The 57,666-nt window shown below is 42.7% G+C and overlaps 5 protein-coding genes across 9 annotated transcripts; 1 reads left to right on the forward strand and 4 right to left on the reverse strand.

Annotated features, from left to right (window-relative positions):
* Window positions 1-572: 572 nt before the first annotated feature.
* On the reverse strand, window positions 573-2,616 carry LOC102623378 (uncharacterized). Its single transcript, XM_006488558.4, has 2 exons — window positions 2,301-2,616; window positions 573-953 (listed from the first exon to the last, which is right to left on the reverse strand). Exons 1-2 carry the CDS (start codon window positions 2,484-2,486, stop codon window positions 762-764), a joined length of 378 nt encoding a protein of 125 aa, XP_006488621.1. The 5' UTR covers window positions 2,487-2,616; the 3' UTR covers window positions 573-761.
* A 350-nt stretch (window positions 2,617-2,966) lies between these two features.
* Window positions 2,967-5,028, forward strand: LOC102623681 (uncharacterized). Of its 2 annotated transcripts, none has more exons than XM_052432551.1 (2): window positions 2,967-3,536; window positions 4,515-5,028. In XM_052432551.1, the coding sequence occupies exons 1-2, from the start codon at window positions 3,300-3,302 to the stop codon at window positions 4,524-4,526; spliced, it is 249 nt and encodes an 82-aa protein (XP_052288511.1). In that variant the 5' UTR covers window positions 2,967-3,299; the 3' UTR covers window positions 4,527-5,028. The 2 variants fall into 2 exon arrangements, with proteins under 2 accessions (XP_052288511.1, XP_006488622.2); XM_006488559.4 differs by lacking the exon at window positions 4,515-5,028 and adding an exon at window positions 3,889-4,490 and having other exon boundaries at window positions 2,972-3,536.
* Window positions 5,029-7,923: 2,895 nt separating this feature from the next.
* Window positions 7,924-9,687, reverse strand: LOC102623973 (uncharacterized). Of its 2 annotated transcripts, none has more exons than XM_006488560.4 (3): window positions 9,089-9,669; window positions 8,629-8,673; window positions 7,924-8,117 (listed from the first exon to the last, which is right to left on the reverse strand). In XM_006488560.4, the coding sequence occupies exons 1-3, from the start codon at window positions 9,481-9,483 to the stop codon at window positions 8,060-8,062; spliced, it is 498 nt and encodes a 165-aa protein (XP_006488623.2). In that variant the 5' UTR covers window positions 9,484-9,669; the 3' UTR covers window positions 7,924-8,059. The 2 variants fall into 2 exon arrangements, with proteins under 2 accessions (XP_006488623.2, XP_052287687.1); XM_052431727.1 differs by lacking the exon at window positions 7,924-8,117 and adding an exon at window positions 8,215-8,257 and having other exon boundaries at window positions 9,089-9,687.
* Window positions 9,688-10,765: 1,078 nt separating this feature from the next.
* Window positions 10,766-16,188, reverse strand: LOC102624935 (protein HIGH CHLOROPHYLL FLUORESCENCE PHENOTYPE 173, chloroplastic). Of its 2 annotated transcripts, XM_006488563.4 has the most exons (13): window positions 15,474-16,183; window positions 14,870-15,082; window positions 14,363-14,567; window positions 14,045-14,120; window positions 13,802-13,937; window positions 13,577-13,681; window positions 12,416-12,496; window positions 11,802-11,891; window positions 11,634-11,699; window positions 11,360-11,416; window positions 11,207-11,284; window positions 11,086-11,133; window positions 10,766-10,985 (listed from the first exon to the last, which is right to left on the reverse strand). In XM_006488563.4, exons 1-13 carry the CDS (start codon window positions 16,038-16,040, stop codon window positions 10,914-10,916), a joined length of 1,794 nt encoding a protein of 597 aa, XP_006488626.2. In that variant the 5' UTR covers window positions 16,041-16,183; the 3' UTR covers window positions 10,766-10,913. The 2 variants fall into 2 exon arrangements, 1 of the variants encoding a protein (XP_006488626.2); XR_003066848.2 differs by lacking the exons at window positions 10,766-10,985; window positions 11,086-11,133; window positions 11,207-11,284 and having other exon boundaries at window positions 11,802-11,955; window positions 15,474-16,188.
* Window positions 16,189-16,663: 475 nt separating this feature from the next.
* LOC102625213 (histone acetyltransferase HAC1-like) lies at window positions 16,664-27,652 on the reverse strand. 2 transcript variants are annotated; one of them, XM_015533380.3, is made up of 17 exons: window positions 27,428-27,652; window positions 26,762-27,194; window positions 25,733-25,847; window positions 25,216-25,516; window positions 24,633-25,130; window positions 22,646-24,489; window positions 21,820-22,116; window positions 21,447-21,725; window positions 20,732-20,860; window positions 20,395-20,595; window positions 20,118-20,260; window positions 19,710-20,019; window positions 19,441-19,580; window positions 18,425-18,512; window positions 17,948-18,340; window positions 17,456-17,673; window positions 16,664-17,302 (listed from the first exon to the last, which is right to left on the reverse strand). In XM_015533380.3, the coding sequence occupies exons 2-17, from the start codon at window positions 26,989-26,991 to the stop codon at window positions 17,188-17,190; spliced, it is 5,301 nt and encodes a 1,766-aa protein (XP_015388866.2). In that variant the 5' UTR covers window positions 26,992-27,194; window positions 27,428-27,652; the 3' UTR covers window positions 16,664-17,187. The 2 variants fall into 2 exon arrangements, with proteins under 2 accessions (XP_015388866.2, XP_006488627.2); XM_006488564.4 differs by having other exon boundaries at window positions 18,434-18,512; window positions 27,428-27,651.
* Between the last annotated feature and the right edge of the window lie 30,014 nt (window positions 27,653-57,666).

The raw sequence follows: 57,666 nt of genomic DNA on the forward strand, positions 1-57,666 counted from the left end.
AAGTCTAGATGAATCTATGAACAAAGCTTAATTTGTTTTATTAACTGAATGAATGAATACAAAACTGAATTGATACAACTCTATTTATACTCGTTTAGAAGCTATAACAAACTACAATACAAATAGCAGAATCTTAATACATTGACCAATCATAAAATGCCAGCTGGCATTCTGTTGCATTTAGTTTCTTCCAAGCACTTCAACAATATCAGTCACATGACCTGCACATCAGCACCACATATCAGCTAATCATCATATCATGATATTCCTTAACAATTCCTGAGTCTTTCTCTTGTCTTAATTGAAACAAATTAAGCAATCAAATGATTCCAGTCTTCTTATCTGAGAGTTAAGAATTTTGATTTCTTACTTTTGAATGCTTCCTTCGGCATCTCATTGAGAAATTCAAAACATTAAATACTTATTTTAAGTAGGTGATCTTTTCTAAATAAAAGAGACAGAAGAAAATAAACTAAGAGCTCAGCACAAAACAGCACATGGAGGTTGAAAACTGATAATAACCACATCGCTATTATTAGATAAGAAAAAGCTCAACCTTAACATGCAAGACATGAAGACAATCAGGAAACTTGCAATATCTGATTTCAAACATTATCAACCACAAAGGTACTTATCAGTGTTGACCCTCAATTCTTTACAAAACACATAAGCAGTCTAACTGTGTTCGCCATGACGCATCCCTTGCATTCCAGTAATATTAAAATACTAAAGAATGCAATATTCGGGTCACTAATTACTAACTACGCATTGATTGAAATGTCAGCCTTTCTGGGAGGATGCACAATATTTTTGTTTCCAGGGAAGGCATTGCGAGAGATGTCTACAAGGGCCTTGAAACTATATGGTTCATGCATCGACAGCTCTGACAGAACTTTCCTGTTCAGTTGGATGTTCTCCTTCATCAGTCCATGCATAAAGTTACCATAGTTAACCTGAAACCAGAAAATGATATTAAACAAACAGAAATAATTGAGAGTCAGAATCCCATCCAGATTATATAAAAGAAGATCTAAATATATATGGTTACACCAGATAGAAGGCAAAATAGAAAAATCAACAGAATTTCAAGAAGGAGGCACCCATCGACTAACTTAATGAGATATAGGACATGACGGTCAGCGTTTCAGTTTCAACTTACATTACTCCTAGAGCAGTAACCACTAAGCATACCGTTTCCTGCATGACTATCTAACTGTGTATGCTCTGAGGCTTTAAATTTTCAGTACTAATGCAGGAAGGAAACACTCATGAGTCATGACAAAGAACTGGAATCATAAATTTCTTTAGTGGTCAGTTTAAAAGCATTTGTGTCATATGAGGAATCCAGCTAACGTTACAAAGAACGACTAATGCCCTCGACAATGAAGATATACAATTCATAAATAACGTAATGCCAATCAATGTCGACAACTCCATACCTATTGTTTAGGTTAGGTTAGTGGGGCCCCATGATTAGTGGGTAGGCCGTTTCACCCCCAACCAGGAAACTTTTTAGTTAGGCTTAGTGTAATCAAACCATCCTAGTCCTTCAGAGGATGAAGCTTTGAAAGTAAAAGAAATCAATATTTTGAGTATCCAGGGGTTGTTTGCCACCCACTAGTCTGGATTTCATAAGCTATGAACATCTTGCTTAACTTATCTAGCTGGCTAGGATGGTCAAGCTATGCAAGCAGATTCACAGCAAAACCCAAGCATCCATTGGATATGAGAGACCAGACAACAGCATACTAAACTAAGCATGAAAAATGGACCAAAGGCTACACGGAAGAAGAGTATATGATTTAGTAAATAAAGAAAACAACTAGTAGTTAGTGCTAAGCACAGTATTCTCGGAGAAGTAGCAGCCAAGTAATTCCCTCGCAAGTTGCAACCCACACGAGAAGAGTATTTCAGGCATTGATAAAAACATGAGTATTTCTTAGAATGAAACAAATGAATGGAATTAGCAACCAACATATCCTATTTCAATGAAAGAATAAACTCTGATAAAAAGTTGTTTAATATTCCACTAGCAAGTACCAACCATCAACCATCAATAATATGACCGGCTTTTCCAAGTTTTAACTAACTCTAAGCAGATGATTCAAAGCCGCAAGAATAGGATAAGAAGAGCGAGGATCTGAATAATTTTTTAGATAAAAACAGGAAGAGAGAGAGAGAGAGAGAGAGAGAGCAAGCATGAGCACAGAGAGAGAAGTGGACAGAGAATGGTGAAGGAGGCAGCAGAGGCAGATGCAGAATGAATCAAATAAAGAAATTAAAGAGAAGAGAAGACTAACGCCGTGTTGGCGAGTGCCGGCGTTGATGCGTTGAATCCAAAGGGAGCGCATGTCACGCTTCTTGTTGCGGCGGTCTCTGTAGGAATACTGCAATGCTTTCTCCACTCTCTCTCTTGCTATTCTTATGCAATTTTTCGCTCTTCCTCTGAACCCCTTTGCCAGCTTAAATATCTCCTTCTTGTTCATCCTTTCTCTCTTTTCTTTAATCCTTAAACAATGATGAATTCGTTCCTTCGATTCTCACTCTTCTCTTCTCCTCTCTTCTCTTCCCCAGCGTTTCTGCTCTTCAAATTTCCTTTAAACCCTCACCTGATTTCATTTCGCTAACAATTCTCCCTTTATTTTCCTATATTTCCGCTTTCACCCTTGGGCCAAGGCTAGCTGCAATACACGATCCCTTTGTTTGGGCTAAAGATCGAGCCCAACAGGTAACCAGTCCCCAACTCATTGGGGATGTAAACATGATATATACAAACTGTATGTTATTATTATTCTATTTTACGGAGAATTCCAAGACCAAGTGTGAGAAAACTAGATAGGAAAATCACATGCGTCCCACGGCCACACAGACACATCAGATACATCTAACACGTGTCCGTTTGCCAGAGAAATTAAGCTAGGCAAAATACACACAAACTTATCTATCATCTCTCGTCGACTTGGTGAGTCTTAGATGGAATACATATTCTTGGACACAGATTACAGAGACAGAAATACAGTCACACCACTAAATCAAGACAACAGCCCACAAATTATCTACATCAAACGAAACGAAATTTCGTATTGATTATTAGCCCCATATTCATATTATGTATATATAATTAATTATATATGAGTGTGAAAGTGAATCAAATGAGCACCACTGCAAACAACAAAGATATCGATGATGATATTGCCAAAATGAGAGTAGAACAAGGTGAGCTATACTCTCCTGAGCATGCAATCAAGGTAACAACCACAAATAATAAACAACAACAAGTAGAAGGCCAAGAATAGAAGATGGCCGTGGTGGTGATGATAAGGAGAAACTTGGGAAGCATTAAGGAGAAAGTTTTGGGGAAGCTGGCCTCTGCTTCTGTTCCAGCTGATGCTTTGGAGAATTCAAGACATTTCATTGAGAGTGTAATAAGAGATGTTACTGTTGCCGCTCATGGCCTCACCAGAGATGCCTTGCTTCGCATCAAGACTCATCTCGCTGACTTGCTCCCTTCCCTCTCCCCAAATATCACCAGAAAGGTACGTCTATGTCTCTACCTTCGATACATTTGGTATATGGTTTTGATAATGAATGATACCCATTCTTTAATTAATTATTTTATGAGTTTCATCTCAATTTATTTGATTTTATACACACACACATATACATACATTCATACATATATAAATAATATGTACGTACTTTTTTTTTTAAAGGACGTAGTAATAAGTTATATGGTTTAAATAGTTTAATAGGTTATTGCACTGACTTTATTAAGCTATAGGAGTTAAGAACATCTTTTTAGGGAAAAAAAAAAATAATAAAGACTGAAAAGGACCATATATATTCTCAGTTAATTTAGTTTACTTACGTACTCACATATATAAGCAGATAGTAGATGATGCTGAAAAAGAGACTAGTATTGGAACTTCCGATGGTGAAAAAGAGGAAGAGATTCATCATCGACAAAATAAGCAAGGTGGCGGCGTGAGCGTAGGCGCCCCATTTAGGTCACCTACATCCTCTCCGTTTAGTTCACTAATCAAACCACTATCGCGGCTTTGAATCTGTATGCAAAAATACTCTTTGCTTTTCTTCATTTCCAGTCCTGTCTTGTTTATTGAATAAACAAACTTGAATGGGTATACACATACTTTGTATTTAGTCAACCACGACAACAGCAATAATATTAATGGACAGATTGATACATTATGCAAAAGAAACATAGCAGCCATACCTGCTGCTGCTGAGGGTTCTTGTCCGGGAGAAAGGTGTAGAATCTGACTGAAAGATCAGCGCATGGTAAGTTATCATTGAGAAACAAAATTAAGGGCCTTCCAAATGAAAGGGACCGTTGGTCAGTAATTGCAGTTTCATCATTTTAGTTTGTTTAGAAACTGCAGCTGATCCGGTACATGCATGTTTGGAACTTAATTATTGTATATGTGATGTGTGAGCTGTATATGTAAATTCATTTCATAAAAATTTAACTACACCTGTCTTGTTTTCTTTCGTAGAAGCTGAAATAAGAGCAGCAGTGCTCAACATGCGAAAGAATTTCTTTCTTGGGGCCCAGAAACTGTTCTATGTTACATAAGTCCGCCATTTAATTTTGAAACCATTCTTTTAAGCCTTAATTATAGCTTCGTTGATGACTTCTGAAGCTACAGTGTAAGCAAAAATATTTTGCAGATTTAAAAACGGTTGCTTTACAGTTTATAGTACAGAAGATGAGGAGAAGTAAGATGTAAGATTGACCTTCTATATATCGAGATCTTCTACATGACAAAGTACATATCCAACAATGTTACTGTCATATGGTCTTTCTTTGGCTGCCATACGAGAATCCATAGTTTTATCATGTAGATATTCCAACGTTATCTTTCAGGATTAATTAGTCATATGTTTTGTTGACGTCAAAATGTGGTTGAGTCGGTTAATGGCTAAATATCAGACTTCTTTTATTTCTTGGAAAGCTGCTTCCTAATTTCCAAGAACATTCTGCGACTACGAGTAGATAAATTCTGAACAGATAATTCGCGAGCTGATGATCTACGAATATCTGAAGCTATAAAGGATAGTGAGATGCGTCGAAAGTTTTTTCCATGCTAACTCTTCGATGCTCAAGTGGGCTTATTAGAAAAAATAAGTTTTTTTTTTTAAAAAAAAAAAAAATCTTAGTGTTGATGCTGAAATCTGGGCGAGCTGATGATGGTGATCAAATTACTTTGTCAACGCTAGAATTTGTTCTGATGGGACAGCGGCACTTGTTGCTTTAACGAGATTTTTGAATTATACTAGCACTTCTTTTATTCTGCAACAAGAGAAAAATGTTCGGGACACTATATTATTTTTTGGCGAAAACCCTCCAACATTCAAGTCAACAATCAAGTTTTCTTTCGTAAGGAAAATAACCATGTCACTCACTTTCGTGATATCGAGTGTTGTATTGTTTTACCAAAACTCTTTTTCTTTCTTAGTTGGAAAAATCAAAGAAAAAATTCCCCTTTTCTAGATCTCCTTTAGATCTTATAGGCACATGTGCATGTCGAGCGTTACTGTCCGTTACCAAATTGAATGTGTCACCTGAATTTAAGAATTAATGTGTCCGTTTGCGTAGTTATTGAGCTGCCATTATAAAGCCTAATTGTGTTTAAAACCTAGACGTTACAGATAGACTTTTGAGCAAGGCTCTTTGGTCTAGATTACAAATTAGAACCATGTGACTTGATTTTGGTCTCCTCGCAGTACGCTGGTCGCACTTACGTGTGCGACCAGGTAACCTTCTCCTTGATCTGAGTGACTTTCTTCCTATTCCCCAAACACTTAGTTTAAATTGTGACAAGAAAACAAATAACGTTCCCTCCTTAGAGTTGAACTCATCTTTTTACGCTGAAGCTTTTATAGAGATTGAAGTCTTATTTGTTATAAAGTTTGATTTTTAAATCTCTTAAATCTGATGGTTAGGATTTGGTGATGTGGCCCGTAACTTAGGGCCAAATAAGCAGTTGTTTTGATTAGGTTTTACATTTTGGTGATTTCGTCAAGTATCTCCTCCAAACCTAACTGCTCAAGATTCGGTCTACATGTTTGATGTCATTAGAATTACTTCTTGGACATGATGATTTACTCGAAGTCACCAAATGATCTCCAAACACCTCCACACAACACCTATACCTTCTTGTAGCTTATCTGCTCTTGGTTTCTTTTATTTTGAGAAGAGAATGATAATGTTTGAAAATATCTCATCGTCGTTTCCTCTTTGAAAAATAAAAAGATGTTTATTGACAGAGGAGTGATTTGAGAGTTTAACTAATCAAGACTAGAAACTATCTCGAGCTGACTCTCATAAGTTGGCTCGTGGAATTAATCTCGTCATGAGCAAGAAAGTTTAGCAAGTTTCAAGTTTTATACCTCATCGCTGGCCAGAGTTCTTCGAGCTTCACTCCCAACAATTTGATTTGCTCAGTCTGTTTGAAACTTATCAGAGGTAGTTGAAATTTCGTTTGCATTTAGTCACTTCTGCTTCAGCTAGAACCAAATTGGTAGAGACTGATATGACTTTCTGTGCCACTCCCTACAAACTGCACTAAGAGTCGACTCCGAAATTTGGTGGAGTTTGATTGACGGTTAGATACCAAATCTTTAGGCCAGTGTTAGATTTATTTGTTGGGGAAGCAGCTTGCTAATCTCCAAGAACATATTGCAACTACCAACAAATAAGTCCATGAGTAGATGATCAAGAGCATTTGAAGGCAAAAAAGATAGGTACCGAGAGTTTTTTAGGCGTTATATAACTTCCGACGTTCAAGTCAGTATATAAATTTACAGAAAAATAAAATAGAAATTTCTATTTTTTTTATGAAGAAAAATTTTCAGGTTAAATTGTGACAGAAAAATAAAATTTATTATTTCCTCTATGGAGTTTAACACCCCTGGAGCTTTTTATAGAGGTTGAAGTCTTACCCTTTTAAAGCCTTCTTTGTAAATCCCTTAAATATTTTTTTTTTTTGGTCTGAACCACAAGGTGGTCTTGAGTGGGCTCCAACTGTGGGAGACACCTTTAAGCCCGTACCACAACCCAGACTAATCTTTGCTCGCACCGGGTCGGCCCGTAAGGGGTAAAGTGCTGGCCAAAGTGGTGACTCCATACGAGAGCGGAGCTTGAACCCCTGACCTCTCTTAAGGAGTGAGAGTGCCAAACTACTCTCAGCAACCAACTTTAGTTTAAATCCCTTAAATCTTGATAGTTAGAATTTAGTGATATGGCTCAAGTAATGGTTGTTTTTGCTTCCTAATGACTTGTCAAGTATCTCCTTGAAATCTGCTCGAGGTAATTGGAATTACTTCGTGATCAAGGTCATATGCTGGAGGTCATCAGAACTAACTCTTGGTTGAGGTGAGCTACTTGAGGTTAGAATTCAAAACACCTCCACACAATCTCACCTCCTCGTTGTTTATTTGTTTTTTGTATTATACTTTTACTTTGAGGAGAGCACGCATGAGGATAGCAGTTTTACATTCAATTGTCATTTCACAGCCAGCATAGCGAAAAGGATCCTGAGGGAGGCATGCATGTCTGACCACTAGGGAGAATCCTTAGTGAAGTCAATCGCCTCTTTTAGTGTAAAGCCTTTGACAACAAACCTGACTTTATATCTTCTCAGTTTCGATACTTGAATCTCCTCCTCGATCCTGGAAATCCATTTGCAGCTAACTGTCAAGAAGTACATTTTGACTGCTTTGAACTCATGTGACTTTAAAGCTGGTCTCAAAATGGCGCTTGCCTCTGTCGTTTAAAGCTTATGAGTTTTAGTAACTGCACGCATGTGGTTTCATCATTTTGGTTTGCTTAGAAAATGCAACTGATCGGATACATGTTTGTAAATTTTCACCATATTAATCCTATGAGCTGTAAAATCTATATTTCACATAAACTAGATTTATTTTCTTAGAAACTGAAAGAACATTTATCAACGTTCAACATGCCAAAGAATTTCTTTCTTGAAAACAAAAACTGTTTTAAGTTGCATATATAAAAATCATAAACAGTACTTCATATTCAAGGTCCGTCATCTCCATCTCCAATCAGATTACATATGTCTGAACACTCCACCAAACTGCACAGGACAGGAGGAAATGCCATTAATAAATTACAAAAATATATACAGTATTCTTTGACGGGAAAGTATAAATCCTTACTTTATTAACAACCTTTATTTTGCAAAGCTCTTAAGCACAATTGGTATTCGACCGCTTACTGTTTTTTTGTTAAAAAATATTTGTCAGTAAACAAGAAACCTGAGTTCCATTTCATCTGATCCCAGATTTGCATTAATACTCTTTGCGCTTTGGGAAAACATTGTTTCTTGCTCTCAACATCAAAAAAAGGAATGCTTAGCCAAAGGTCTTCTTAATTTGATATCAAGTCCTTTCTCACGACTCATGATGCAATGGAAATAGACTCATTGTTGAATGAAACATCATTACAAAAGCTAAAAACCAGTAATTAGATGTCCAAGAAATATGTAAGGGTATCGTTAAATTTTAAGAAATAATTAGTTATGCAGAACAACTTCATGCTTTTGAGTACGAGCAGTAGTAGTTAAAGGTTAAGAAGAAAACATTTACCAGTATCGACGGCTTCGAAACCCTTCCTTGAAAACCACTATTGGTCTGTAAAAGTGCAAAAGCATCAATATATATATAAAAGATGTCAAGGTCAGCCTACAAATTCAGGTGAAGGGCTTAATTTTCAAATAAGTATGACTTTCAGACTATTAATTCTACATATTACTTCGGCTAGCATTTCTTCCAGATTATACAAAGCAAGATTTCCAGTTGACTGGAATCATAAACCAAATAGATTATTGCTTGTTGCTTTGCTTCATTTTGCACATTGTACTAAAGCAGCTTTAGTTTGATCTTGTACGAGTAAGTGATCAAAATTATAATCTTACTGCAACTTGAGGTATAACTTTAACATCAATTAACACAAAAATAAACTTTGCTAAACAAATGAAAAGGTGGAAAAGATCATGGACTAAGGAGCTACCTATCCAGAATTGAATTAGATTATCTTTTATATTACCTACGGACATTCAGAGGGCCTTCGCCGGGGGATCCATCGCCTCCTCGTATGCAAGTTGTGACACATTTGATAGTGCATGACTCGGCTTTCCTAGACTTGGGTCGTTGGATTCTAGGCTTTCTGCAATCGTTTCCCGAAGCACAATCACCGGAAAGCTCCTGAGGAATGTTTGAAAGTGTCTCCGCTTGATCCTGTGGGGTCCCAATGCCGTCTGAGGCTGCAGCGGCTATAACTACAGCAGCTGCAAATAAGCCAGAGGCTGAAGCTGCTATACTGCAGCAACAGTTCCGACTTGTTTTCTTGATGAGAGTTTTGTGGTTCTTCCCGCTGTTAAGATACGCAAAGTTAATTGAGATTCTGTTTAAAAGAGCTGGAGTTGCGACATAAATGGGCATTATGTTGATGGTAGTGTCTCAAGGATGAGTTTTTTTAATTTGTGCTTTCATTTTCAACAAAACTGACGAGGAGTTAAAGAGGCCAGACGCCAAGGATATATTATCTTATCTCTTGATGCCGTGGTCCTACTTCTACCGAGTTTTTAATCATGAGCTTTGTGTATCCTGTGTTTCTTGGAAAGCTGGCTGATCCAAATGTGTTAAAATCTCGTCCGTGCAGGCGCATTGTCAAGATTATGCAGAAAACAACGTAACAAACGAGCTGTTCGCGAATCGCGATCCATCAACATAACATTTTCAAAATTATTATTATTATTATTTTATAGATTAACATTTTCATTAGATTGAATGGACCTTTTATTCAAATTCAATCTTAGCCGGTAACCACACTCTGACATGAGATCAACCTATATAAATCAATCCAATACAATCAATTAATTTTTAATTTTTATTTATTTTTTAAAAGATCACATGTCACTCTCATATTTAACTGGAAATTTTCTTTTAGCATAATATTTGGAGAATTGAAGTGTATATATGATAATAAAATTCATTAATCATAAAATATTGAAGTAGTTAATATATATATTTTTCAATTGTTATTAATTAATGCCCGGAAAAGCAATTTATAACTTCCAAATTTTTATTTTAATCACACTGATTGGGTCAAAACAGATCAGTTTGTATCCGATTTTACATTAATTTAGATTTATTAGATTTCAACAAGTGATTAGATCCAGTTAGATGCAAAATATAAAATCCAATAAATAAAAATTGAACTTAAATTGGACAAAAATCACTGAACTTGAACCATTAAACACCCCTGATCATAATCTCTTCATCAGCCAATAAATTCATAACAGCATCCCATCAAATAAACTGCAATTTATGCATTCGGGTTCACTTCCTCAAGTAACATTGCATGCCATCACCTGGTGAGATCCTCTAGTTTTTCTGTTAGGTTTATTTCAAATTTGGTTAATCCCCAAGTTACAACCAGCCAAAATTCACCGACTTACCCACCTAACCGGTTCGTGCTTCCCAGTGTTTTGATACTCATTGGAGAAGATCACACGGCTACGACCACCCGCTTCGTTACCCCTCAAATTTTTGTGCCATCTCATGGTTAAACTCAATACATAACATGTTCTTGCATGGAAGGCAAGTTTGCGAGTAAGACAGTGCTCTTTTTTCCATACCCTTTGACCCTTTGACAAAATGAATTAGTTACACTAAAATAATAATAATTAAAAGTAAAAAAAAAAATAAAAATTTAACAATGTTCTATGAGAGGTCTGCTATATATATCACAAACAAAAGAACCCACTCAGCCGGAAGAAGACACATTCTGTTGATAACTTTACATGGTATTGTATACCTCCAGTTAAGGGGAAAACTGCACATAATGGTTAACTAGTCTCAGAAGGTGGTTAAGTGTTTTTTTCTAAAACAGATAGTGCTGGTGTCAAATAATTATTTGCTTTATCAGGCAAATGTGCAACCTGCAGATGGATCAAATAAGAATAATCAGTTAAAAGTGTACTAGCCAAGCCAGGGGGGAAAGAAACATAATGGAATAATTTACTGATTGGTTCTCTTTACCAGCTCATACAGCTCCTTCCCTTGCTCAGAAACATACTCATAACATACCTGCACGCAATTGAAGAACCTTAGTTCCCTCCCATTTAAAACTATGTAAAAAATCAAACAAAATACAACTCACATCAAAGCTTTTGTTCCTTGCAGTTGAATCATGCAATGCCTTAACACAGATATCGGCCACATCAGCACAGCTGATGCCCTGAATGAAGAGACAGAAGGTAAGATTGGATTTCAACCATTATATTCATTGGTCAAACGGGCAAACTGTTCTCACCTGTGTAATCCTGTTTCCTTGATCAAAAATTAAAGCACGCTGGCCACCAGGTTCCTCCTGTAAGAACCAACTTATGATTATTTTCTATGCAGTCTTGTAATGTTAAACAAGTAATTAGCTCAGAGAAGATGGTTAAGATTTTTTAAATTTGTAAAGCAGTGATGGCATAAGTTGAGACACCCCCCAAAAAAAAAAAGGCAGGCATTATTAAATATTTGAAGAGGTTTTTAGTATTAAGTCCGAAACAGCAATATTAGTAGCACAGAAGATTTACCTTAAGGGGACCGGGGCGAATGATTGTATACCCAAGGCCTGATCGTCTCAATGAATCTTCGCCATCCTAAAGAAATTTGTAAATATAGACACGACTTAACTGACGAAAAACAAAAATGAAATGAACTTTTGACACAATATAGAGAACAGAAGAAAGTGAGAGACTAACCCTCTTGGCTTTAAGAACCTGCTCCCTTCTGCTAGGTTCTACCCCTAATCCTGTGCAAGACACTAAGACGAAGTCTGTTTCTTGCCCAGTCTGCAAAAAATCCACTAACACATTTTTTCAAGGCTGCGGAAAAGGGGAATTTGTTGTCTTCAAACTGATTTGCACATACAGAAATGTCATTTAGATAAAGACAAAAATAATAAATATTTTTACCAAAAGAACTTCATGCAATCCCCAAAAGGATTGATCTGCTAATAATGGTACATGTTGAGTAGAATGAAAACAAACAGGCACTATCAATATTCTGCAAATATCATCTCATGGATTCTTCACAGAAACTATAAATCACCCATTTATGTTACAGTTATTATGCTCTGAAAATTCAGAGTATTATGCCTAATGTATCAGTCAGTAAATCATACTGCTAGGAGTTTATTCTCAGAACTGGAATCTTATGTCATGTCTAACTTCCACTCTACCCCATGATTCACAAGAAGACACTCTTGAAAATAGTCTAAGAAGACAGAAATACAGCACAATCTTAGAAATGGATACTTCATACCCAAGCATATACAAAAAGAAGTTTGCTCAGAATTACACATTAAAAAACTTACAGGCAAGACTTTTATATACTCCAATATAAGCTTAAAGCTTCTTAGGTCTTGCTTTGCTCCAGAAGGTCCCTCAACAGGTCTCTGTAGCAAGAATAACATATGGAATCAGCAGTGTGACCATGAATGATACAGTTGCACTAACAGTTTATGAGAGATTATAAATATCACAAGCAGCCAGTTTTCCGGTGCTCTTCGACAAATTAATTTTTGCAAATTTGGATTTTGACATGATGCCTCCTGTTAGGACCATCATCATGTGGTTCGGAGTTTTTGGTAAAACATCAAAATATATCCAAATTTTGTGCACTATTTTAAATTTCTTACATGATTTTGATGAATAAGGGCTTTGGTTCATGCTTGGATACAAATTATTATGGCATCAAACTTGCATTTCGTGATAAAGAACCTCAGGAGAAAGCAGTTGAACGGAACAGAACATTTAGAGACCAAGGCCTGGCTCCCTGGTTAGTGGACAGCCTTACCAAGACCTAGGTCTTGGATTCAAGTCTCAAAAGTGTGCTTGTATGTTTAATTAATAATTTTTTTAAATTAAAAAAACAGAACATTTAACATAGCTCGTTAATTACATAATAGAAGGTCCACAGATATAATATTCTTGAGCTCAAAACGGGAGTAGGAAGATTAGACAACTTTGTTAAGAAATCAACAAACTACGTTAAAACCTTACTGAAATCAAGTAAATTCCTAATCATAAAACTATCCCTAGCAAGATTATAGTAATAACACCAAAACAATAAAAATAAAGTAAATCATAATGATGAAGGACAAGTTAGACTTATCTAGGGGTCATTTTTATTTTGGTCGGATTAAGTTTCGTCTTACTTAAGTGCATATTCAAAAAAGAATAACTCCCACCAAGATAAAAGAATCAAGGATTTTGAAACTGAAAGTTAAAATTTGACATCAATTATTGCTTGATTTGCTTCAATTAACTACACTTCATATATCCACTAGGAATTCAGTATCATCATATTTGGATGATAGTAAACCAAAAACATTTGAGCACTGAGCAGATATTGTCTCAATAACAGAAAATGATAAGCATGCAGGATTCTCATACAAGTTTAACAAAATAGGAAGCAAGACGACAAGGCAATTAACATGATTGCATAAAAATCTGTGAAATCATCAGGGAAAAACCTGTCGTCTGGGCTCAAATCGGATGGTCATTGTGTGTACAAGGAAAGGATCCATTGGTGGATCATCTGGTTTCACAGGGCGGAAGGATGAAAATGGCACTCTGACCTGCCATTTTTGTAGAGGTGAATTATGGAGAATACATTCAGGCTTGCAAAAAATTATAACAAAAGAAATAATTGGGAAAATGAGAATTCAACAGTTTACTAAGAAATAAGAGGGCCTTACCCTACAAAATCCTACTTTTGTGCTAAATCTTGCAAAATACAATTTACTTTGGCTTCTGTCTGCCGAAGGACCAGCTTCAAGGATTAAAACATACGATCTTCCATTCCCACCAACAGAGAGAACTAGGCCTTCATACCTAACCAGGAAAAACGATCATAGAGATGTGAGAAGCATCTAATTGGGAAAGTGAAAAAATCCAAAAGATTTCCTAAAGCCAGCAAATACTGAATCAAAGAATCCTACCTGTCAAGGGTGCAACCCAGAGGAAGTGAAAGCTTTTTTGACAGTTCAACATACCCTCCTCTGGTGAAAACATATCCTAGATTTGTTGAATACAATGAAGAGAGTTAAAGTCGGATAGATGAAAGATAATCTCTCTCTCTCTCTCTCTCTCTCTTTCTGTGTGTAGCTGCCATAATTTTACTACAAGATTAAATAAAAAATCACAGCAGTTTGTCGTGTACAGGTTTGAAAACGGATATTGACTAATGAATGCACCCCTGAATTTAACTTGCTCCAAACAGAACGTAAATAAGAGATCTCAAAGTCCATCAAATTTACCTGAAAAGACAGCATCTCCTGTTTCAGACAGTTCAAATTTAGCATCCATTCCTGCATCATACTTAAAAGCAACCACATCCTGGAAATAAGTTCCTTGACGAGCTTCCCACCCATTCAATGAATCTGCCGATTTGAACTTTGCAAGCAGAAGTTTGCTTTTGCTGCTTTTTCCTGCCCGCAGTTGTGCCAATTTATTATTGAAGTCCTGGAATTTAAACAGAGATTATTTTTTGCAGAAATAATTTTTGATGGGTGCAGTTTAACCACCATGAATAATTAGTGATTTCTTATAAAGAGTTCTCGTAAGCAACAAACAAAAAACACAAGTTTACTTAAAGAAATCCAATTAGGATCATTCAAAAGCTCAGAGAAAGTGCAGTGAACACTGCTTGAATAGCATTGCTTTGTTTCAATTAGTGAAGTACAGTGGTAATTCACACACAAATCACTGGGTGCACAGAGAGACTACATTCAGATATAGGTAGACAATTTAAGAAGAGGCCAAACCTGAAATGCTTTAGTAACGTTGTAAACCCCTTGGTAATCAACTCTAAAAAGATCCCCAGTGATGGTAGAACGCGCCGTAGCACAATAAATAATTTTGTTGCAATTTTCAACCGCAGCCTTAAGAGTGCAGGGATCCCCAACATCCCCAATCACTATCTCCACTGATCTGGGAAGCATATCCACCACTTCCTGATCCGCTTTCCTTACCAAAGCCTAAGAATAGAATTACCATCAAGAGCAATTGAATCATAGATGATCACTAAAAGATAACAAAGTCTAGGAGCAAATTGGAAACAATTCCTCAAAATGGTTACTAAATTTCTTATTTTCGAACTAGTTGGTGGCGCCACTTTAACCTGTTAATGTACCAAGTCCTACCATCATGACAAATGGTGAAGCCAACTTAACAATTTGCTTTTCTGAAGAGAAAATGAGATGATGAAGCCAAAATAATGTATAATCCGAGCAAGCCATGTCAAAACATTGCAAATACATCTAACTACAACAGCAGATTCGTACATTCATGTTATTAAAGGCTGAAGTTTTAGTACTACGGGAGAGAGGGGGGGAGAGAGGGAGAGGGGAGAAAAAAAAAAAAAAACACCTTGACAGAGTAACCTCTGAGCATGAGCTTCCTGATGACGATCCTGCCAATACGACTAGTGGCACCAACCACAAGCACAGTAGTATTCTGAGCACCAGGAATAGCAAACTCACACATGGGACCTTCTCTAATCAAAAGCGCATCTAAAGAATCCTTGTCATCGGCTCGAGTAGTTCTAGATATTTGTCCTAACCCGGAGAACTTCCTCCAAACTTCATCAAATATCTGTCGAGATTTCCTCCCCAACCCAACCGGGTTCACGTCATCTAAACTTATAGACACTGGCTGCTGCTGCTGCTGTTGTTGTTGTTGAGTTAGAGCATCTGGGTTAGTATTAGTGTTGCTCTTCTTGGTATTGGTTGATCTTTTGCCCGCTTTTTCCTTATTCCCAGAGCCAGAGGAGGACGCTTTGGTGACAATCATCTGGCCTCGACGACAGTGATGCCATTTGCAAGCGTTCATTTCGAGTGTCCATTTTGGACTGCTGTGATTTTGAAAATAATGCGAGTAGGAATATGCACTGCTCAGTTTAGGATTCGGGGTTACAGTTGTTGAAGTTGCAGTCATGATGTCCTTGTTGTTGGTATTGCATTTTTTTCTTTTTTAACTTGTTTATTTTATAATCCCAGCTATTTGTCCGTGATTTGATATTCTTTTTTTTTTTTTTTTGTGTTAATTTTTATCATTAGAACACCACTAGTAGGTATTTTGGTGAAGATGATCCATAATCTGTGGTGTTGAGAGGCCAAAAATGGAAACAGAAAGTACAGACCACAGAATGGAAACAGAGTCAGGAGGCGCCACGTTCAGAATCCAGTTCCCTCTCATTCTTTGACACGTGTTATAATAATAGACAAGTATTTTTTCAATGGCGAAAGTAATTGACCCATTTAATTTGGACTTGACCACTGCCTTCATTTGGTAGATTCAATCCTCCACGACGTGCATGACAGACAACACGATGCCATTTGCTCGAACTTAAAAATTGCGGTTCAGCTTCACGGCGGAAAAAGAGAGAATGTGCACAACAATCACGATGCATTCATTTGCGTATAAATGTAATCGTAAACATAACATTTAACTTACACAAGTATTAATGAAATTAATTACTAGTGCAGGTCTGAATTCTGATCCTTTTTTCCTTCCCATCTTTTAAAAGGAACTAATAATAAGACATTCTACCCAAAAAAGAAAAAAAAAGCTTTGGAGTTGAATATCTAGAAAGATTTTAAACAGATAAAAGGGATTGAAACTAACCTCCCTCCCACATTGCTTTGTATGAAAGAAAACACTTTTAAACAAATTAGAACAATTATAGTACACTCGCCATCCAATGATGGCACTAGAAAATACAGTAAGATAAAATCAAAGAATCACCAATCAGACCACCGACCGACAGAAATCAGCAATAAGAATCAGTACTCTCTTCTCCGATGACTAGTTAGCGGCTGTTCACGACGACGGCAGCTCTAGACTTGGAAAAAATTCACTTGCTCTTTTCAAAGGGAAATTGGGTCTTGGACTATCAAAGATTGTTCCCAAGCAAGCAAGTGATGACGAACCATTCCATTGTATATTCTGAGTGTACCTCACAACTATCTAGTTCTACCACTTCTCCCCATCACTGCTTTGTTATAGACAGTTGCCCGGGCAGACCAGCACAAAATATCTGGTGGTTTCTCAACAAAATGTCATATTTACATGTACAGATTGCTCAACCAGCATTGCCAGCAACCTCTGCAGCTCTCTGCCTCATCATCTCCATTACAGCCTGCCTTCTCCGTGTATCAGACTGTTGCTGGAGCCTCCTCAAATGTTCTTTGAGATCTCTGTAATAACAAGAAACGTTTACATAAATTAAACATAACAAGTAGAAAATTATTCAGCAGCCTTGACTATAAAGATAAGAACAATGTAAACACAACGAATAAGTAGAAAATTATTCAGTAGTTCTTGACTATATAGATGAGAACAATGTAAACCTGCAGCGTGGTACGTGGCATTCAGACTCTTTGCATGCTCGAGCATGGAGTTGCAGGAGATACCACATTTTCTTACAAAGGACACAACCTCCAGACGCACGTGTTTTGCATTGTATACCATGTCGGAAAAGCCCCTTCACCTTACGGCAATTAGGATATTGGCAGTGTGGAGAACGACATTGTGATGCATGAACCAGAAGATCAAGCATTTTTCTAAGCTGAAATGAGAGATACCAATCACGTTAGAATGAACTTTGAAAGAAGCAAGGTTGCCGATCCTGAGAAATCATTATTTAAAACTAAAAAAATCATGCACATGTTATTTATTTAATTATTTATTTGGAAAGGGGAAAAGAGGAAGAAAAAGAGAAGGGGGTTGGGGGGGGGGGGTGTTCAATGTAAATTAATGATAAATGGTGAAGGTTATGTATTTAATGAAAATATCTACAAAAAAAACTTGTGCATTGTAGACGGGCAATGAGTATACAGCACCTGCAAGACTCGTAGCTGTCTGGCTTCTTTATTCTGTGCATCGCGATCAGCAGTGGAAGGATGGTTTGTCAATTTATGTGGATGATCAATACCGCCATCCTTCTGATAACAAGCATTGCATACATCATAATCCGGGCAAACTTCACAGCGCCAACCTTGACCAGTTTCTATATCAAGATGGCATATATTGCATGTTGTCACAAATGCAGGTGCAGTTGGATTATGCAGATGATAAAGGACCATCATTGATGAATGCTTAGCCCGCCTCAAGGTATCATACTGATAATGATTTCCTTGACAAAGACTCAGAAATGCCTGTCTGGTATCAAAAAATTCACTTTCGAGAATCTCATCTTTATCTTTCGTATCAGCAGGCACATCGGTAACTGGAAACTAAAGGATTTCAAGAAATCAAATTTTAATTAGAAAATGAAGATGCAGTAACAGTAAAAACCAGATTCCTGAGTCCATACATACATTACTTACTTCCTCAAGGATGTGTACTTCCCTCGAATTGACGGGATGTCTCTCTCTATCTTCACGTTTCTTTTCTGCTTCAAAACACCTATTAAGGTAAACGGTGTAAACATCAAAGAAAAGGAGAAAATAATAATAATAATAATAGAATAAAATAAAAAGGAAACCCAAGGAATAAACACAATTAAATTTGAATATTCCCCTACCGTAAAATAAATTAGAATGCAGACAATCTTATTTGGCAGAGGCAAAGCAAGACAAGGACGCATAAAGCCATAAAGAGAACAGGGATTGGAAATACCAGTGGTTCCTATTGCCTGAGTATTCATGTATTGTCACGAAGTAATGGCTGCAACGAGTTCTATAGTCTTTACTCTAACTTCAGATATTTCCATAATCACTATCTTGCCACCTCAAGCCTCAAGAAGACTAGTTGCTGTGAAAAAGATGGACAAATTCCACAGCACCAAATTCACATGGGTGAAAATTTATCACCGCCTAGCCCCTCATGCAGAGGGAAAGGCTTGTCTTATTTCTGATATTGATATTCCTTCTGCTAAATGATCTCATAACTTTTCATGTGGTTTCACACAAACATATCCAGTTCCTGAGGCATCTCTAATCTGGCTTCACAGACGAGAAGACACCTTCACGAACTTATTTATTTATTATTCATTTTTTGAGGTAAACAGAACTGTATTCAAGCAGTAACGAAAAGAGCACTGGAAATTCGACAGACCGGCTAAGCCTAACCTATCTCATATATGTAACGTAAAGTGTATATATGCCTAAACACAAGGTACGAGCACAGTAAAACCATCCCCAAAACAGAGGAACATGTAAGCTTCCACAATATCCTATTAGCAAACCACACTTACACAAAATAAAAGAGCAACAAAGCATATACAATTAACCCAAAGGTCCTTGAGAAGAATATGTTTATATATCAAACATATAAAATCTACATATTTTACAACTATAAGTCAAGAATGCAAGTGAAAACAAAAGAAACTTACTTATCACAAAGCTGAAAGTTTTTGCACTGATTGCACACATGCCGACTCCCCGATACCATTAAAATACAACAATGATTGCAAGCATGCTGCAGATGAACCATAATAAAGTCTTCCTTCATAGGGCAAATGGTCTCCCCAAGCTGGAATAACCAGAGGAAAATTTAGTAACTCCAATAAAAGGACATCAATTATCTATCATTCAATTACTATGTGTAGCCACCAAAAAAAAGAAAAATAAAATAAATAAAGATACGGAGGATAAAAATTACCTTATGCATAAGTAGCAGATCCTTTGACGCATTACCAGAAAGATCAGTTTGACCAGATGCTTTTAGAGCCCTTTTTGTAATGGTTTTTTTGGTTATCCCCTTATTCTGTTTTTTCCCGTCTTCATCTTGACGAATCTGATAAATTAGATCCTCTGCAGCACCAGGCCAATAGTCACCATCAAAATATGGCAGCCTGGCTGCAGTTACCTTAGCTCTACATTCACCGGTGGATACAAAGAAATGATCATATAAATTAGTGAGATCAACTACGATGTTTTCCTTGGCAGCTTTTCTTAACATAGCCAAGTACCTGAAGAAAGGCATCGAAACATGCAAGAAGTAAGAGGACAATAGGACCTATAGCATACAAAGTCAGCAACTTTCTTTTCTGGAGGTTATTAGGTTTACCATTCTCGGAGTTTATCAGATTTTGGTGTTTTTTGAATTTCTGGATGGCAATACAAAATATAGTCTTCACCCTTTAGCGGAGGGCAAGCCCAAATATAGCAGCTGGTAAAACCACGCAGCTTGCAATATTCAAGGTAACCAATCTGAAACATGATCAAGCATAGAAATTAATAACTCCAAAAATATCCTAAATCCAATCAATAACTAATCTCATTCAAAAAGATAGGCGCGGAGAGAGAGAGAGAGAGAGAGAATTAAATTGCAATCTCAAACTTACCAAAATTTCATGATAAACAAATGTGCGCAGTGCCTCTCCAGTAACTGCTTTAATCTCAGGCCTAAAATACTTCACCGAATCCAAATATGATAGATAAACTCGACGCTGATTAGGAAATTGGCATTCAGATCCAAATTCTTGAACATACATGCCAAATAGGCACACTTCTACACCTTCAATCTTCTGAAACAACAAAACTACCTGAAAGAAATAATCATAAGTTTATAGTTCAGGAAGCTTTTTCCTTTTTTTTTGGGCGATCTTTCAAGGGTTGTTACACATGATAATCATCATCACAGTAACACCTTCGACTAAGTTAAAAGCGAATTCTCTGTACCTTGGATTTATAAGGAAATTCCGTAGGGTAATTCTCTTCTTGGAAAATTTCAAGAAACCGCTGCTTCACTTCCAACTTTTTGTCAACAGATGAAACAACTCTGATTACAAGTGCTTCAGCCCCAGGAACCTAGACAGAGAATATAAAAGGATAAATTACCTAACAGAATTTGCTATGTGGACAGTCTTGAGTTTAACCCACAGAAGCAATTACTAGAAAATATTCCACATCAGCAGAGTCCTCTAAAATGGTTGAACATGCTACGAAAACATTAATCTAAAATAAAGGAAGAATATTTAGTGTAATACCATGCAGTAAGTTCCAGTACTACTCGTCTATAAATACCAAGAACAAACCAACTGGAACTTCCGGCAATTAGTTACACTTGATTCATATTAAAACAAGGATTCCAATGATTCAAATAGCTAGATAGATCAAAATTTAATAACTTCCATTAACAACTTCCTGACTAAAATTGTATCATCGGAAGAAGTAATTAGCTAGATTAACAGTAAACAATAATATGATCTTTCTTCAAATTAGCCATTTGATCCTAAACTGCTTCACTTGCTTGGATAGAGAAATTGGCAAGCAGGTAATATATGGTAGGCACACTGAAAATACTTTGCCAAAGAAATTCTGCATATCACTTGAACTGAATATAATGAACCACAAGCAGAAAAACAACAGATATGACAGCATAAACGTAAATCACCTCATCATATGATTTTCCTTGAATCCTTGCCCTCTCTTGTCTCTCCTGCTTCAGTCTTCTAAATAATCGATGCTCTATGTGATCACTAAGGATTGTCCTTGGAAGATCTTTGGCCCCCAGTACAGCACTCTGTGGTAAAGGCTTACGCTCTCCTCTTTCAACCTCCGTTATGTAGCAATTAGGGCAAGTATATTCAGCTTGTCCACCATCATTCCTCCGACCATTAAATAAAGCACAAATTTGATGTTGCCAGGCTTCACATTTGTCACATTGAACCCACTGCACATGACCATTGAAGGCAAAATGATCAGAGTGATTGTTTTAGATCACCTTGCAACGTTAACAAATACAGAATGGAAAAGAAAAAACTTACCCATTCTTCAGTCTCCTCGTCATTTTTCTTCTTCTCCAGCCTTGCCTTTGCAATGGTAGTCCCATCAACGACAATAGTATCACCACGAGCCTCATTGTAGCATTTAATACAGAAATAATGCCGTGTGTCACCAGCACCCATTGTATAATACATTGCATTTCGCTTAATACGAGTACCACATGGCGAGCAATAAATAGGTGGTGGTTCAAAAGTAAGCTTCTCAACTGCACACAGCTGACAAGAGTTCTCACTCATTGCATGCTCCATTGCTTGATTCTTTTCTGCCTTTGCTTTACTCTGCATAACAAGAACAAACACATCAACCAACAGTGCAGACAACATCTAGGATGCAGGATAGATAACAGTCAAATTCCTCAAAGCACCATTAACAAATGAAATTCAAGAGCAAGAGGACCCAAAAACATCAAATATTTTATCAACAGGGGATCAGAACATGTAAGCTTTAATGTCAGCTGCATTGAAGTGTAAAAGCACTAAGCATTGAAATAGTGATGAGGGCGAGTTCAGCAAGGAACACATACTTTTTACAAAGTTAACAGCAAAAATAAGAACAAATAAATAAATAGAAGATAAATTATAAACAGATTAAAAGATCTGATCCAAAATATTGTGTTTGAGAAATATAGCATCCTGTAAAATAAGTCTGTTTAAAGCTCTGATGGTACCCTTCCTCCCATATATACAAGGCCTGTCATTTCACCAAGTCAATTCAATGACAATTTCCAAGCACAATGCAAAACAGAATAGCATGTGCATAAAACAAACTTTCACTGATTAGTTTGTATAAAAAGATTCCTTGGGATACCTGGCCAACCCACTGTCTGAGACCACAAATATGCTCTCTAACTTGCTCAGGAGTGAATAGTTCAGTCAGTGATACCCCTTTTATTTTTGGCTTTCCAGACTTAGTTGCAGCAGCATTTTCAGCAGGCTGTGTCAAACTTTCTTGCTTAGCCACATCGCTCTCTTTCTCAACTTTATTGTTTTCCTGCTTAGCTGAAGCAGTAGGCTCATCATATACAATACGATCACCATCTGGCCTTTGGTTGTTACTTTCAACAACATCATCCTTCATCTCATTATTATGAGGGCTCCCCTGTCCAGAACTTACAGGAACTTCCATCTTCACTTCCATAAACTCAGATTTTACTGGCATTCCTATCTTGACATTTTGGTAATCTTGTTGCAGAACATCGTGGGATACTTGAGTTTCAGCAATAGCAGAAGCTGATACAGTAGAACTTTTGTTCTCTGGAGCAAGAGATTGAGAAGATGGCTCTATCTTCATTCGTTTTAGAGAAGGTTGTATATCTTCTGAAGTCTCCACAACTGCTGGAGTTTTAGAGATCATCCCACCTGAAGCATCTCCAGTATCATAAGATTTACATGACTCACTAACTGAACTCGGCAAACAAGAATCAGTTTTTGGACGAGCACGTTCTTTTTGTTGCTGTAGATAGTTCTTGACAGGAACACAAACAGGGCAACTTGGGTCCCTGCAATGCTTGTGATGGTGAATCAAAATTTTTGAATGATGGCAACGAGGATAAGGGCATTGAGATGAAGTGCAATTGTCCATATGTCTCCATAATTTTTGGACGGTAATGCAATTAACATCCTGACATTTCCCTTCAGGAGCAGCACATCGGCGAGCATGGCGCAAGAACAAAAGCCACCTCTGTTGATTTCTAAATTGTCTATCTCGGTTTCCATTGGTTAATCTGCAGCTAGCACCCCTTGAAATTGGGTGCTCTGCCATGACTCTAGGACCAACAGATTGACTGATAACAGATACTTCCGAAGATAAATTGTTACGCTGAGCTTCACCTTGAGCAGCAATCCTCTGGCGGAAATCCTCTTGGACATGCTGCTCATGTGACATGTTTCCTGCCATGTGAGTCTTCTCTTGTGATTGAGAATGCCATTGACCTTGCGGAACTGATTCTGATTGTCCTCCTATAGAAAAGCAGTTAAAACCATTATGAGAATCTGCAACCAACTGATGAGAATGCAACATTTGTTGCATAGGCTGGGACATTTGTGTTAGTGATGAGCAGATATCATGCTGGCCAGATGAAACAGACAGATGCTGAGCACCCCTTGAACGGTCTTCAGCAGAAGTTAGCTGAAATTGGTTTTGTGACTCAGGCAGCTGGAATTGTTCAGGACCTTGTGAGTGCATAACTTCATTATGCTGCTCCATTCCAGGTTCACGCTTCACTTGACAGATCATATCAGACATCTGAGAATGACCATAACCATCATTGTTCAACAAATGCTGCTGCTGACTTTGCGGCTTCTGTTGGCGTTGATGTTGAACAAATTGTTGTTGTTGAACATGATGCGGCTGTTGGGGGAATTGTTGCTGTTGTTGTGACTGTAGAAGATTGTCTCTTGAAGATAAGGAAGAATGGAAATTCATCTTTTCGGACTGATCAATTGATGGAGCCTTAACCTGTGTGCCCTGTGTTGCACCATGAAAATTCGACTGATTACCCATCAACGTAGCACTTGTTTTGGCTATGGGCATAGACTGCAAGCTTCCTGAATTCATGTTCGGAGCATTGGTCATTGATCCAACAGGTGTTACAGCACCATAGAAGTTCCCTGTCCCATAAGAATCAGCATTGCTCCCTCCATATCCATCACCTGATGAATGAACTTTTAGTTGTGAAATACCATCATACAAAGATTAACATGGAATTCTATGCTTAAGTGTGCGAAATAAACACCATGTGATAAATCAGTAAGGGAAACATGCAGATGGGGAAAGAGAGAGCGAGATATATTACCCTGCACCATTGGTCGCTGATGATCAAAGTGATGTTGTAAGGGCTTGGGAGAATTAGCATATTGGGTGCCTGTCAAATAGCCCTCAGAAGTGCCAGGTTCATTTACAAGTAAATTGTTCCCAATCATCCCCAACCCACCATTTAAAGCCCCATTAGAGAACCCATAAGATTTATGCTGCAAACCACTCCTCATACCACTACCCATGTGGCTGCCAAGGTTGTGCAGTATACGGCTGTTTTGACCACCAACATGCTGCTTTTGTTGCTGTGGTAGGGATACCATAGCAGATTCAACAGTTGAAAAACCACCACCATTATTGGACTCCAGATTCATGTAGGACTGATTACTGCTGCTGTTGGTCTGGTTGCTATTATTGTTAAATCCAGGGGTAGGAATCATTTGACTTGCAATTCTTTGGACGCCCATTGATGGCATGTTTCCACTAGAACCAACGGAAAAATTGGCAGGTGATTGTTGATATCCATTAGAAAGGGTTCCTGCGAAAAAAAACACTCTGTAATACTGGCAAAAGAAAAGGAAAAGCAACCAGCACTAATGAAGGTAATGTAAGAATTATATTACCATCAGATCTATTATAGGAATTACTCTGTATGCCACCAGTTGACAACAGGCTCCCAGAGTTGACGGTTGTAGGTGCTATAGTGTTACATCCACCAGCAGCTATCATTGAACTATCTACAGACGATGTGACCATTAGGGATGAATTCCCACAGTGTGACATGCCAGGTGTTGGGATCATTGTACCAATGGAAGAAGAAGAATTTACAAGCTGCTGATGTCTTTGATTATGATTATTCCCAGGTCTGCCCTTGATCAGATAACTCAAACGAGCCTCTAAGGTATCCATATTCATATAATCCTCCTAAACAGAAATTGCAGATTTAGAAACATGAAATGAAATTAAGAACTGCTTAAAAACAATCCTGGAACAATTCATTCTGCTTCACTCCCAAAGAACAGCATAACTATTTGTAAAAAAGGTAACCTTATTTTATGGAAAACTTTGAGAGTTCAAATAATGAAATAATAGTTGAGAGAAATTTTTTGCAGAAACAAGGCAAGGAGAAAAATAAAGAACCTTTGTAGAAGCAGCTTTAAAAAGACCCTCCTCTAAGCGTTTTGAAATATCTTTGAACTTTGTTCTCTGCGTTTCATCAATTGTTTGCGTCTGGCGGTGCAATAACATTCCAAAGCTGGAAAGGATGAAATAAAATTACTTAGTCATAACATAAACAAATTTCCTGGTAAGAATATGAGGTTCCTTTATAAAAGCACCAAACTGTCTAAGACTACCCAACCAAAAGTAACTTCTAAATAAAAATTACTAATTCAACAATCTGAAAAATAATATTATGATATAACATGTGAAAATTCAAGTCCTAGTTGCAGAAGACCTAAGATGTGACCATCGAGTAACCACAGGATCATATTCATGACTAGAGAATTTAGGAAACGTCTTTATTTTCATCTTGGAGAATCAGGAGGCTGTTCTACAATAATATTATATGTTGATTTTGCATAGTATCTATACTGCAGCTCCTCTTGCATTAGAGAAATTGTAAACTTGATATCAATCTCCTCTTTTTTTGGGTAACTTTTTTTTTTTTAATACAAAAAATACTGAAGGCATTTATATTCGTCAACATTTATAAATATAAACTCCAATCAAACATTCAATAATTGAAGCGCATTAAGAAAAAAAATAGTGTGTATGAAAGGCTACGCCATCAATTGCCTAGTCTAACAAATTCTTGTATTGCATTCATCTCCTATTATTGTTTCTCCTCTGAGTTTTTCAATTGGTAATGTAATCAAGTTCTCTCTAGTGTTAATTAATAAATTTTGCTCACACTGTCAAGGTTCCCAAAAAAAAAAAGAAAAAGAAAAAAGAAGGTTCTCCCTAGTTTTGAATAAGGTAATTTACAGAATTAATTTTGATAATATTAGGTTATCATGACCTTGTACCATTAACTCCTACAGCAATTGAATGGACAAGTTGAATAGATTAATACAAATATAAACCTACTTGCTCATCTTGTCCAGTTAGGTTTATATTTTTATTTGAAGCTAAAACCACAGAAAAGAAAGAAAGAATGATTTGACTTACATTCTGTCGCGCATAAAACCTCGTGCTCTGAGCAGGTCAGGGTCGGCATTGAACATATTACGCTGTGGAGTAACCCCACCACCACTACCACCGGCAGCAATAGCAGCAGTGGTAGAAACACCACCAACTAAATTTTGCATTTGATTAGGTTGCAGTGCGTTTCCATTCTGCTGGGGCAGTCCTCCTTGATTAGGAACCTGCCCCGCTGATATATGTGCCTGTACATTCATATTATACTGCTCTTTTTGATTGATAAAAGTAACAATACTAAATTATACTGCATAATAGCTGAATCAACACGCTTTGCACCAATAAATAATCATCCCACCATCCACTCATTCTATACTGCTCTTCCTTTTCTTGCTTTAGCTGTAGCTGTAGCGATAACCCTTCAAAGTATTCACAAAATCTAGAATGCCCAGGTGGTGGTTACCTATATGTTCAAATGAACAATGATGTCATAAAAATTAACCACAATTTGGAAGACACGATAGCAATTGCATTGATTGAGCAAGCAATCGAATTTAATTTCGTTAGGGTTAGATAATTGGGAAATTGGCGACTAGATCCTATCCTGATAGCGTAATTAATAGAATAATTGGAAATTTCAATAAGTGAAACCCTAGGTTTGGTCCAGTAGTTTGAACAATAAGAAGAAAAACGAACCTGAATTGGGAATAGCAGTAGCAAAATCGGGAGCGATAGCGATCGGAGGTCGGACAGTACCGGCGCAGAAAAGGAACGATTACGACGATGATCGACGATTTCGTTTGGGAAAGTAATCGAGACGTACGATAGAGACAAACAAGGATAGATTAAGTCACCGCTTAAATTGCACGTGCGAAAGAGGGTTCACACGAGTAAAATTATGTATGGATGGGTTGGGAGACGATGAAATGAAGATTGTATTGTAAGAATTTGGGAAACGACCACGTATCGAGCGAGCCACCTAGGGAGAGAATAAAAGAACAAATTAGAGTCAAAAGCATGTACAATTAGCTCTTTCGTTTGTAATTATTGTGGCTACGCTGAAAATAATTTATTTCATAATTTTTTATCAATCAAATTCTGTTTGTCAGTATCAAAATTTTCATCTTATAAGTTCAACCACTTTTATGTAAATGTGAATTTTTTTTTTTTAAAAAATGTTTCGGTCAACATAAACTTAGGCATGTTTTGTTAATTATGTTTATATAATAAAATTACACTTATATGAGTAAAATTTATATGTGTTAGATATGAATAAAATTTATCAAACACATATATTCTATTTTTTTTCTGTTTATTATAGTTTTCAAATTAAGCTTTTAACCAGCCAAAATAGCGAGATTTCATATAACAAATTTATCATATGTGCTCATCTACTAACTACAATGTTTTATGTTTTATCGTTTTTTGCTTTACTTGTTCTCAATTTCTTTCTAATTAATCTACTTTCTTTTTATATTGGCGCAACAATTTCCCAAAATTATGATCACAATTATAGAAAGATTGTAGGGCTGAGTTGGGTGACTATTGACTACTAGCGATTTCGGATTCGTGTAGACGAGTTGTAACCTACAATCCAAATTGAGAATCGGATTTTGGAATAAGCTCACCCTCATAGGATTGCGAACTTTTATCACGGCCATTGTAGCGCATGCGTCGACCCAAGGCATAAGGACACGATGACTTGATGTTATCCTCACATTCCTCTTGCTTATCTTTGACTGTCTATTTATGATTCCAAACTCAAAGCTGGTAACTAAGCATAAGGATTGCACTTGTTGTAGCACTTAATCCAATATTATGGTTTCAAATATGTAGAATTCACTTAAGATTCAAATTAAGGTGGTCAGTTAAATAAAACTTACTTGAAAATCACTCAATCAGACATTTGGGACGTGTAACAAAATTCAATTAAACACTCGTAAAACAATCGAAATTACTTAAATATCCAAAGGTAAATTCAATTAAACACTAATAAAATTTACTATTGTAACAAAATTTTTACACCCCATCTTTGTTTATCTTTAAACCTTTTTTTTTCTTCGGGGAAACTTATAACTGTTTAAAATAAAGGTAGATTGAAACAAATTCAAGATTTTAAGATTTCTATACATTTTATAAATGAAATCCCAAAATAAGTAATTTTTTTAGGGTGAAATTTTATTGCAAGAGGCAGATTTTAATTTATGGGTTTTCGTTCATATATATATAGATTAGAGAAAAAGTGTTTATCTAGAATTGAGGATGAAGCAAATGAAGAAAGATGTAAGAAAATCCTTCGCGGCTTTTTCATCTTCCCCTGTTCCTACAATGTTAACCCTACATTTATATGCATAATTCAATATTTATAGGTGAAAAAGTATAAGATTGAAGTATTTTGTCCTCTGTAATAGACATTTTTCAAGTTTTTTTATAATTTTTGTACATGGTGCTTGCTTTTGGTTTAATGCTTTTGATTTCCTGTGCTGGCTCTTCATCAGCAGTCATGCCACTGGTGCTGCAGTTGTTTAAACCGTAGGTCGTCACGTTCATGACTTAGGGTAAAATTATTTGAAGGCAGTAGAGATTTTAGGCCCTGGCAAGCTTTGAAAATGGCAGTGGGTTTTGTTGATTGAGGGAGAAAATGAAGTTTTTACAAAGGCCTCTTCTTTCAAAGAGAAAATGGAGTTTTATAAATCTTGGGCTTGGATAAGAATTTCAGAATAAGTTGAAAAGATAACTCCCCTTGCAAGTCTTAAGAGACTCCCTAAATTTTAAGATTACTAATTTAACTTATAAAAAAGCAAGAATTAAAATAAAAAAAAAATCAAAGAGAAAGACACTTATTTAAACACTTGGCTAGGGATGGCAATTGTACCCGCAAACCCGCAAACCCGCCAAAATCCACCCGCCAAAACCCGCCCGTTGCGGGTAATTTTATCCGTTGCGGGCGGGTTTAGTATTATAAATTAAAACCCGCACATGGATGCGGGTGGGTTTGGTATTAACCTTATACCCGGTGGATACCAGCATGGATATCCACCAAACCCGCAATAATTTTTTTCAAATATTTTTAATTTAATTTAAATATAAAAATATATAAAGAAAATAATGTAATTAATCAAATTACTAAATAGCCAAAGGCTCAAAGTTATGTATGTGTGTATATGGCTCATCTCATATTCTAAAGTCATAACCTAAAGAAAACTAAATACATTTCCCTTCGAATTAGTATTTGAAAATATTAATCTTAATTATTATTATAGCCATTGTGTTGGATGTGTGCTTATAGTGGTGAATAAAATGAATATCTTCTCTTGGATCTTATTTTAAATGATAATATGAAATGTAATTATTATTTTTAGATATTAGTTTGTGCTTTTTAAATAGATTTGTGTAATTTATACTTAAATTTGAAATTTGTGTTGAATTGATGTGGAAATTTTACTTTTTTATTTACATTGTTTAAATATAAAATTGAATATGTTATATGGAATTTGAGGTTATTATTATAAATTTATATATTAAAAATTTGTGATTTTAAATACGGAAACCCGCAAAAAATCCGCCGGATACCATTGCGGGTTTGGTAATTGTTAAAACCCGCTGCGGGTGGGTTTTTTTAAAAAAATTAAAACCCGCTGCGGGTTGCGGGTGGGTTTGGTAATTTAAATTTTGTGCGGATTTGGGTTTGGTAATGGCAAACCCGATGCGGGCGGTGCCCATTGCCATCCCTACACTTGGCTCATACTTATAACTTTTTTTCTCCATCTAGTACCTATACAAAACTTCTTTTAAACCATACGACTTTTTAAATACGGATGATGATATATATACAGATGGATCTCATAAATATTACATAATAAAGTGCCACAATATCATATAATATATAATGAAGTACTATAATATCATATCATGAATGAAGCCATTCAAGGTCTTGTACTGGCAGCATTAGGAACTATTGGAGAAACACTTGGTCTATAGGAAATTGGAATAAGGCACTAAAGTGTGTGCAGGAGGTTCATAGTAAATCCTTTTAGAAAATGGCAAAGAATAAAAAGAAAGGCTTGTTTTTAGTTGTCGAGTTCACTCGGTCATGAAAGAAAAATTTATAAGGGTGATTATCTTCAAGAAATTAATTGAAAATTCTTGTATTAATTATTTTTTCTTATGAGAAACAAACTACGATGAATTAGATTCATATAAAGCCAATTGGTTAGAATTTTGTTAGGAAAATATAAGATTATAAAAGTATAAAATTTAGAATATTCTAATTAGAAACCTCAAAAAGTTCAACTACAACCATAATGGAGGGGAAACTATTATAATGGAGTCATATTAGAATTTAACATGGAATTATTATGGAGAGGTTTCTATTTATTTATTTATTTTTGAAAGAATAATAGGGAGATATTATAATAGAGTTTAGAGAGAAAACAATTAAACGGCAAAAACACAAAGTACGCCTATTCACTACGGGGTGTTTTTATTCAGAAGGTTATTTGTGGAATTTTAACAGTTATATTTATAAAAAGGGGTTTCATAAGATAAATTAAGGGGTTGCTGGAGTACAACTGTTTCATAGTGCGTGACTATTTATTAGCAAGTCCAGAGACGAAACAACTGTTTCACCTATGGGCCTATAAACGAAGAAAAAAAGAATACTATAACTAAAGTAAAAATGAAATCAACAAAATGTTTTTTTTTTTTTTTGAAAAGGAATACTAACTTTCATTCAAACGAAAGAGTTAAATACATTCATAATTTCGATTGGAAAAGAACCCAACCAAACAACAGCTTCTAAGTGATCAAAAGCTAATCTAGCTAATGAGTGGGCAATCGCGTTACAAGATCTTGGTGTATAATGGCATTTGACATTGCTGAGATCCTTAAACTTGTTTTGAATCTCTGAAATAACCCAGTAAATCTCATTCTTGCTGCCCTTTCTGTTGTTAATTAAATCAGCCACCATTTGCGAATTAGTTTCGATAATTAAAGAGGTTAATCCTGCATCCACAGCTACTTGCAAACCCCATCTTACTGCTTCAGCTTCTGCATACGATACATTCCCATGAAACCTTGAAGTCTTGACTGCAGCAGCTATGATATTCCCCGTTGCATCTCTAATCACTGCTCCCAACCATGATAAATTTTTTTCCTTCCTTATGGTTGCACCAATGTTCACCTTGAACTAGCTTTGCGGTGGGGGAAGCCAAGCTTTGGCTGTTTTCTTCTCTTTGTCAGCTTCACAAGTCAGTCCTGAAGGCTTTACTCTCTGATAAGCTTCTAACAATGCTTCTGCAGTTGCTACTGACATTTGATAACCAGGCTTCTTTGCTTCAAATAAAAGTTTATTTCTTGCTGTCCAAATAGTCTAGCAAGTGACAACCAACAACTCGAAATCTGTTTTGCTCATTTTCTTTGCTAGTTCTTGGAAAACCGTAAGCATATCTGGGCCTACCATATCCTTTAAGCTTTCTGCAAATTTGGTGTGCTCCCAGGTTTTCCGAGCTGCCTTACATTCCACCAAAGCATGGAATATGTTCTCATACCTGTTACCACAAATTTGACAAAAAGGCTCATGCATCACCTTTTTCCTCCATAAGTTCACTGCAGTTGGAAGCAAATTTTGAACAGCTCTCCATAGAAAGATCTTGATTTTTTATGGGATGTTGAGAGTCCAAATGACTTTCCACTGATTGTTACTGTTCACTGAGCTGCTTGGTGTGTCCGGAACCTTCAGCTTGAGGGCTATTTGGTATCCACTTTTGACAGAGTATTCTCCCTTCCTGTCATAATGCTAGATTACTTGGTCTTTGCTGTGGTTTCTGGGCAGGGGTATATTTATGATTGCATCTGCATCTTCCTGCACAAATTGGTCAAAAAGTAAAGCTTCTTTCCATCGGTTATCATTTGTTATTAGCTCAGAGACTGTAGTATCACTAGGAAGTGTTTGAATTGAGATTGGTTTAAAAGTAAGTGGTCGGGGAATCCAATTGTCTTTGTAGACCAGCACCTGATCACCCCCACCAATCCTCCATCTGTAGCCTTTGAGGATAACTTCCCTACCCCATAAAATACTCCTCTAAATATAGGAAGGTCTTGAGCCTATTGTTGCTTCCAAAAAATTCCCATGCTTGAAATATTTGGCTTGTAAAACTTTAGCCACCAGTGACTTAGAATTATGAATAATCCGCCACCCTTGCTTCGCTACCAAAGCTTGATTAAAGCTGGAAAAGTCCCTGAATCCCAAGCCACCATGACTTTTAGCTTGACTTAACTTATACCAGCTAGCCCAGTGAATGACTCGCTTGTCTTTTTTACTTCCCCACCAGTACCTAGCAATTGCTTTCTGGATGTCCTTACAAGTGCCCACTGGTAATTTGAAAACACTCATGGCATAGGCTGGCACCGCTTGTGCTACTGCTTTGATGAGCACTTCTTTACCTCCACTCGAAAAATATTTATGCTCCCAACTTGATATTTTGCTCAGGATCTTGAGCTTTATCTCATTAAAGAAGGATTTCTTTTTTCGCCCAATCATAGAAGGCAGCCCCAAGTACCTCTCATGCTTCGAAACCACCTTGAGCTTGAATAAATTCTTAATGTTCGAAATTTGATCCGCTTTCACATTGTGGCTGAAAAAAATGAATGACTTGTCGAAATTGAAAATCTGCCCGGATGCCGTAGCATAGCAATAAAAAATTCCTTTGAGATGCACACAATCCTCCTTCAAAGCTCTTGCAAAAATGAGACTGTCATCGGCGAATAACAGATGAGAAATGGTGATATTGTTGCCGAATTTCAGCCCATGTACTAGCTTCTGACTTTCAGCTTGCATCAGGAGATTTGAAAAAACCTCTGCACACAAAATGAGAAATCAACAAAATGTTAAAGAGAAAGAAATGAAACAAGAATGTCAAGGAAAATTTTCAAATAAACCATTGAAAGGGCCAAGATTAGACCACCAGAGCAAATGCAAGAGGATTCTAAGGCTCAGAGTTAGGTTATGCACCCATTTGGCCCAAATATAAGGCTATAGGCTATTTTCACAATAATTTTCAAAAAAATTCCCAAAAATTATGGAGAACTTGTTGGAATAAGGAGAAATTTTTTTAGAAGGTTAGATAGAGTGATATGTGAACAAACAGTAGAGAATTCCGAGGGTTGGGTGAGGTTATGTGTCGATTTAACCCATAACATAACGCTATAGCACCTCTTTTAGAATGATTTTTAAATAATTTTTGAAAAAATTTCGGGAGGATTTTGAGGCTCGAGTAAGGTTATGCGCACCTCTTGTGGAAATCTAAGGCTATAGCTCATGTTTCACAATGATTTTAAAAAAAATTCATGAAAATTATGGAAACTTTGTTGGATTAATGAGAAACTCTGTTGGAAGCATAGATGAGGTGATACAAGAATGAACGGTAGAGGATTCCAAGGGCTGGGTAAGGCTATACGCCGTGAGTCCCCTTGAAAAGCCTTGCCCCTTTCTGAGTCCCGTGGAGGCCACACCCCCCGTCCACAACCTAGGTTATAGTACACCCGTCTCGGTGAACCTGACCTGAGGGCATTATTTTTGGGTGAGTTTATGCACGCACCTCCCCCCGAGTGACTCGAGGCCCCTCGCAAAGCCTTGCCCCATTCCGAGTACGGCGGAGGCCACCCCCCGCCGCCTCCCACTAAGGCTATACCCCACTCGTCTCGGGGCCCCTGGGGCGTTTTGGCCCCCTGACCTGCAGGCAATATTTTTAGGGGGACCTCTGCACGCTCCTCCCCCCACGAGGCCGCTCGCAAAGCCTTACCCCAATCCGAGCCCTAATGATGCCACGCCCCCGCACCCCCTACCAAGGCTATAGCCCACCCGTCTCAGGGCCCCTTGGGCGTTTTGGCCTCCCGACCTGCGGGCACTGTTTTTGGACAGGACTCTGCACGCAACTCCCCTCGGGTGCCCCGAGGCCCCTCGCAAAGCCTTGCCCAATTCCGAGTCCCGCGGAGGCCACCCCCCGCCGCCCCCCACCAAGGCTGTAGCCCACTCGTCTCGGGGCCCCTGGGGTGTTTTCGCCCCCTGACCTGCAGGCACTATTTTTTGGCGGGCCTATCTATGCACCTCTCCCCAGGCGCCCTGAGGACCCTCGCAAATTCTCACCCCATTCCGAGTCTCGAGGACGCCACGCCCCTACGCCCCCTGCCAAGGCTATAACACACTCGTCTCGGGGCCCCGGGTGCCTTTTGGTGCCCCGACTTGCGGGCATTGCACACGCCTCCCCCCGGGCGCCCCGAGGACCCTCGCAAAGTTTTGTCACATTCCGAGTCCCGTGGACGCCGTGCCCCAGCGCCCCCCACAAAGGCTATAGCACACCCGTCTTGGGGCCCCGGGTGCCTTTTCGCGCGCTGACCTGCAGGCACTATTTTGGGGCGGGGCTCTGTACCCACCTCCCTTTGGTCACCCCGAGGACCCTCGCAAAGTTTGGCCCCATTCCGAGTCCCGTGGACGCCATGCCCCTGCGCCCCCCACCAAGGCTATAGCACACCCATCCCGGGGCCCCTGGGGCATTTTGGCCCCCAGACCTGCGGGCACTATTTTTGGATGGGCCTCTGCACGCGCCTGCCCCCGGGTGCCCTGAGGACCCTCATGAATTCTTGCCCCATTCCGAGTCGCACGGACGCCACACCCCCGCGCCCCCCACCAAGGCTATAGCACACCCGTCTCGAGGCCCTGGGTGCCTTTTGGCACCCCGACATGCGTGCGCTATTTTTAGGCCGGGCTTTGTACGCGCCTCCCCTCAGGCGACCTAAGGACCCTTGCAGAGTTTTGCCTCATTCTGAGTCCCGCGGAGGCCACCCCTCGCCCCCCCCACGAAGGCTATTGTCCACCCGTCTCGGGGCCCCGGGTGCCTTTGGCCCCCCGACCTGCGGTCACTATTTTTGTGCGGGGCTCTGTATGCGCCTCCCCCCGGGTGCCTCGAGGACACACGTAAAGTCTCGTCCCATTCCGAGTACCGCGGATGCCACGTCCCCGCGCCCCCCACCAAGGCTATAGCCCACCCGTCTCGGGGCCCTGGGTGCCTTTTGGCGCCCTAACCTGCGGGCACCATTTTTAGGCCGGACTCTGCACGCGCCTCCCCCTGGGCGACCCGAGGACCCTTGCACAGTCTCGCCCCATTCCAAGTCCCGTGGACGCCACGCCCCCGCCGCCCCCCACCAAGGCTATAGCCCCCCGTCTTGGGGCCCCTGGTGCCTTGTGGCGCCCTGACATGCAGGCACTATTTTTGGGTGGGGCCCTGAAAGCGCCTCCGCCCAGGCGTCCTGAGGCCCCTCACAAAGCCTCGCCTCATTCCGAGTCCCGCGGAAGCCACACCCGCGCGCCCCCCACCAAGGCTATAGCACACCCGTCTCGGGGCCCCGGGTTCCCTTTGGCGCCCCGACCTGCGGGCACTATTTTTGGGTGGAGCTCTGCACGCGCCTACTGTTGGGTATAAATACTAATGCTATTGGTGTCAATGTGAAAGTGTACACAATAAGTAATAAAATGATGAGTATTCAAGATCATCTCCACAGGGATTGATGTTATCAGATTTGCTACAACAATCTTAACAGTACAGATTTTATTCTAAATTAAAATAAACAATTAATGAAACTAATGTACTAATTAAAATAAAAACGCAATAAATAAAATACAACAAAGTAAATTATCATGTCAAACTCAAGGATAAAACCAATGGGAATATAGAGTAGTTGAGTGAATATACTCTCTTAATGGTCTTGACTATTTTCTAATGGTTGGCTCGGTTGCTGCAATATTTGCTACAGCACTGGGCAGAATCCTTATGTGTCTTTAGCCGTCGCATCTTGGAAATCTTATATCTATATGCAACCTAACAGTGATCAGTTGCTATGCCAACATAAGATATAGCATTACACGTTTAGGTTATATTTACCCTACAAGGTGAATCCTTATGTCTAGTTCATCACTAATCTTAAATCAAGCATGGCCCTTTTGGGACTCAAGTAAAACTCAATCCGGGAAACTCAATTTAAGATCAAGTATTGTTCTGATATGTTCCACTAAGATAGGCCATTTTGCGGCTCCTCATTAGCTATTATCATTAAATGGGTGATCAACCAAAATAATGAATAAAATAAATACTATTAAAACAAACTGCTACAGCAAACATGCAGCAACACATATTTCTAGTCAATAAACCATCAAGATTGTTTATCACTCAACCACAAATAAATTTAGTTCATGGTTTGTAAAAGAAAAATAAAGAACAAAGTTTCAGCCATGAAACAAATCCTTATAAATAAATAGAAAACGAGAAAGCAAGAGAAGAATAAGAATGATTGAGCTCCCAATTCATTTTTGCAAATTCTCCTCTTGTGTAACCCTTAATCTCTCTCTTGAATCTTATTTTTCTTTTGTTTCTTTGTGTTTTTCTCCTTGGGTGACGACTCTCTTTAATCCTTATGATGTGTGCTTCTTTTATAGCTGAAAATTAGGGTAAACGGAAGCCTAGGGCGCGCATAAGTCATATTAGGAAACTGCAGATCGCAATTCTATAACTATCCCGCACGAAATTTTCTCTGTTGTTGCTCTAGGATTGCTACAGCAATGGCTACAGTAATGGTTGCTACAGCAACGGCTACAACAACTGCACTGTTCCAGATTTGTTTCAATTCTTTTATAGCCATGTTCTTCCTCCTTTTTGCCAGCCTATTGCATCATCATTCCTTCCATGAATTATAAGCTTATGGAAACCTACAATTATGCACACAATTTGAGCGCGAATTACTTTAAATCAAGCAAAACTTATTAAGACTAAACTAAAATGAATGTTTATGCAAAATGTAACAAAAATGCAATAGAAACACATCATTTACTCTCTAAGGATTATTGATTTAAGTCTAAAAGTGCCATGATAACTCTCATTTTATAGAGTTATCACCTACCCCCAGGTGCCTCGAGGACCGTCGCAAATCCTCGCCCCATTCCGAGCCCTGTAGCCGCCCCCCGCCGCCCCCCACCAAGGCTATAGCCCACCCGTCTCGGGGCCCCGGGGGGGTTTTGGCCCCCAGACCTGCGGGCAATATTTTTAGGTGGGCCTCTGCACGGCCCTCACCCCGGGCGCCATGACGCCCCTCGCAAAGCCTTGCCCCATTCCGAGTCACGAGGAAGCCACGCCCCTACGCCCCCCACCAAGGCTATAGCACACCCGTCTCGAAGCCGTGGGTGCCTTTTGGTGCCCCAACCTGCGGGCACTATTTTTGGGCAGGGCTAGGTATGTACCTTCCCCAAGGTGCCCCAAGGACACACGAAAAGTCTCGCCCCATTCCGAGTCCCGCAGACGAAACGCCCCCGCGCCCCCCACCAAGGCTATAGCCCACTCGTCTCGGGGCCCCTGGGGCCTTTTGGCACCCCAACCTTCGGGTAATATTTTTGGGCGGAGATCCACACGCGACTCCCCATGGATGCACTGAGGCCCCTCACAAAGCCTTGCCCCATTTCGAGTCCCACGGACGAAACGCCCCCGCGCCCCCCACCAAGGCTATAGCATACCCGTCTCAGCCTCTGCGGCCTTTGGCGCCCCAACCTTCCGGCACTATTTTTGGGTAGGGATCCGCACACAAGTTCCCACGGGTGCCCCGAGGCGCCTCGCAAAGCCTTGCCCCATTCCGAGTCCCGCGGACGAAACGCCCCCGCGCCCCCCACCAAGGCTATAGCACACCCGTCTCAGCGCCCCTGGGGCCTTTGGCGCCCCGACATGCAGGCACTATTTTTGGGTAGGGCTCTGTACGTGCCTCCCCCTGGGCACCCCAAGGCCCCTCGCAAAGCCTTGCCTCATTCCGAGTACCGCGGACGAAATGCCCCTGCGCCCTTCACCAAGGCTATAGCCCACCCGTCTCGGGGCCCCTGGGGCCTTTTGGCACCCCGACCTTCGGGCACTATTTTTGGGCGGGACTCGACACGCAACTTGCTTTGGATGTCCCGAGGCCCATCACCAATCCATGCCCCATTCCGAGTCCCACAGATGAAACGCCCCTGCACCCCCACCAAGGCTATAGCCCACCCGTCTCAGCGCCCCTGGGGCCTTTTGGCACCCCGACCTTTGGGCACTATTTTTGAACGGAGATCCGTACACGATTCTCCATGGGTACCCCGAGGCCGCTCGCAAAGCCTTGCCCCATTCCGAGTCCCGCGGACGAAACACCCCCTCGCCCCCCCACCAAGGCTATTACACACCTGTCTCAGCGCCCCTGGGGCCTTTGGCGCCTTGATCTGCAGGCACTATTTTTGGGCGGGGCAGTGTAGGCACCTCCTGCCGGGCGCCCCTCGCAAAGCCTTTCCCCATTCCGAGTAACACGGACGAAACACCCCCGCGCCCTCCACCAAAGCTATAGCCCACCCGTCTCGGGCACCCCGAGGCCCCTCGCAAAGCCTTGCCCTATTTCGAGTGCCGCGGATGAAACGCCCCCCCCCCCACCAAGGCTATAGCCCACCTGTCGCAGTGCCCCTGGAGGCATTATTTTTGGATGAGGCTCTACACGCGCGTCCCCGTTGGTGCCCTAAGACCCCTCGCAAAACCTTGCCCCATTCCGAGTGCCGCGGACGAAACGCCCCCGCGCCCCCCACTATGGCTATAGCCTACCCGTCTCGGGACCCCGGTGGCCTTTTGGCACCCAGACCTTTGGGCACTATTTTTGGGTGGGGTTCTGCATGCGACTCCCTGTGGTCACCCCAAGGCCCCTCGAAAAGCCTTGCCCCATTCTGAGTCTCACGGACAAAACGCCCCCGCCCCCCTACTAAGGCTATAGCCCAGCCGTCTCGGGGACCCTGGGGCCTTTTGGCACCCCGACCTTCAGGCACTATTTTTGGGTGGGACTCTGCACGCGACTTCCTACGGGCACCCCGAGGCCCCTTTCAAGGCCTTGCCCCATTTCGAGTCCCACGGTTGAAACGCCCCCGCGCCCCCCACCAACGTTATAGCCCACCCGTCTCGGGGGTCCTGGGCCTTTGGCACCCCAACTTGCAGGCACTATTATTGGGCGGGGCTCTGTAATTGCCACCCCCCGAGCACCCCGAGGCCCCTCGTGAAGTCGTGCCCCATTCCGAGTCCCCTTGCGAAGCCGTACCCCATTCTGAGTTCTGCGGACGAAACGCCCCCGCGCCCCCCACCAAGGCTATAGCACACCCGTCTCGGGGCCCTTGGGCCCTTTTGGCACCCTGATCTTTGGGCACTATTTTTGGGTGGGGATCCATATGCGACTCCCCATGGGTGCCTCGAGGCCCGTCGCAAAGGCTTGCCCCATTCCGAGTCCCGCGGATGAAATGCCCCCGCGCCCCCACCAAGGCTATAGCACACCCGTCTCAACGCCCTTGGGGCCTTTGGGGCCCCGACCTTTGGGCACTATTTTTGGGTGGGGATCCGGATGTGAATCCCCACGGGTGCCCCGAGGCCCCTAACAAAGCCTTGCCCCATTCTGAGTCCCGTGGACGAAACGCCTCCGCGCCTTCCACCAAGGCCATAGCCCACCCGTCTCGGGGCCCTTGGCGCCTTTTGTTACCCTAACCTCTAGGATCTATTTTTGGGAGGGGCTTTGTATCCACCTCCCACTAGGTGCACCGAGGCCCCTCGGAAAGCCTTGCCCTATTCTGACTGCCGTAGATGAAACACCCCTACGCCCCCCACCAAGGCTATAGCCCAACCGTCTCGGGGGCCCTGGGGCCTTTGGCGCCCCAACCTGTAGGCACTATTATTGGGTGAGGCACTGCACTCGCCGCCCCCCAAGTGCTCTGAGGCCCCTCGTGAAGCCGTGTCCCATTCTGAGTCCCGCGGACGAAACGCCCCTGCGCCCCCCACCAAAGCTGTAGCCCACCCGTCTTGGGGCCCCTGGGGCATTTTCTCGCCCCGACCTTCGGGCACTATTTTTGGGCGGGGCTCTACACAAGATGTCCCATGGGCACCCCGAGGCCCCTCGTAAGGCCTTGCCCAATTCCGAGTCCTGCGGACGAAACGCCCCCGTGCCCCCCACCAAGGCCATAGCCCACCTGTCTCGGGGCACTTTAGGCCTTTTGGCACCTCGACCTTCGGGCACTATTTTTGGGAGGGCTCTGCACGTGACTGCCCACAGGTGCCATGAGACGCCTAACAAATCCATGCCCCATTCCGAGTCCCGCGGACGAAACACCTCCGAGCCCCCCACCAAGGCTAAGCACACCTGCCTCATCGCCCCTGGGGCCTATTGCGCCCTGACCTGGAGGCACTATTTTTGGACAAGGCTTTGCACGCGCCTCATTGTGGGCGACTTGAGGCCCCTCGCAAAGCCTTGCCCCATTCTGAGTCCCGCATGCGAAACGCCCCCGCGCCCCTCACTAAGGCTATAGCCCACTTGTCTCGGGACCCCTGTGGCCTTTTGGCACCCAGACCTTTGGGCACTATTTTTGGGCGAGGCTCTACATGCTGCTGCCCACAGGTGCCATGAGACCCCTAAAAAATCCTTGCCTCATTCCGAGTCCCGCGGACGAAACACCTCCGAGCCCCCCACCAAGGCTATAGCACACCTGTCTCATCGCCTCTGGGGCCTTTGGCGCCCCGACCTGGAGGCACTATTTTTGGACGAGGCTCTGGACGCGCCTCCCTGTGGGTGCCCCGAGGCCCCTCATAAAGCCTTGCCCCATTCCGAGTCCCGTAGGCGAAACGCCCCCGCGCCCCCCAACAAGGCTATAGCCAACCCGTCTCGGGACCCCTGTGGCCTTTTGGCACCCAGACCTTTGGGCACTATTTTTGGGCGGGGTTCTGCATATGACTCCTTGTGGTTGTTCCGAGGCCCCTTGGAAAGCCTTACCCCATTCCGAGTCCCGCGGACGAAATGCCCCCGCGCCCCCTAGCAAGGCTATAGCCCACCCGTCTCGGGGACGTTGGGGCCTTTTGGCACCTCGACCTTCGGGCACTATTTTTGGGCAGGACTCGACACGCGATTCTCTACTGGCACCCCGAAGCCCATCACAAATCCTTGCCCCATTCCGAGATCTGCAGATGAAAAATCTCCGCGGCCCCCACGAAGGCTATAGCCCACCCGTCTATGGGCCCCTAGGGCCTTTTGGCACCCCGACCATCGGGCACTATTTTAGGGTGGGGCTTTACACGTGACTCTCTGCGGGCACTCCAAGGGCCCTCGCAAAGCTTTGCCCCATTCCGAGTCCCGCGGACGAAACGCCCCGCGCCCCCTCCACGGCTATAGCCCACCCGTCTCAGGGCCCCTGGGGCCTTTTGGCATCCCGACCTTCGGGCACTCTTTTTGGACGGAACTCGCCACATGACTCGCTATGGATGTCCTGAGGCCCATCGTCAATCTATGCCCTATTCCGAGTCCCGCGGATGAAACGCCCCCGTGCCCCCCACCAAGGCTGTAGCCCACCCGTCTCAGGGCCCCTAGGGCCTTTTCGCACCTCGACCTTTGGGCACTATTTTTGGGTGCGGATCCGTACATGACTCCCCACAGGTGCCCTGAGGCCCGTTGCAAAACCTTGCCCCATTCCGAGTCCCACGGATGAAACGCCCCCGCGCCCCTCACCAAGGCTATAGCACACCCGTCTCAGCGCCCCTGGGGCCTTTGGCGCCCCGACCTACCGGCACTATTTTTGGGTGGGGATCCGCACGCAACTCCCCATTGGTGCCCTGAGGCCCCTCGCAAAGCCTTGCCCCATTCCGAGTCCCGCGGACGAAACACCCCCGCGCCCCCCACCAAGGCTATAACACACCCGTCTCAATGCCCCTTGGGCCTTTGGCGCCCTGACCTGTAGGCACTATTTTTGGGCAGGGCTCGGTACGCGCCTCCCCCTGGGTGCCTCGACACCTCTCGCAAAGCCTTGCCCCATTCTGAGTGCCGCGTATGAAATGCCCCCCATCAAGTCTATAGCCCACCCGTCTCAGCGCCCCAGCGGCCTTTGGCGCCTTGACCTGGAGGCACTATTTTTGGTCAAGGCTCTGAACGCGCCTCCCTGTGGGTGCCCTGAGACCCCTTGCAAAACCTTGCCTCATTCCGAGTCATGCGGACGAAACGCCCCCGCACCCCCCACTAAGGCTATAGCCCACCCGTCTCGGGATCCCTGTGGCGTTTTGGCACCCAGACCTTTGGGCACTATTTTTGGGCAGGGTTCTGCATGCGACTCCCTGTGGTCGCCCCTCGGCCCCTCGGATAGCCTTACCCCATTCCGAGTCCTGCTGATGAAACGCCCCCGCGCCCCCTACCAATGCTGTAGCCCAGCGGTCTCGGGGCCCCTGAGGCCTTTATACACCCCCACCTTCGGGCACTATTTTTGATCAGGGCTCTACACGTGACTGCCTGTAGGCACCATGAGGCCCCTCACAAATCCTTGCCCCATTCCGAGCCCCGCGGACGAAACGCCCCCGCGCCCCCCTCCAAGGCTATATCACACCCGTCTCAGCGTCCGTGGGGGCTTTGGCTGCCCGACCTTCTTGCACTACTTTTGGGAGGGGATCAGCATACGACTCCCCATGGGTACCTCAAGGCCCCTCGCAAAGCCTTTCCCCATTCCGAGTCCGGCGGACGAAACGCCCCCGCGCCCCTTACCAAGACTATAACACACCCGTCTCAATGCCCCTGGGGCCTTTGGCGCCCTGACCTGCAGGCACTATTTTTGGGCGGAGCTCTGTATGCGCCTTCCCCCTGGCACCCCGACGCCCCTTGCAAAGCCTTGCCCCATTTTGAGTACCATGGACGAAACGCCTCCGTGCCCTTCACCAAGGCTATAGCCCACTCGTCTCGGGGCCCCTGGGGCCTTTGGCGGCCCGAACTTCTGGCACTACTTTTGGGTGGGGATCAGCACACGACTCCCCATGGGTGCCTCAAGGCCCCTCACAAAGCCTTGCCCCGTTCCGAGTCCCGCGGACGAAACGCCCCCGCCCCCCTACCAAGACTATAACACACCCGTCTGAATGCCCATGGGGCCTTTGGCGCCCTGACCTGCAGGCACTATTTTTGGGTGGGGCTCTGTATACGCCTTCCCCCTGGCACTCCGATGCCCCTTGCAAAGCCTTGCCCCATTTTGAGTACCGCGGACGAAACGCCTCCGTGCCCTTCACCAAGGCTATAGCCCACCCGTCTCGGGGTCCCTGGGGCCTTTCGGCACCCTGACTTTCGGGCACTATTTTTGGGTGAGGATCCGCACGCGACTCCCCATGGGTGCCCCGAGGCCCCTCGCAAAGCCTTGCCCCATTCCAAGTCCCGCGAACGAGACGCCCCCGCCCCCCCCACCAAGGCTATAGCACACCAGTCTCAGCCCCTTGGGGCCTTTGGTGCCCCGACCTGCAGGCACTATTTTTGGGTGGGGCCTTGTACGCGCCTCCTACCGGGCATTCTGAGGTCCCTCGTAAAGCCTTACCCAATTCTGAGTGCCGTAGGCGAAATGCCCTCGCGCCCCCCACCAAAGCTATAGCCAACCCGTTTCAGCGCCTCAGGGGCCTTTGGTGCCTTGACCTGGAGGCACTATTTTTGGATGAGGCTCTGCACGCGCCTCCCCGTGGGCACCCCGAGGCCCCTTGCAAAACCTTGCCCCATTCTGAGTCCCGCGGACGAAACACCCCCGCGCCCCCTACTAAGGCTATAGCCCACCCGTCTTGGGACCCCTGTGGCCTTTTGGCACCCAGACCTTTGGGCACTATTTTTGGGTGGGGTTCTGCATACAACTCCCTGTGGCTGCCCCGAGGCCCCTCGGAAAACCTTACCCCATTCTGAGTCCCGCGGACGAAACGCTCCTGCGCCCCCTACCAAGGTTATAACCCACTCGTCTCGGGGCCCATGAGGCCTTTTGGCACCCTGACCTTCGGGCACTATTTTTGGGCAGGGCTCTACACACGACTGCCCGTAGGCGCCATGAGGTCCCTCACAAATCCTTGCCCCATTCTGAGTACTGCGGACAAAATGCCCCCACGCCCCCCACCAAGGCTATAGCACACCCGTCTCAGCGCCCCTGGGGCTTTGGCGCCCCGACCTGCAGGCACTATTTTTTGGTGGGGCTCTGTACGTGCCTCCCACCGTGCACCCCGAGTCCCCTTGCAAAGCTTTGCCCCATTCTGAGTGCCGTGGACGAAACGCCCCCGCACCCTCCACCGAGGCTATAGCCCACCCGTATCGAGGCCCTTGGGGCCTATTGGAACCCCGACCTTCGGGCACTATTTGTGAGCAGGGCTCTACACATGATTACCCGCAAGTACCCATGAGGCCCCTCACAAATCCTTGCCCCATTCCGAGTCCCACGAACGAAACGCCCCCGCCGCCCCCCACCAAGGCTATAGCATACCCGTCTTAGCTCCTCTGGGGCCTTTGGTGCCCCAACATGAGGGCACTATTTTTGGGCGGGGCTCTGTACGGGCCTCCCCCCGGGCGCCCCGAGGCCCTTCACAAAGCCTTGCCCCATTCTGAGTCCCGCGGACGAAACACCCCCACGCCCTCCACCAAGGATATAGCCCACCCGTCTCGGGGCCCCTGGGGCCTTTTGGCACCCCAACCATCGGGAACTATTCTTGGGTAGGGCTCTGTAAGCGACTCCCTGTGCACGCCATGAGGCCCCTCACAAATCCTTGCCCCATTCTGAGTCCCGCGGACGAAACGCCCCCGCACCCCCTACCAAGGCTATAGCCCACCTGACTCGGGGACCCTGGGGCCTTTTGGCACCCCGACCTTCGGGCACTATTTTTGGGTGGGACTCGGCATGTGATTCGTTATGGGCATCCCGAAGCCCATCGCAAATCCTTGCCCCCATTCAGAGACCCGCAGATGAAACGTCCCCGCGCCCCCCACCAAGGCTATAGCTCACCCGTCTTGGGGCCCCTAGGGCCTTTATGCACCCCAAACTTCGGGCCCTATTTTAGGGCGGGGCCTTGTACGCGACCCCCCGTGGGTGCTCTGTGGCCTCTCGCAATACCTTGCCCCATTCCAAGTCCCGCGGATGAAACACCCCTACGCTCCCCACCAAGGCTATAGCAAACCCGTCTCAGCGCCCTTGGGGCCTTTGGCGGCCCGACCTGCAGGCACTATTTTTGGGTGGGGCTCTATACGCACTTTCCCCCATGCACGCCGAGGCCCCTCACAAAGCCTTGCCCCATTTTGAGTCCCGCGGACGAAACGCCCCTGTGCCTTCCACCAAGGCTAGAGCCCACCCGTCTCGGGGCCCCTGGCGCCTTTTGTTACCCCCACCTGCATGCACTATTTTTGGGCGGGGCTCTGTACACGCCTCCCACCAAGTGCCCTAAGGCCCCTTGGAAAGCATTGCCCCATTACGAGTGCCGCAGACGAATCGCCCCCGCACCCCCCACCAAGGCTATAGCCCACCCGTCTCGAGGGAACTGGGGCCTTTGGCGCCCCAACCTGCTGGCAAAATTATTGGGTGGGGCTCTGCACTCACCACCCCCCAAGCACTCCAAGAACCCTCATGAGGCCGCGCCCCATTCCGAGTCCCGCGGACGAAACGCCCCCGTGCCCCACACCAAGGCTATAGCCCACCCGTCTCGGGGCCCATGGGGCCTTTTCGCACCCTGACCTTCGGGCACTATTTTTGGGCGGGACTCTACACAAGACTTCCTGTGGGCCCCCCAAGGCCCCTTGCAAAGCCTTGTCCCATTCCGAGTCCCGCGGATGAAACACCTCCTTGCTCCCGCAACGGCTATAGCCCACCTGTCTCGGGGTCACTAAGGCCTTTTGGCACCCCGACCTTCATGCACTATTTTTGGTCGGGGCTCTGCATGCGACTCTCTGCGGGTGCCCCGAGGCCCCTCACAAAGCCATGCCCCATTCCAAGTCCCGCAGAAGAAACGCCCCCGCGCCCTCCACCAAGGCTATAGCCCACTCGTCTCGGGGCCCCTGGGGCCTTTTGGCACCCCAACCATCGGGAACTATTCTTGGGTAGGGCTCTGTAAGCGACTCCCTGTGCACGCCATGAGGCCCCTCACAAATCCTTGCCCCATTCTGAGTCCCGCGGACGAAACGCCCCCGCACCCCCTACCAAGGCTATAGCCCACCTGACTCGGGGACCCTGGGGCCTTTTGGTACCCCGACCTTCGGGCACTATTTTTGGGTGGGACTCGGCATGTGATTCGTTATGGGCATCCCGAAGCCCATCGCAAATCCTTGCCCCCATTCAGAGACCCGCAGATGAAACGTCCCCGCGCCCCCCACCAAGGCTATAGCTCACCCGTCTTGGGGCCCCTAGGGCCTTTATGCACCCCAAACTTCGGGCCCTATTTTAGGGCGGGGCCTTGTACGCGACCCCCCGTGGGTGCTCTGTGGCCTCTCGCAATACCTTGCCCCATTCCAAGTCCCGCGGACGAAACACCCCTACGCTCCCCACCAAGGCTATAGCAAACCCGTCTCAGCGCCCTTGGGGCCTTTGGCGGCCCGACCTGCAGGCACTATTTTTGGGTGGGGCTCTATACGCACTTTCCCCCATGCACGCCGAGGCCCCTCAAAAAGCCTTGCCCCATCCTGAGTCCCGCAGACGAAACACCCCCGCGCCTTCCACCAAGGCTATAACCCACCCGTCTCGGGGCCCATGGTGCCTTTTGTTACCCCAACCTGCAGACACTATTTTTGGGCGGGGCTTTGTACGTGCCTCCCACTAGGCACCCCAAGGCCCCTTGGAAATCCTTGCTCCACTCCAAGGGCCGCAGACGAAACGTCCCCGCGCCCCCCACGAAGGCTATAGCCCACCCGTCTCGGGGGCCATGGGGCCTTTCGCGCCCCAACCTGCTGGCAAAATTATTGGGTGGGGCTCTGCACTCACCACCCCCCAAGCACTCCAAGAACCCTCATGAGGCCGTGCCCCATTCCGAGTCCCGCGGACGAAACGCCCCCGTGCCCCACACCAAGGCTATAGCCCACCCGTCTCGGGGCCCATGGGGCCTTTTCGCACCCTGACCTTCGGGCACTATTTTTGGGCGGGACTCTACACAAGACTTCCCGTGGGCCCCCCAAGGCCCCTTGCAAAGCCTTGTCCCATTCCGAGTCCCGCGGATGAAACACCTCCTTGCTCCCGCAACGGCTATAGCCCACCTGTCTCGGGGTCACTAAGGCCTTTTGGCACCCCGACCTTCATGCACTATTTTTGGTCGGGGCTCTGCATGCGACTCTCTGCGGGTGCCCCGAGGCCCCTCACAAAGCCATGCCCCATTCCAAGTCCCGCAGAAGAAACGCCCCCGCGCCCTCCACCAAGGCTATAGCCCACTCGTCTCGAGGCCCCTGGGGCCTTTTGGCTCCCCGACCTTCGGGCACTATTTTTGGACGGGGCTTTGCATACGAGTCCCAGTGGGCGAGCCGAGACCCCACACAAAGCCTTGTCCCATTCCGAGTCCCACAGATGAAATGCCCCGCGCCATCCACCAAGGCTAGGCCTGCCCGTCTTGGGGCCCCTGGGGCCTTTTGGCACTCCGACCTTCAGGCACAACTTTTGGCCGGGACTCTGCACGCGTCTCCCCGTGGGTGCCCCGAGATCCCTCGCAAAGCCTTGCCCCATTCTTACTCCCGCGGACGAAATGCCCCCAAGCCCCCCACCAAGGCTATAGCCCACTAGTGTCAGGGCCCCTGGGGCCTTTTGGTACCCCGACCATCGGGCACTATTTTTGGGTGGGGCTCTGCACGCGCCTCCCCATGGGTGCCCTGAGGCCCCTCACAAAGCCTTGCCCTATTCCAACTCCCGTGGACAAAATGGCCTCGCGCCCCCTACCAAGGCTATAACCCACCCGTCTCGGGGCCCCTGGGGCCTTTGGCACCCCGACATGCAGGCATTATTTTTGGGCGGGGATCTGTACGCGCCTCCCCCCAGGTGCCCTGAGGCCTATCACAAATCCTGCCCCATTCCGAGTCTCGCGGACGAAACGCCCCCGCGCCCTCCACCAAGGCTATAGCGCACTCGTCTCGGGGCCCCTGGGGCCTTTTGGCACCCCAACCTTCGGGAACAATTCTTGGGCAGAGCTCTGTACGCAACTCCCCATGGGCGCCATGAGGCCCCTCACAAACCCTTGCCCCACCCGTCTCGTGACCCCTATGGCCTTTTGGTACCCAGACCTTTGGGCAATATTTTTGGGCGGGGCTCTGTATGCAACTCCCTGTGGGTGCCCCGAGGATCCTCAGAAAGCCTTGCCCCATTCCGCGTCCCACGGACGAAATGCCCCCGCAGCCCCTACCAAGGCCATAGCCCACCCATCTCGGGGTCGCTAGGGCCTTTTGGCTCCCCGACCTTCGGGCACTATTTTTGGATGGGGCTCTGTACGTGACTCCCCATGGATGCCCCGAGGCCCCTCACAAAGCCTTGTCCCATTCTGAGTCCGGCGGACGAACTGCGCCCCCACCCCCCACCAAGGCTATAGCCCACCCGTCTCAGGGCCGCTGGGGCCTTTTGGCGCCCCGACCTGCCGGTGCTATTTTTGGGCGGGGCCAATAATAATGGCCAAACCAAGTGTGCTATAGCCATTGGCCTTGGGCCGTGAGGGGGGAGTTGTTTTTCTCTCCGAAAGTAACTTATTTTTCTCGGCTGTGACATCCCTTGGGCCTGTGTGAGTGCTCAAAAGTAGTGATCCACCACCGCAGTAGGCCTGTGAAAGGTTTTTGGGAAAAAATCCATTTTTTTTAATTTAAGAAAAAATTCTGCCAAAACCAAGATGGGGCTTCAAAACGACTCCCAATTTTTCTGCCAACCTCAAGTCGCTCGTGGGAAGGCACATACAGAAGGCCGGGCCAATGTTCCAAGCCAGCTCTAGGTGGTCCCATAAGGAAAGCCAAAAACGAGTGTGCTATAGCCTTTGGCCTTGGGGCCTAAGGGGAGGAGTTAGGTTTCTCTACAAAAATAACTCTGTTTTTTTCCATTAAGAAATCTCTTGGCTGGTGGCATTGTTCCCAACCAATGCCCCACTGCCGCAGTGGGGCTCTGATAAGTTTTTGGGAATTTATTCCAAAATTGTACAGAAAAAATTGGTTTATCTTGGAATTTTACAAAAGTTTCAGCCTTTGCCACTCTGGGGCTCCGAAACGACTCTCATTTTCTCTAGCGACCTCGTGTCCCTCGTGGAAAGGCGTGTACAGAAGCTAGGTCAAAGTTCTAATGCAGCCCTTGGGGGGTGTTAGAGTGCAATTTATGCACTAGTTTTACATTATTTACTTCCCTTAATATCAATGTTTTGCACTTTATAATAGTGATTTACTTGTGTTTTACTTTTGTAGGTGCAATTCTATTGATTGATGATAAAATTGAGCTATAAGATGATGTTTAAGGATGATTGTTCTCTTGGAGAAATTATGAGCGTCAGAAGAACTTTGTTGATAAGGCGTGGGCGCGTGCTGTCAACTGCGGACCTGCAGTTTTTAGTTTAACGTGTTTTGTATTTTTGGTTATTTTTGTAATTATGAATTTAATATTTCAGATATTAGGATTTTATTTTAAATAGAATTCTAAAAGAGAAGAGAGAGAGAGTATTTAAGGGAGGAATCTATTGTGAAAAAGGGTGGGGGGGATTGAGATTGGAGAAAAAGAAAGAAACCCTAGATCTAATTTTTCTCTTCTCTCTATGAAGAACTAAACTTATTTTTCTGGTTGAAGGTTAATGAAGCTTTGATTCATCACTACTGTGAGATCTTTCTTATGTTTTAATTGTTTTATTACTTTTTGGGTATTTGTTTATTCTCTGAATTAGTTTCATGATTATGTTTCTTAATTAGGTAATTGGCCACTATTTAATTATCAACTTAATCTATTGTCAATTAAAGGATTCATCGTATGAAGAATTTAATGTTTGTGACAAATAACATAGCAGAGAGTTGTGTTGTGAGAATAAACAATCTAATTTAAATGAATCATCATATGTGTTGATTAGGATTTGGGTCTCTCTAGTTTTTCAGGCTGTCAATTGATTAAATCCTATGATCGTATCTAGGGTTGTCTATTGATTAGGGAAATATCCAACGGTCGTACCTTGGTTATCGACTAGTTAAGGAGAGATTGGCTATTAGAGGGTCTCAATAGCTATAACGGGTCTATTCATAAGTAATAATAATATATATTTGAATCAATGATCAGTAGTCGAATCAAGCTGAGTTAATTCCTTCAACCAGAGCTTTCTCCAATTTGAATTACAACTTTAATTTGCATTCTTTTTATTTTAATTTGATTTTTATTATTGTCAACAATTCCCCCATTTTACGTTTTACGTTTCAAAAGGATTTAAATAATTACCGATCTCTGTGGACACGACCCTGCTCAATCACTATATACAATTTATTTAGAGTAAGAATTTATTTTTGTTGGCTTCGACACCCATCAGGGGGCCCATAAAGAAAGGCCAAAATGAGTGTGATATAGCCTTTGGCCTTGGGGTCTGAGGGGAGGAGTTGGGTTTCTCTCCAAAAGCAACCCTATTTTTCTCCACTGGGACATCCCTTGTGCGGCAGCTGTGCTCCCAACCAATGCCCCACTGGCGCGGCGTGGCTCTTATAAGTTTTTGGGAATTTGTTCCAAAATTATACAGAAAAAATCAGTTTTTCTTCAAATTTTTTTAAAAATTCCAATAAAACCAATTCGAGGCTCCGAAACGACTCATGTTTGTTCTGGAGGCCTCACATCGCTCGTGGGAAGGTGTGTGCAGAAGGATAGGTCAAAGTTACAAGGCAGCCCTCGGGGGGGGGGGGGGGGGCAAAAAAAAAAAACAAAACAAGTATGCTATAACCATTAGCCTTGGGCCTTGAGGGGAGGAGTTAGGTTTCTCTCCAAAAGTAACCTTGCTTTTCTCCACTTGGACATCCTTTGGGCCAGCGGGAGTGCTCCAAGCAGTAAGCCACCACCACGGTTGGGGTTTGAGAGTTTTTTGTGCATTTATTCAAAAATTATATAGAAGAATCAAAATTTTTGAATTTTTAGAAAAAAATTCTGCCAACCCCACTACGGGGCTGCGAAACTACTCTCGTTTTTCTGGCAGCCTCATGTCTTCCGTGGGAAGGCGCGTTCAGTAGGCTGAGTCAAAATTCCAAGGCAGCCCCGGGGGGCCCATGAGGAAAGCCCTAAATGAGTGTGCCATAGCCTTTGGCCTTGGGGCCTGAGGGGAGGACTTGGGTTTCTCTCAAAAAGTAACCATATTTCTTTCCCCTAGGACATCCCTTGGGCCAATGGGAGTGCTCCCAAGCAGTGCCCCACCACAGCAGGGAGGCATTGATAGTTTTTTGGGACTTTATTAAAAACTTATGCGGAAAAAATTAATTTTTCTTGGAATTTTAGAAAAAAAATCTGTTAAAACCACTTTGGGGCTCCAAAACAACTGTCGTTTTCTCCGACTGCCTCGCATTGCCCGTGGGTATGCCTGTGCAGAAGTTCGAGTCAAAGTTTCAAGGCAGCCCCCGGGAGACCGATTAGGAATGCCCAAAATGGGTGTGCTATATAGTCTTTGGCCTTGGGGCTCGAGGGGAGGAGTTGGGTTTAACTCCAAAAGTAACTCTGTTTCATTCCCATGGGACATCCCTTGGGTCGGTAGGAATGCTGCCAAGCAGTGCCCAACTGCCACGAGGAGGCTCTTATAGTTTTTCGAGTATTTATTCAAAAATTATAGAGAAAAATCAGTTTTTTTAATTTTAGAAAAAATTCTGCCAAAACCACTTTGAGGCTAAAAAATGACTTCTATTTTTTCTAGCGGCCTTGCGTTGCCAATAGGAAGGCCTATACAGAAAGTCAGGTCAAAGTTCCAGGGCAACCCCAAGGAAGCCCATGAGGAAAAGCCAAAACGGGCGTGCTATTGCCTTTGGCCTTGGGGCCCGAGGGGAGGGGTTGGATTTCTCTCCAAAAGTAACCCTTTTTCTTTCCCCTGATACATCCCTTGGGCCGGTGGGAGTGCTCCCAAGCAGTGCCCTACCGCAACGGGGAGGCTTTGATAGGTTTTTGGGAATTTATTCCAAAATTAGGCGGGAAAAATCTGACTTTTTTAGAATTTGAAAATAAATTCCACCAAAACCACTATGGGGCTCCAAACCGACTCTTGTTTTATTCTGGTGGCCTTGCTGAAATGCAAGTTATGCAACCCAAGAGGGGGGGTGAATTGGGATTTTAAATTTTATGCAATACAATTCACACAACAATTTAATCTACCGCCTTAATCAAATCAAAAACAATAAATTCAATCAAGTACAATATTAAAAGAGTAAGGGAAGAGAAAACGAACACAAGGATTTTTACGTGGTTCGGCTATCCCCGCCTACGTCCACGCCTCCAAGCTCACCCGGCTTGAGGATTTCACTATCCAAGCCTCCCAAGGCTTCAAATGTTTACAATTGACTTCCAAGGTGTCAATGAACCTTTACAACAAGAGATTATATCCCCAATCTCTTCACCCCAAGTGTTTCCCACACTTGTACACTCACAAATTGATGAGAAATGAAATTCACAACAATAAAACTCTCTTTAAGAGTGAATAACAAATTATAGCTCAATGATGATTCAACAAATGATGATTTACGAAATGGAAGCTCAATATATGTTATATGATCTTATATTTGCTTGTGTTAGTTCTTAAAATGAAGTTTGAGTTGAGTTTTTATAGTGAAAGCCCAAAAACTAGCCGTTATAGGCAAATTCCAGCGCTCAAGCGGTTAGCCGCTTGATTATCCGGCTAGCCGCTCAGGAACAGTAATATTACCGTTATTTTTGAATTTTACTACAGTACTACTGTTCACTAAAATTACACTTTAGCCCAAAACTTTCTATAATTATACTATGACCCAAAACGTCAGAAAACTTTGCAAATAGGTCCAATTTCAGAACTTCATAAAAATAGATGTCTTTCTCAAACTTTCTGAAATTATGATATGGCCCCAAAGATTTTCTTGTTTCACACAAAGGTCCTTTTCAACATAATACCTATATTTTTCAAAGTTCTCAAAATCTTTCACTTTAGTCCAAAATATTCATAAATTATAGTATGGCTCAAAACATTTCAAATGTTTGTAAAAACGTCCAACTCCGAAATTTAATACTTATTAAAGTCAAAGATTTCAAATCTTAGCATTTAAGTCCAAATTACTTAAATTCACAAAATACTTTTCTTTATAAAAACAAAAACTTTTAGTTTATGAAAATTATTTAATTAAATTAATTTCTTGAGCTTCTCAAATGCTAAATCAAACATCAATTAAATTATACCGGCTTTACAAGAATTTATTGCACTAATTTGTTCGTTGAGCTCTAAACTATTCTTGATGTCGCCATTGTCCGTTGAGTGTCTTCAATCTTGATTTCACTTGATTTACTTGTATAAATATTATCCTTCAAAAACTAGTAAAAATGTGAAATACAATATTTATTAAATCACTCAATACATATGTTTGTTATCATCAAAATTACATTATGTATAGCCCTTTAGGCTAACAATCTCCCCCTTTTTGATGATGACAAACATCTCATGTATTTTGACATTTATACTCCCCCTTAATACATGACATATATAATTAAACATATAAATCAAATTCAAAACAAAAACTCCCCCTTAATATTTCAAAACCATTCATAAATACTTCAATATCAAAATACATATTATATGTCTCTATATTCAAAATACATGACTTCTCCCCCTTCATCATCAAAATTATTAGAAATTCATGCTAAGATCAATAATATGTCAATGGTTAATAAAAAAATATATATATAATAACCAAACATCCAATTAACCATTAAATGATCATGAACCATCATGCCATCAAAAGAATGCTCAAAATGCATATTATCCAAAATCATATTATATGCTCCCCCTAAATATATGGCCAATTAAAAAATTTATCCAAAATGCATATTATCCAAAAACATATCATTTTTATCTCCCCCTTTATCATAAAAAAATAGATAGATACAATTGAAACAAAAGCATCAAAAATAATTCGATAAAGATATTACCAATTTTGTGCGAGAAAAAATTTCGTCAGAGTCTCCCCTTAAAATGGACAAATCCTCAAATACACAACATAGTTAAAAACACTTCCATATAAGGTTTAATAAGTATAACAAACCAACAACTCCACCAAGTTATCAAGCAACACATAAGACTTAAGCATAAAACATCATCCAAATATAACATATCCAAATATTAAACAACCATCATCCACAATCCATAATTATGCATATGAAAATGTAGGTGCATATACCCAAAATGCACAAATTCGGTTTTGTAAAATAATGAGTGAAATGAATGATTTTAAACCGATTATATTGATCCAAGAGATGATTTAAGATAATGGATGGTGATGATTGGATCAAAAGTGGATTAAAAAGAGCTTAAATATGCAATTTCGGGTTTAACAAAAATTGAGTGAAATGGATTTGTTTGAGCCAAGAAAATTGATCCTAGAGATGAATGAAGCTAACATATGAGTTAGATTGGATCAAAAATGGGCTAAAGGAAGCTTGAAAATGTAGAGAGAGAAACGGGTAGAGTTAGGTTTTTGATTTTGGGTTTAATGTGGAGAGTTGATGAAATGAAGTTTTGAGAACGAAAATTGAAGGAGTAATGGATGAATAATGATTTGGATGATTGATTTTAACAAGAAAATGAGTGAAAGATGAAGAATTTTGAGAGAGAAATGGTGAGGTACTGTTCACTCGTGAGAGATGATGATGAAATGGTGAAAAATAAGTGAAGAAATCATGATGGAGAAGTGTTTAATGAAGATGAAATGCATGGGTATTAGTTTGAATGGTTGATTTGGGCATGAAAATGGATGAAAAAGGAAGAAAATGGAGGTGAAAATGGAGAGGATGTTCACGGTTTTGGTGAGAGAAGAGAAACATGTGCAGAAAAATCACGAAGGAAGAAGAACAAGCAAAAAAAAATTTCCCAACCAGTGACCAAGCGGCTAGCCGCTTGCTCTCGGGTTTGGGACAGTTTTCCAAGCGGCTAGCCGCCTGGTTGCTGTCCACTTGCACTCTACTTGCTTTTCGGCTTGTTTCTATCAATTCCGTGATCATTTTGTGATCCCGAAACATCTCAAGAGCCAATTTAATGCACAATTCATGATTTTAAACATCCAAAAGATAATTAATTCAAACAAATAATCCATCCATCAAGCATACAATCATGAAGCATATAAGCATTCAAAACTTAAGAAAATGCAGAAAGGTCAACTTCGAAATAAAAACTGTATTGATTGAGCCAGAATTAACATGCAAGCTATATACCGTTGGAAAGATAATTAAGTTAGCTTTCCAATAAATTTTACAGAGATGGATTTGGAGTTCTCTAGAAGGAGTTATGACCAATTCATTATAGCTTGTGCAAACTTGGGATTTACACAATAATTAAACATATAAGCATTCAAAAGTTAATAAATCAAACACACCACTTAACTGTCATGCTTAAACACTTCATAAACATTAACATCAAACAAATCCATCATGATGAGTTGATAAACTATCATCATTTATATATAACCTTGCATCATGATAAAACACTCAATGTTAAACACAATGATAATTCAATCATGTAAACATACAAGCATATTTTCGCAAATTCATTTATCATAATTCATTCAACAAAATTAATATGGCAAGAATTATTACCAAAACAATTAAATCATCTTGCCTCATCTTTTTCTCCTAGATCATGCTCAAATGATTATCCTCACAAGCTTTCATCAAGGAACTTCTCCACCATTCCTTGATTGTGGTACCTACAAAAAATTGTTCAAGTTGTGTATTTTGGTACCCAAATATTCTTGGGTCCTTGAGTGTTAGCAATGGTTCCTTTTGGAACCCAAATACATTTTGCTCCATAATATGCATTTCTTTTCACTGAACATCTAAAACTCATATGACCATTTTGATTGCAATAATGACAAACAATTTTATGATCACTTGTGGAGATAGCCTTAACAAAATAATTCTTATAATATTTTTGTTTCAAATAAGGCTTATACCCAAGTCCTCCTTTATCAAACACACATTTTTGAGTGCTTAGTAATTTTTCTAAGTTCTTTTGACCATTTGTGAATTTTAACACAATTTCATTGAGCTCATTACTCTTTTTCTTAAGCACTTCATTTTCTTTTATCAACTTATCAACATGTGATTTTTCATGCTCATATGAAATACTTTGTTTACCTTTAAATGATGCAATTCTATCATGCAACATTTTATTATCTAATTCTAGTCCTTTAATCTTTTCATTTAATGAATCATTGCATTTTTGTAAAGCATCCTTTTCATTTTTCAAGTCATCTACATATGATTCTAGATGCTCATGTGAAGTGCTAGGTTTCTCATTCGATAATGCAACTTTATCATGCAATGTTTTATTCTCTAATTCTAAGCATGTAATCTTTGCACTTAGAGATTCATTCTCATTTGTGAGCTTTACCATTTTCTTTTTAAGACATGCATTCTTTCTACCAATTTTTATCCAATTATCATGCAATTCTTTAAAAGCATCATATAATTCATCATAAGTAGAAAGATCATTTACCTTATCAAGTTCATCATCCAATTCATCTCCAATTGCCATGAGAGCTAGATTTGTCATTTCTTGATGTTCTTCACTATCACTTGTTTCCTCATCGCTATCATCCCATGTGGCTACCATTGCTCTCTTCTTGAGCTTATTGAGAAGAGGGCATTCCGTTCTTATATGACCGGGCTTCTTGCACTCATAACATTTGATTACTTCCTTCTTCTCCTTTCGGTTCTTGAGGTCTCTAGATTTTCTTCGCTCACCGGATTTCTTAAAAAGTTTTCTAAGCCTCCTAGCCAGCATATCCATCTCTTCCTCATCCAGCTCGCTTTCCTCATCACTTTCATGTTTCATGGCTTTGAGAGCAATGCTTTTCTTTTTCTCCTCATTGCCTCTTTCGGCTGCCAAATCTTCCTCATAAGAAATAAGAGAACCAATTAAATCGTCAATAGATAA

The sequence above is a fragment of the Citrus sinensis genome, chromosome 8, assembly GCF_022201045.2.
Source record: "Citrus sinensis cultivar Valencia sweet orange chromosome 8, DVS_A1.0, whole genome shotgun sequence".
NCBI lineage: Eukaryota > Viridiplantae > Streptophyta > Magnoliopsida > Sapindales > Rutaceae > Citrus > Citrus sinensis.

What these genes read in the sequence shown, in the direction of transcription:
- LOC102623378 (XM_006488558.4), bottom strand. Translation starts at nt 2,486, where the DNA reads ATGAACAAGAAGGAGATATTTAAGCTGGCAAAGGGGTTCAGAGGAAGA. An exon ending in CCGGCACTCGCCAACACGGC is followed by an intron (nt 954 to 2,300) that starts GTTAGTCTTCTC and finishes TTCTGGTTTCAG; the next exon opens with GTTAACTATGGTAACTTTAT.
- LOC102623681 (XM_006488559.4), top strand. Translation starts at nt 3,300, where the DNA reads ATGGCCGTGGTGGTGATGATAAGGAGAAACTTGGGAAGCATTAAGGAG. An exon ending in CCCCAAATATCACCAGAAAG is followed by an intron (nt 3,537 to 3,888) that starts GTACGTCTATGT and finishes ATATATAAGCAG; the next exon opens with ATAGTAGATGATGCTGAAAA.
- LOC102623973 (XM_006488560.4), bottom strand. Translation starts at nt 9,483, where the DNA reads ATGCCCATTTATGTCGCAACTCCAGCTCTTTTAAACAGAATCTCAATT. An exon ending in GGCCCTCTGAATGTCCGTAG is followed by an intron (nt 8,674 to 9,088) that starts GTAATATAAAAG and finishes GCACTTTTACAG; the next exon opens with ACCAATAGTGGTTTTCAAGG. An exon ending in TTTCGAAGCCGTCGATACTG is followed by an intron (nt 8,118 to 8,628) that starts GTAAATGTTTTC and finishes TGTCCTGTGCAG; the next exon opens with TTTGGTGGAGTGTTCAGACA.
- LOC102624935 (XM_006488563.4), bottom strand. Translation starts at nt 16,040, where the DNA reads ATGACTGCAACTTCAACAACTGTAACCCCGAATCCTAAACTGAGCAGT. An exon ending in AGGAGATGCTGTCTTTTCAG is followed by an intron (nt 14,121 to 14,362) that starts GTAAATTTGATG and finishes CAACAAATCTAG; the next exon opens with GATATGTTTTCACCAGAGGA. An exon ending in CAAAAGTAGGATTTTGTAGG is followed by an intron (nt 13,682 to 13,801) that starts GTAAGGCCCTCT and finishes CAAAAATGGCAG; the next exon opens with GTCAGAGTGCCATTTTCATC.
- LOC102625213 (XM_015533380.3), bottom strand. Translation starts at nt 26,991, where the DNA reads ATGAATGTACAGGCACATATATCAGCGGGGCAGGTTCCTAATCAAGGA. An exon ending in TTCCTATAATAGATCTGATG is followed by an intron (nt 25,131 to 25,215) that starts GTAATATAATTC and finishes TTTTTTTCGCAG; the next exon opens with GAACCCTTTCTAATGGATAT. An exon ending in TCCTTGAGGAAGTAAGTAAT is followed by an intron (nt 18,341 to 18,424) that starts GTATGTATGGAC and finishes GAAATCCTTTAG; the next exon opens with TTTCCAGTTACCGATGTGCC.